Source organism: Dermacentor variabilis, chromosome 7, assembly GCF_050947875.1.
Source record: "Dermacentor variabilis isolate Ectoservices chromosome 7, ASM5094787v1, whole genome shotgun sequence".
In the NCBI taxonomy this organism is placed as follows: Eukaryota; Metazoa; Arthropoda; class Arachnida; order Ixodida; family Ixodidae; genus Dermacentor; species Dermacentor variabilis.
The window spans coordinates 104,402,222-104,463,169 of NC_134574.1; the positions used below are offsets into that span (position 1 = coordinate 104,402,222).

Below are 60,948 nucleotides of genomic sequence, written 5' to 3' on the forward strand. Positions count from 1 at the left end.
CGAATCATCATCATATCCTCATGCTTGCATGAAGTCATCATAGGCTAAGATATTCTTTCCTGCCACAATGCCCTTATTTATTGCGCACGCGCCTGAATAGAACTCTCGCCGCTGTCAGACTTGACGCAGGCTGACAGTCCTTTGACTTCGAACAAGCTACTCGTCAAAGACATCTCAGTCCCCCTGATCTGGTCAACGGTTGTGCCCGTCTATTAGAGCAGTCTCTTTGACACCGCTGCAGTGTTTTTCCATCCCACCAGTTTTGCATCATAAAAGTTCTGGTGCTATCTTTTGCGACCGTAGAAGTCACTGGGGATCCAGCGCTATCTTTGATAGCAACCCATCCCCATGCACTGTGATGCTGCGGCGACGGTAATGCCTTGGCAGCGTCGAAGTCGTCGAAGCCGCGCAAGATATGGGCGTGCCCAATGAAACGCACTGCGCCACTTATAGTACGCTCAATGCTATTTCTACGTCTGCTCCGTCACGCTGCGATCTTTTTGGTTTCTCCACTGCTGATAACTTTGAAATGAATGTGTTATCTATAACAGTTTAAGGGCCAGGTTCGGCCAATGAACGTCATGTTAGTGTTAATGAGTTCGCCGTGGATAGATAGATAGATAGATAGATAGATAGATAGATAGATAGATAGATAGATAGATAGATAGATAGATAGATAGATAGATAGATAGATAGATAGATAGATAGATAGATAGATAGATAGATAGATAGATAGGTGAAGCTGCTTTAGTTTCTCTGAAGATGGAGGGACCACTCATCTGACTCTACCTATAAGCTTTCGACAGGGCTTGCTCTATGAGCGCCAGTGGTCAGACGGGTACAGATGGTGGACGGAACCTAGCATCTTTAGTGCGCTCGGGGCAGCAGAGTGACATACCATGGCATCATAGTCCAATCGTCATCAATTTAGGCGTCTTTAAAGATTGAATGATAGCTGTCTGTCGCTACCCCATGTTGTGTGGTGTAGCATTTTGAGTAAATGCATTGTTTTAAGACATTTTGCTTTAAGACATTTTATGTGCGGAATGAAAGTAAGCATGGGATCAAGTGTACCACCTAGAAATTTGTGCTCTTTGTTCGCGGGTATATGTTACCCATAGATTTCGACAGTGGGATCTGCAACAAGCCCTTTCTTTCAGGTGAAAATATTACAAGAACTTGTGTTGGGGTTCACATTGAACCAATTTTCGTGTTGCCACTTAGAAACTTTGTTGAAGCACTGTTGTACTTGTCGCTCACAGATTGTTACGTTGCAGGATTTGAAACCTATTTGTATATCGTCTACGTAGACGGAATGAAAAGTAGGTGGTGTTAATGACGTATGAATCGTGTTCATCTTAACTACACAGAGCGTGCAACAGAGTACGCCTTCCTTGGGGTACCTCTGCGTCCTGCATTACAGTAGGTGACAGCGCATAACCTATGTTTACATGGAATGTACGATTGTGTAGGTAGGAGAAGAAGGAGGAGGAAAAACGTTTATTAAAGAAAGAAAGGGCAAACAGGTGTCTTTCTGCTTGTGCGGTAGGCATCCTTAGTCCAGGGCTCCTGCGGCTCTTACTTTCTCCCGGGCCAGTCGCACCAGCCGCAAACGGAATGTACGGTTGTGTGGGTAGCTTTCTATAAAGTTTAAGAAATTGCCGCGGATTACCAGCGCCGACAGGTCACGCAGCATTGTGTAATGACGTACGCCTTTTCCATATCAAGCAACACAGATAAGGATTGTTTATGTACGAATCATCGCGAATGTTTCATTCGATGGGCACGAGATGGTCAGTTGTGAATAGTCCTTCTCTAAAGTTACACTGATATGGATCAATAATTTCGTTTGACTCAAGGAAGTGTAAAATTAGACTGTTTATCATTTTTCAAATAGTTGTCAAATACAACTTGTGAGGGCGATTGTGTGTTAATGTGTTACTAAAGTGGAGTGTTTGTCTTTTTTCAGAACACGCTCTCATGCGAGCGCTGTATTTGATTGAAGGGCTCGTTTCGGTAGATGAAGCCTTAGATGGCACCGTCCCGGAGGTCGATTGTCCCTTCGGCTGGGCTGGCGGAGCATCCGTAGCTACATTCGCCAAGGGGACGGATGACGTCACCGCCGGCCCACTGTGCGGGGGCCGGCGGTGGCCACGGGTGCGGGGGCCGGACTGCCGGCGGAGACCATAGTAGCCTTCTGACGCGTCACTTAGGCGAAACTGACTTAAAGTAGGTAGGACACCCGCTTGCATGCTTACTTGAAAGGGATGTTTTCTTTTACGTTTATTGGCACAATTTATTTTTCTCTTTTTCATGACGGGCGCGGTCGCGCACTCGCGGCCTCCGTTCCAGCTTTGTCCGCAGACCGAAAGTGCTGGAGCGGTGGCGGCAGCAACGGACAGGTCAGGAAAGGCGCCCTCCATCCGCGTCTTCTGACGCCCTTCCATCGCCGGAACCCAGCCCCTAACAACCTCCGCGGAACAAGAAGCACCCCAGAAGCCACATATGTGCCCCGACTGTGGCATGGCCACATGGCTATCCGCAGCCCATATGCTTTGGGAGTGCCTGCACCATGCTCAGCAGCGGGACCACAAGCTGAGGGCGGTGCGAGTGTCGTCCTACGAGGAGTGGATTAGACCGGCAACTGGCTCAATGGGTTCTGCCAGGGTCATTCTGGACTTGCTCTTGGCTTTCGCCAAGGATGCGCAGATCCTAGGACGTCTCTGAATACGCCTCCCCCCTCGCCTACCATTTCTACATAATAGGCCTTCGAGCAGTCTCTCAATAAATACATTTCATTATCATCATCATGAAGACTCAGGTCAAGTCTCTATACACTGTAATTGTTGACAACTTAAGAGGAAGCTTTAGCTCGGAATCAACTCCGATGCAGCCGATTCAAATACATGTGAAACGCAAAAAAGTTTTTCTGAGATAACCCCTCAACCAAATATAATGAAATTTGCTGCATTTGAAAGAGAAAGCTAAATTCTAGTGACTGTTGGAAGCAGGATTACGATTAAGCGCCTAAATTTTGTTACATGAATTTTCATATATTCGAATGTTTGAAAAAAATAAAAACGAAGTTTACAAATTATAGCTCTGCATCAACAAGAAACATCGGGATTCTGTAAAGGGCATCCGTTAGATCATTGAAATCGGACAATCTCATTTTATATCTGAGGTTCATTAGTTACGTTGTATACAAGGGTTCTGTAAACCTGTATTTCCATATTACTAAATTTTTGTTGAGTCACGTGTAACTTATCAATTTTTCCCGCTTTAAATTTACGATTAGATTCAATTCATATAATTGTAATATCACGTGTGATAGTTGAGTTGCAGATTTGCAAACTTGATAGTCCCGTTTTCTGGATATTTGCGATATTTGGCAGTTCATAATAAAAAAAATCACGACATAAGTAAAACGATTTGATACCAACGGTCAATAAATGATAAGTTTTTCTTTTAAATGCAACAAACCTCACCAAATTTGGTGCAATGGTTGTCCAGAAAAACCAAATTCTTCTTTATTTAATTAGATAGAAGCACCTGAGCTAAAGGTTCTTATGAAACAAGAATATTTAAAAAGACAAGGGGAAGAACAGGAAAGTTGAGACCACCTGGCCATCAGCTATATACACAAAGGGCTGCTACGTACGGAAATTTCGCGACAAATAAATATATGTAATAATGGATTGATTCTTCCTGGAACTCGGTATTGTTAGGTCATGTTGGAAAAGCCAATAACAAAGGAACATCGAAGAACGGCACGTACTGGGGATGAACGCCAGCATTGTCCTGAATGTAGACGTCTACATTGAGATAAGTGGTAGTGCTGGAACCTTAGTTTCTAAGAGTGTAGTCATGTACCATTAGAAGAAAAAAAACACAAGCCAGCCCGGTAGCAGTAACAGGGAAAGATGAAAAATTAAAGCTAAAGCTCACGACGAAACACGAGTTTTCACAAAGGATGATCAGGATAGCATATTCTTACCGAAGAAAACTTTTTTTTGTGGAGGAAGGAGGGAAATGATATTTAGGATTTCAAGTCAGCGCTATATGAAGCAAGAGAAAACAAAGAGAACGTGAGTGAAACAACCGAACCTCACAAGAAAATGGAAAAGTGTGGCAGCCCTAAATCTCGCACTTAAGATCAAGTTGCCCAAACTGCCAAAACTGTTAAGCGCAAGAAAAATAGGCTGAATTAATGATTATGACATCGGAAACATTGAGTAAGGGGAAAAGATTTGGGTAGGCATGAAATCAGTAGTGATCAAAATGCAGAGTTAACATGGCGAAAAAAATCAATGTGTATGTAGTGAGTTATATCTAAAAAGGCAGTTGTGTTAAATAACAGCCACAAGAGATGTGTGGGGAACAGTCGAAGAGCTTGCAAGCATATATACGCACGGCCTCGTGACCTCAAGTGTGCCGGGCATTTTAAAGGATTCAAGCACGATATTAGTACGAAATGATATGGTAAATAATTGAAGTATATGCCGTGAGTGGGGTTTTGGAGGTTGTATGCAATATTCATTTAAGTAAGCTAAAAAAACAATCAGGCCGACATATGGTAAAATTAACCTTCAATGATTGTCGGGTATTGTTGTCTCAGCACAAAATCACATAATATGATAGCCTTGCGGGTGCTGGCCGTGTTGTTGAAGACATTATCTCTAGTCTTAGGTGGAGTGTACTTTGCCTTTGTGGTCTACAGCAAGAATGCCGCAACGTTTGGGCGGGAAAAACCAACCGAACGCGAGCACAAAAGAAAAAATAGGGGTGGACAAGAGACAAGCGCTACTCTCAGCTATTTATTTTGCAACGCCATGAAAAATGTACATGTACATGATATGTACTTTCGAAGACGCAATAATAAGGAAACAGAAAAAGAAAGGTTCTACTTTTATAAACGCCTCCAAGAGTGCGACGTCTTTGCCCACAAAAAAACGGAGCGCTCACTGACAGCCCTCCGCCCTAGTACTTATGTGAAATCCCTAGAGAAACGCAGACTTGCGGCTTGCAGCTTTTGCGAAGAGTTGTCGCTTCTCGAAACAATGCCAACCGCAAGAGTTCACGTGCTCCATCAGAGTTGTGCGGCCACATTTTATTATGTTCAAGGTATGCTCTCGGAACAACTCGTTTACGCACCTTGCGTTTTGACCTATTTAACTCTTACGGCAAGACAATCCACGTTCTATACAAACGTACGAGTGATTTTTCACAAAGAGCAACACATGCTTTTTTGCCAGCCTCATCTTTTATTGCGGCTAAACAAGTTCTAACAGGGGCGGCCTTGCTTGGGGGTAAAAGATGCAACGGCAACTTCATGCACACTTGCCAAGGGCTTGATCTTCTTTGAGCTTTTGTGCAGAAAAGGCATGACTTCCAGCCGACGCTTCATCATCGTGGATAGAGTGACCATTGTTGCTGCTCCCTTGTTTGAACTTATGCAGGAGGGTTTCAACAACCGCGGGTATCATTGTCGGCGGAAAGCCTGCCGCCAGCACTTTTAACACCTTCATGTCAAAGCTTTCTTCGCCCATGTGGTGACGCGAGTTCTACAGCGCGGACGCGATGCAAAGAGCGGCAAAGTTTTTTTTTTTTGGTGTCGTAGAACAAGACGAGTGAAATTGTAAAAATCTGTTTCCTACCTTATTTTATAACACCAGCATACACGTTCTCGAGAAAAGCTAAACCTAATGTCTAAAATCTGGATTGAGCCCCGCACGCAGAGTTGATGTGCTTGTTATATATATGATATAGATCGGCCAAGTCTCCGTACAAGCTTAATGGCTATGACTTTAACGATACTAAAAATTACCCACAAATCTAAAAACGTCCAACACCTTCCCCCCTCTTTAATGCACGTGCGGTTCACCTTAGGTCGTGAACTATTGCGGTTGTGATGTTTTGTTTTGGGAAGCAAAGATTTTTTTTTCAAAGCTGCGACGAGCAAGCCCACTTGTTACTGGCAGGATTTAACATTAAATGAGTGGGCAGAGGGCGGCGCCAGTGAGGTTTCTGTTTCACTAAAAACCTGACTCCTGGAAGCATATATCAATGGTCAAATGTCTCTTTTTCTGTTTTAGTACCTGTTTAGATTTCATGACGACGTTGCGGAATAAGCAGTTGAGAAATGTGGGAAATTGGGCCAGTTGTTAATTAATTATCGTACCTTGGTGGTGTTCTTTCGTGGCTCCGCCTTGTTCTAGTCAGTGCGCTGCTTCACCAATACGTACAATGAAAACAGTTGATGGTAGCTTTCCGTCATCTTTTTTGTGCAGTGTTTTCTTTTTTACTAATTAATTACATCCAGTATGTATCAACTACTCCAAGAGCAATTAATTTTACAGAAGAAGGTCTAACCCCGTATCTACAGAACTGTGCACATGAAACCGCCAGCAAATCTACGCGCCTGAGTTGCGAAGCATTTCGGTGGCAATGCTTCATGGATATAGCGCCTTAGATAATGTGCCTAGCCTACTACATTATTGTTGTTTCTGCGTAAATGGACAATGAAAAATATTTTATTGCAATAACAAATATATGGTCATTCCAATTGCATATCTGTCGTACGGCATCACCGTTGCCGTGAGGTTCCGTATAAAGCCTAAGAGTGATCGAAGGCGCCATCTTGTACGCGTTCCCAAATAGAACGGAGGCGGTCCGTTCTTTACGTCATGAACTAGGCGGTCCGTAATGTTCGCGAGAAAGAGAGGAAGCAAACAGTCAATGAGCGAAGTGGAAGCCTGCGTCACGCTTTTGACGTCTGCATGGGGACCGTATAATATATTGGGAAGCGTTTCTAACATCTTGAGATATATTTGACTATTACGACTGAGTAGCAAAATGCGTTGGTGTTGCTTTTCAAACATTCAATTTGGAATGCTAAACTACTTGAACAAATTATTGCGGGTAATGTCTTGAAATGGTGTTAGGTGGTGTCGCAGTTTAGCAGTGTCGCAGTGTCGCAGTGGTGGCGCTAGCAACTACCCCGTTTTAAGCAAACGGCGCGACTTTTGAAGCGGTTGGTTCATGAGCAGTTGCGTGCGGAGAGCCAAAGTTCTCCATTCTATGGGAGGGCCATGGCGGAAAGCGTGGCAACACCCGTCAAGGGACCGCGCGTTTCCGAGGGCCAGCGGGAGACGGTGCCCGCTTTTATGAAGAAGCATCCCCAGCTGGCTTTAATATCCAGCGAGCTGGGGCCGCGCTTCACCGTTGGCGACCGGCGACGGCTGTGGCAGCAGCTGCCGACGGGCTGAACGAGAAAGGGCCTGTTATAAAAACAGTGGACTAGTGGCAGGAGTGGCGGCGAAAGCAAGGTGCACGAGGCGCGCCGCGACGCTGCCGCAATCGCCCAAGAGCAAAGGTGAGTGACCGTCGAATGGTCTGGGCGATTTGTCCATCGACATTGGTGTGTATCTTCAGAAGCACTGGAGGGGGTCGCTTACCCGGCTTCCGCGGCCGAGTATGGCAGCTGGCGGGGACGGTCCGCATGTGTGGCGTCACCGACTTCCCCTACCATGAGGTAAGCACACTGCCGCCGTAGTATCAGGGGTTCCCGAGCGGTGCCGACTTAGAGTTGCCCATTATCTGTAAGTGGTACCTTTAGCGGAACGCGAGACTGTTGGCGAAGAAGAAAATGGCGTCGGAGAGCATGGAAAAGCAGGCAAAGCAATCAACTAGAATCTCAGTTGGCTGCGCTTTCGGGAGAAGCGGGATTAAGTGATCATCACAGAAATAAAATGCCTTCAGGGAAGTGCACGGGGATGGTAATACACGGGATCATTAAGCACTCAGTCATTGCAGAATATTTCCGCAAATGTGTAGTACGAAAACTTGTAATATAGACAGTGTAACGCACAGGCACGTAGTGAAGGGACACGCTTATGACACTTTCCAGTTATGACACTATGACACGCTGACGTTCCCACTGCCGCCATTGAAGTCGTGGTCGTAGCTACGGACCAGGCTGAGGGCGTGAGGAGCACAGCGACACGTATAAGCATCAGAGGAATGAGTGTTTTAATTATCGCCAAATGCGTGTGCAGTTCGTAAACATTTATTATGTTTGCAGTGTCAGAGGATCTACCGCGAGGCGCATGAGTCACGAAAAAATGGCCGCTGCACCTTTAAGTTATTGATCCTCAAACTGTTAGAGAAAATAAGCTCTCGTATTTTATTGAACTAGCCCAATGAGCCATAACATGGCCATAACCACTTTTACGCATGCCATAAAATGGAGTGCAACTGTAGAAAATGCTGCATGCTTTCAGTGTTGCAGCGTCTGCACGGCCACCACGTGTACAGCGACCGCGATTGGTGGACACCTTCACGACCATGCCGTTGCAGTGAGCCCGTAGCCTCGAACAGGGCGACGAGATGCTCCAGGTTTGTAGATTCCTCGGTGTCATTTTACATAAAGGACATAAATATTCTTTATGCTCTGTTATCATAGGGGAATCATGAATCTGAAAAACAAACCAACTTGGGATGTAAACAAGAAAAATGCGTGGTATTGAGGTCTCGGTGTCGTATCTTGCCAACGGTCAACCGCAGGGCAAAAGGTTGGCTAGCCCAGAATAGGGCTGTTTGGCAGTGAGAGGTGCATTAATTTTGAGTAGATGACGGAAGAGTAGTTCCAGCAGGTCCAAACGAAGAGGGCACAGCTTTTACACGACGCTTGACACTGCCAAAGGAAGCCATCAGGCCAGTGGCTCTTCAACAGAGAGGGAATTGTTGTGTACGTTGGAATGCTTGGCAAGAGCAGCTTCAAACCATGAGCTGGTTGCGAGTAATCAGCAACTCATGCGAACAGTTCCATCACGATTATTCATGCCAGGTGCTGCGGAGGATTGAAGAATCCACCACCACCTCGCTATCACGGCAGAGAGGACGGCAGTGGCTCAGGAGGACATCCTGAGAAATAGCTGCGGACCTGCAGAAAGAAAGAAGAAATAAATTTATTGTTTAGTTTCACGTTTCAATTTCATTTTATTCCTTTATTGTGTTTTATGAGTTCAGATTATCTGATTTATTTGTTGTTGTTTGAGTTTTAGAATTTAACATTCATTTGAGGCAGGAATTGTTGCTTCATTTTCAGTTTTAGTGTTTAATTTTCCTTGTTGCCTTGTATGAGTAATACAGGAGAATTTTTTGGACGAAAGGCGTAATGCGTGCACCCATTTTTGTCCTGTAGTATTTGCCTCTTTCTATTTATGCTTATCCAGCTGTAACGCCAGCGTGCTTTTTTTATTTACACACTTCGAAGGCACCTAGTCATTCACGCTAGAATCATTACAAACAGTTGTCGATTGCTGTGTATGGGTTTTGTACTGTGATATTTACGTTGGTTCACTACATTTTGTAGCTTACTGCACTCATTATGAAGTAGTAATGTAAGTAAGTAAAATATCACAGTGCAAATACATAGTATTTGCACTGTGATATTTTGATTTCAGCACAGTGAGGCTAAGGTGCAACAACTACAATATGGTCTTTTTTCAGAGCACCAAGCTAGACAATCTTTAAGTTACATAGTGTCACAAATGAAAATGGCCATTATCATTGCACCACGCCGGTGATTGGTTTCCTCTAGTCTTCGTTCCAAGTGAATCGTTGCAAGTATGAGTTTCACGTGTGACACGTTCTGGGTGATGTGAGATCGTAGAGTCAATTATCCATGTTCTCTGTAATTTACGTTTCATCACAGCTGGCGAGTCCATTCACATTTTAACAATTATTATTCACCTGTTGTTTATCATCAAACTACAACTGCTGTCGAGAAATGAACGCTTCTAGTCAGTGACTCATAACACTGAGTAGGGAACGGACATACCTGCCAAAGTCATACTTTCTTGCAAGGTCACGTAATTGTAACTGAAAGTTTTATGTGCTGTCTTCAAGACGAATTGTGTGATGCTGATGTTGCAATGTTCTCACATGCTTTGCTACGTGTAGCATATTGTACTACAAGGTTCGTGATGTATTTATCAACGAGTGTAATCGTGTCACAACACTCATCTTTAGATTTTTTTGTGTTTGAATTCGCCTTCATTACGCTTTAGTTGCTTGCCTCGTCTGCGTTATCACGCTTGTATGGAAGGTTTGACACACCTAGCACAAGAGATATGGCTAGCAAGCATGTTGCCTCGTTACTACCAATGTACAACTAACGTCCGAATGCACAGGATGCGATAGTTGCGATAATTCTGGTGTATTTTATGAAAGTTGTGCGAACCTTTTTCTGATGTTGACCATGAGCACAGACTGCTGATCATATTTACTGCTTCCATGAAGTCTGTCACGACGATGATGGGTCAAGGGAAGTTTTCATTTCATATTTCATGTGATATTTAAAGAAAAGGCTGCACTTTCACGTTGCTACCACGTTTCATGTTGCACTAGGAAAGAAGTACTTTGTGCCAATTTCCCATTACTGTAACCAAAAACTATGGCAAAACAAACACATCTTCGATCATGAGTAGAAAGTAACAACTGCTGCATCTACATGAACAAAAAGTAGCATATCATAGGATGCACACAACACGTACAAGCTGTTGTAGCATCGTATTCTAATGTTTCATGAGGAAAGAACCATTTTCTGATGTGCATAGTGCACAAAACAATGCTAGCTTGGAAGCAGCAGCAAATCCAGTTCTTCACAGATAAAGAGGCAAGAAGCATTGTCTTACGACTGCTTCACGAGTACTACTGTTAATAAGTGGCAGCCTTGGAGACTCTTGCACAGTAAAGAGGGTACAATTGTTTATGAGTCCGCGGCTGTGACATTCTTTTTAAAGGACTCTGATATAACTTTACTTCGTCTGTATTTCAATTATCATAATCTTTCGGATGTGTAGATTTCCAACATTGACCATCCATATGCAGGTACACTTGATGTGTATACAATTTTAATGTATTTTCCACTGTACAAGTACAGCACTGTGATAGCCTAGGGGCACTGAAATTTCTATAAAAAATATGTATTATGAATACTCACCATTCCTGTGTCCCTCAGAAATGGTTGACAACGGCGCTGCGCTGCGGCCGGCCTTCCTCTGACGAACACGTCTTGCGGTGCCAGCACCTGGCTGTCTCCTGGCTGTCTCCTGGCTCCTCTGGCTCCTTAGCTGGTGGCAATTCCCCGCCATAATCGTCCAATGTCCAATCGCCCGCGTCCAAGTCAATGTTATGGAGAGCAACGCATGCATAAATGATTCGTGCTGCTCTATCAGGGCTGTAAAGCAGCGTCTGAAAGTGCTGCAAACAGCGGAACTGGGTTTTCAACACCCCGATACATCTCTCCACAATATTGCGCATCGATGCGTGCTACCGGTTGTAGTGGCCTTTGGAGGTGGTGCCGGCATCACTGCTAGGTACTGAAACAAGCAGCCATGGCCCAAGAGGATATCCTGAGTCTCCTGTTACAGAAAAATTACAGTTGAGTGATCTGCCTTAGTTAGGTGTACGCATTACGAATACTTACCAAGCAGATACTCCCGAGGCTGCAGTTGTGCGGCTAGGCGTGCACGCAGTGGATTGTGCTGCCACACTCAAGAGCCGTGGCATGAACCAGGGAACCGCGGGCCCACAACAACAATGCGAAGTTCCGCGTTGCACACCTGCAATGGGGAGCAGTGCAAAAGAGCGCTGCAGATATGCTCGAAATCCTTTTTTTTTTGCCATTCATATGCAGAAAACAATACATATATGTACGCTGGCCCAAGTGGCTACACTATTTCAGCCATAGGCGTGCAAAGGTTATTGAAATTGGGGAGGCGGGCAGTGCCCCCCCCCCCTTTTTGTGCACACGTATGGTTTGCACTAATTTATAGCTAAATGAAAAATTGAGGCACGCTATTGCGCAAGAACACCGATACACGCCAAAGCCAGACCATGCAATGGATGTAAGTACTTCCGTGTTAAAAATGCAACATAGTGTATCGATTTATTCTACGACTGCTGCCCACTTTGCTTAATACTTCCAATATGCACAACTCCATTGTGTATGCACTCCAGAGCGAAAACACAATTTGGAACGGCTGACGGCTTATGCACACAAACACATTGCACTCATCATTACCGCTGATATGTCACACTTCAACGAGTTCCTACACAGTTCGCCGCATGTCCTCTTTTAATATTTACATTACTAGGTATGTCAACTTGGGCATTAAACTGAACAATTGCTACTATGGGCGAGTAAAAATGGCGACTACAGTTCGAAGTAAAACATTCCAACGATACTTACGACCATGACGTTTAGGGCGTAATAACCCTTTCTCGACATGAAGCTCGCCGTGTCGGCCGGGCTGAGTCCTTCTGGCTTCATAATGGCGATCAACGTGTCTTTGACGCACGCTAGCACGCCTGGAATAGCGCCGCGTCGCGCAAACGCTGCCTTTGCCTTATCCTTGGCAGCAGGTGTCAATGAAAAGTCCACCAACTTTCTCCGGGTAGACACGGAAATGATGGCCTCCGTCACCTCGTGAATGGTGTTGCACACAGCCGACTGTGTCATGCCGATGTGCTCCTCGCGACCAACGCTCCTCTGGAAGCATCCGTGCCGAAGAATCGCAGCGCGCGCAACACCTTACTTTCTCTGGGAAGGCCACTGGCTCACTTGGATCCAATGATAGGGTCAAGCTCGTCGCACAATCTACGCACTGTTCGTTTGGACCGACGAAAATGCTGCCGGAATTCTTCTTTCGTCATCTCTTCAAATGCATCATCTACCTCGGGTCGTCGTCTCTGCGCCACTGCAGCAGCCGCACAGGCGACACGAAAAGGCATGGCAGAGAAAGCAACCGCCATTTCCTCCAACTGTTGGGAGTGCCGACTTGGATTGAACCGGATGCGAACGATGCTAACTGTCCCTAGCGCTTAATCTTTAATTCTATCCTAGCCGTCTGGTAGCCATTTTAATCCGTTCTGTCGAATCGGATGGACTCGGCAGCTATTCCGTTGCATTCTTCCGATAGCAAACGACAAGGAAGGAATGATTGTCAGCAGCAAGATGTCACGGCTCACGTCACAATTGACGTCATGGAATTCGTCACGGTTCAAATTGACTAATCGTGTGCGGATCGGTGGAACGGACCGCCTCCATTCTATTTTGGAACGCGTACAAGATAGCACCACAAATCGTAGCCGGCCACCGTATGCTGTATATGCGAGGGAAAAAATGAGTTGATGAGCCAGCGATCACGGCTCAATCTCGCGCCCGCAAGAGAAGAAAGCGAAGAGGAAGCGCATGGTCTTCCGTCGCGAGCAAGGCTCCGAGAGGAGGGTATCGAGGGCCTTTTACTCCGGGCGGCCATGGCGGCCGTGCGCACGGTCAATGAGTCAGATATATTCATACCTGCTTGTGCATGCATCACACCATGCTTGTTAATTTAGTTATTATGCCTATGTTTACACGCTTATAAGCCCAATAAAGCTACTATAGCTGGTCACTAAATTGCTATCGCAATCAATCATTTGCCTTTCAGGGGAAACTGCCGCTGTTTTTATTTATAAACCTGTCAGTGACATAACGTAATCTTTGTTACTCGTGTCTGCAAAATATAAAGAGCAGCAACGTGGTGAGGTAGAGACAAACCCTCCTTTTTAATTACGTACTTGAAAGAAAGGGTGCTTTTGTGCACCTCACTACGTCCCTGTCCTGAATATTTTCTACACTCGCGTTTAGATTCTGTTTTGATTTCTTTGCTCGTTCCTTCTTGCTTTTTAGAGCTTGCTTTTAGGCGTCCGTTTCTACATAGAGCGTCGGCGCACCTCGGCGTCCCTCGTAACCGAGCGAACGAACACGGCGAAGTGTGAAAGGGCGAACTTGGATCGCAGCAGCTGTTGAAAGACAACGATGCCGAAGACGGCGCGAGGAGGAGTGTGGAGGAGGAAGGAATGGCGAAAGCATGAGAAGCGCAGTGCCGCGCAAGATGGGCTCTGCGACGACGATGGCTACGAGATTGCGCCAGAGTAGCGCACGTCAGACATATGAAAAAAAAGCGCTGCATGAGCGGAGGTCTCTCGGCGGCGGTGCTATGGATCGCGCCTACTCGTCACCTACGCACTGCCTCTCTCGATCTCCTGATCAGCGAGGCAGTAGTGCCACACTTAGCATTGTTTACAACGTGCCGCACAAGATAGATTGTCCGCGCCAGCCAAAATATCGGGAAATGAAAACACGCATAAAGCAGCGCTCAAATTTCGCATTAGGGATTATAATAAGCTGCGTTACGTTTTTGCCTATATTCTTAATGAGTGTGAAACGAATAGGTGTAATGAAGAGGGAAAGTGAGAATGAAATACATAGAAAATAAAACTAAACTGAACAATGAATTACGCATTTGTCGACCAAAGCTTTGTAGTAAAATAAGAGTAATTTCCTGTTCTTTGTCTTACTTTTGCACATAAACTCTCCGTCAGTATAAGAATACTGTTACGTACACAGCAAGAACTTCACAATTAAAGATTGTAACGCCGCGTTACAGGTCTGTAGGCCTCGCTGAATAACGCAAAAGCTTTCAATATGGGCATAATTGCACAAAAACCAAAAAGACATGGCTTTTTGCTTACGCATTGCTTGCCTCCTAGTCTCCTCGTGGGAGTGAAGCTTGAAACAGTCATCATAATGACTTTACGCATACCTACCTGCATATTGTCACGAGAGGAAAAGCCAGCCAGTCTGTTCTAAGCGAACAGCCGTTTACAGTTCGTGTTTGCAGCAGCTACCACGCACACTTCTTCTTCCTCGACCTCTAGCGTAACTAGTGCGTGCCATTACCCCTCCCTCCAAAATAAAGAAGAAATAAATAAATAAAGTTGGGGAGATGTTAAATGCCACAAGGAAAAATAAAAGAAATGAGAAAGACAACGGACGAGACGACAGGGGCCGCATCACAAAGTTTGTGGATGAGAGTCAGCGCGAAAGGTAAGGCTTCATCCTGGTAACATGAACAATGTCAGAGGAACGTGGTCTACGGGAGTGGTGCGAAGTGTCGGCTGGAATAACTTCGTAGTTGACAGGACTTAGACGACGCAAAACTAGGTAGGGTCCAAAGTATCGGCGCAATAATTTTTCTGACCGGCCTCGTTGACGTATAGGGGTCCAAACCCATACAAGATCTCCCGGGTTGTATGTGACGTCTCGATGGCATATGTTGTATCGACGAGCATCTTGACTTTGTCGGGATAGAATTCGTTGCCGCGCAAGGTGCCGCGCCGCTTCGGCACGCTGAACAAAGGCGTCTGTATAGGTTGTGGTAGGTTGAGACGAAGTTGGTAGGAGCATCACGTCGAGCATAGTGGTGACGTCGCGTCCGTACACCAGACGAAAAGGAGGAAACCCGGTGGTTTCTTGTAAGGCAGTGTTGTACGCGAATGTCACATACGGGAGCAGTTCGTCCCAATTTTTATGATCCGTGGCAACATACATGGAAAGCACATCCGCAATCGTTTTGTTGAGACGCTCTGTTAAACCGTTAGTCTGCGGGTGATACGCAGTTGCCGTACGGTGCGTTGTTCCGCTCAGCTGCAGAATGTCTCGGACCAACTGGGCAGTGAAGGCCGTACCACGGTCTGTGATGACGACAGCGGGAGCACCATGTCGAAGGACGATATTTTTGATAAAGAAGTTAGCAACATCTGAAGCAGTAGCTCGCTGAACGGCTTGTGTTTCGCAGTATCGAGTGAGGTAATCGGTGGCGACGACGATCCAGCGGTTATCAGCCGAAGACTTGGGAAATGGGCCAAGTAAATCCATCCCGACTTGTTCAAAAGGTGAGCAAGGAGGTCGGACAGGCTGAAGCAGACCGGCTGGTTTTAGTGGTGGAACTTTGCGGCGCTGGCAATCTCGACAACTTCTGACGTACTGCTTCACGGTTTTTGTGAGTTTTCGCCAATAGTACTTCTGCTTGATCCTCGCGAGAGTACGCGTGAAACCAAGATGCCCGGACGTTGGTTCGTCATGGCATGCACGTAGAACGTCGTCGCGGAGAGTAGCGGGAACAACGAGCAGGAAAACGGCTGCCGTAGGGTGAAAGTTCCGCTTGTATAGGATGTCGCCACGTAGGCAGAAAGAGGACAAGTGGCGCGCGAACAGCCGTGGGGGTTGTGGGCGGCGTCCTTCAAGGTATTCAATCAAGGGCTGGAGCTCGGAATCTTGGCGTTGCTGTTGAGCAAGGTTTAAAGACGGAAGAGTGCAAAGAAAACCAGAATCGTCGTCAGTATCTAGTGGTGCGGGTTCGACGGGGGCGCGGGAGAGACAGTCGGCGTCAGTGTGTTTCTTGCCAGACTTATAGACGATGGTCACATCAAATTCCTGTAACCGAAGGCTCCATCTTGCGAGACGGCCTGAAGGATCTTTGAGATTCGCCAGCCAGCAGAGAGAGTGGTGGTCGCTGACGACACGGAAGGGGCGTCCGTACAGGTATGGGCGGAAGTTCTGGATAGCCCATATGACTGCCAGACATTATTTTTCAGTTGCTGAGTAGTTTTTTTCAGCAGCGGACAAGGTTCGGCTGGCATACGCAATAACGCGCTCAACACCAGCTTGAAACTGAACGAGTGTCGCTCCGATACCAACGTTACTAGCATCAGAATGCACTTCTGTGTCAGCCTCGGTGTCAAAGTGACCAAGGATCGGTGGTGTCTGTAGACGTCGCTGAAGGTCGTGGAAGGCGTCGGATTGTGCTGGGCCCCAAACAAATGTGACGTCGTTCTTGATGAGTCGTTGCAAAGGTTCGGCAATTTCACAAAAATTGGGTACAAAACGGCGGTAATACGCGCAAAGCCCTAAAAATCGGCGGACATCGTGTTTTGTCTTCGGTATCGGGAAGAGAGCAACTGCCAGGGCTTTGTCAGGGTCAGGGCGCACACCGGTGCTGCTGACAATATGACCTAGAAATTTGAGCTCCTCGTAGCCAAAGTGACATTTTTCGGGCTTCAGGGAGAGGCCGGCGGTGCGGATAGCTTGAAGAACCGCCTCAAGCCGCTGGATGTGTTGTTCAAACGTGGTGGAAAAAACAACTACATCGTCTAAGTAGACTAAACACGAGTTCCACTTGAGGTCAGATAAAACTGTGTCCATCATGCGTTGAAATGTGGCCGGAGCGGAACACAATCCAAAAGGGAGGACCTTAAATTGATAGAGACCGTCGGGTGTTATAAACGCCGTTTTTTCCTGGTCCCGTTCGTCAACTTCAATTTGCCAGTACCCACTACGTAGATCCATTGAAGAAAAGTAACGGGCATGTCTCAGGCGATCCAAGGAGTCGTCAATTCGATGAAGTGGATAAACGTCTTTTTTCGTGACCTTGTTCAGTTTGCGATAATCGACACAGAATCTTAGTGAACCGTCTTTCTTTTTAACTAATACAACAGGTGAAGCCCAAGGACTTGTCGATGGTTGAATGACATCATCGTCGAGCATTTGTTTCACTTGATGACGAATAGCATCCTGTTCTCTTTGCGACACGCGATAAGCGTGTTGGCGAACAGGTTGGACGGTCGGTTCAGTGATGATTCTGTGTTTGATTAAAGAAGTCTGTTTGACCTTCGACGTGGTGGCGAAACAGTCGCTAAATGACGAAAGCAGAGTAAGGAGCCTCTCCTTCTCGTCTTGGTCGAGCTGTGGGTTGACGTTGATGTGACTGGTCAAGCCCACATCGCTGGGTTCCGGAATCGAGATTGTCGTTACCGAAGCACAGGCGTTGGACTCGGCCACCGTTTCAAAGTAGGCCATGGTGGTATGCCTCGCAAAGTGTTTGTATTCGCCACTGAAGTTCGTAACTAGAATCGTGGTTTGCCTATGTTGGAGCTCTACGAGACCTCGTGCGACGCCGACTTCGCGATCCAGCAATATGGTGAGGTTACCTTCGGCGATGCCTATTCCTAGTTGTTCTTGAGGGCATTCAACGAGGACGAAGATGCTACTTCGAGGCGGTAACGTCACGCAGTCATCGACCACGCGTAAAGCCGCGCGGTGATGTTCATCCGCCACATTCGAATCCGAAGAAACATAGTTAGAAAAAGTCACGAACATGTCACGAAGGTTAATGATCGCCCCATATTCCTGGAGAAAATCCATGCCCAGTATAACTAGCCGAGAACACTTGGGCAGCACAAGGAAAGACGCTACGAAAGTCGAAGTAGAAATTGCAAGTCTGGCGGTGCATCGTCCAATGGGTGGCACGAGGTGTCCTCCGGCCGTAATAAGATGTGGGCCGTCCCGCGCTGTCAGCACCTTGCGTAGCCGAGTCGCCAGTGAGGCACTCATAACCGAGTAGTCAGCTCCCGTATCTACAAGTGCAGTTACTGGATAACCGTCGATTGAAGCAGTAATAGCAGCAGAAGTTTTTTTTGCAGTTGCGAATGAAGGCGTCAGTGGTACGTCGCGAGGGGATGGCGTCGGCGGAGGATATTTGACGGTTCGCATGACAGCGGCCTCACCCCCGGAGGTCGCCGTTTTCAGTTTCCCCGGCGCGGGCTTCCACCGTTGACTCCAGCGGAATCAAAGGCGGGTCGAGCACGGTTCGGTGACGCGTACCGACGAGGTGAAGGCGACCGTGAGTGTCTTCGCTGTTGGGTAGGAGGAAGCCGGTTACTTTCTAAGTATTTCTCGATTTCGTGCGGGCGTTCGCCATAGCGCGGGCAACGGGCGTCCGGATGGTATCCCCGCAGACCAATCCGTCGGTACTGACAATCGCGATACATGTGACCAGCCTCCCCGCAGTGATAGCACAACGGACTGTTGTCGGGGGCGCGCCATACTGTAGATTTGCGCGGACCAGGATGAAAGGGTGCTGGCGGATTCGCGCGGTGGATTGGACTTTGGGAGCGTCGAGAAATCCCAGCAGGCGGCTGCGAAAAACGGCCCGTCGACGGCGCGCAAGCCCAAAGAGCATCCGCGTACGAGAACGTGGGAGGTTCGGGTCGTGTTGGTGGCGAGGGATGAACCACTTTGCCGATTTCTTCTCGAATGACATCCGTAAGAACCGCGGCACTAGGAGGTGTCGAAGCCGATGCATAGGACTTTTGCAGTTCTTCTCGAACAATTTGTCGTATTAGCTCGGTAAGTGACTCCCTGTCATCATTTGCAGGTACGAGAGAGCATGCAGCAGTCATGGTGGTCTGGCGTTCATACTGCGAGAGCCGCTGCCGAAGCATACGTTCCATGACTGTTGCCTCACGAACGAACTGAGAGACTGTTGCAGGAGGATTACGCACGAGGCCCGCGAAAAGCTGTTCCTTTACGCCTCGCATTAACAGACGCACCTTCTTGTCTTCTGGCATTAGTGGGTCCGCCCGACGGAACAATCGCGTCATGTCTTCGACGAACATGGCGACGGTTTCGTTTGGCATTTGGAACCTCGAAGACAGTGCCTGTTCGGCTCTTTCTTTCCTTTCGGGAGTGCAGAAGGCTTCGCATAGCAGTCGGTAAAACTCCTGCCAGGTGGTAAATGAGGCTTCGTGGTTCTCGTACCATACTCTCGCCGCGTCTAAAAGGGAAAAGTAGACGTTCTTCAACTTACGGCGATCGTCCCAGTCGTTAAAGGCGGCGACCCGGTCGAAATGGTCCAACCAGTCTTCAACGTCCTCAAAGGCGTCGCCATGGAACGGGTTAGGCGTGCGAGGCGCGTTGAGAATGCATGGTACGGGAGCATTTGGGATCACCTCGGTTTGGCTTGCGGTAGTTGACATCTTCCTCACGGAGCTTGCCAGGGGACTGTATTGCGGTGGAAGACCTTGGAGGCGACGGCTGCTTCGATAGATTTCTGCCGTCCCCGAGGTACTGGCGTCGGTAGCTTCTGGTTCAGGACCCGTAGGCATACGATGGATGCGTACCCAGCACTTCCACCAGTTTGTCACGAGATGAAAAGCCAGCCAGTCAGTTCTAAGCGAACAGCCGTTTACAGTTCGTGTTTGCAGCAGCTACCACGCACACTTCTTCTTCCTCGACCTCTAGCGTAACTAGTGCGTGCCAATATATTCAACAGGCGCGTATATGGATTCAAGCGATGAACCTGGACACCTGCATGTTGTTTACTACGTAGAAAATGCCGTGTTTGTAAATAAATTATTACGCAGGATTCATCTACCAATGACTCATTTTATCCCGTCCATTTGGAAACTGGATGCTAAAGAGATAATTTGTAATATGCTGGAAAAAATGGCCATCTTCTGGCTTCGTTTTTTTTTTTACTTTTTTTGACGGAGGTGAATGTACGTCTTTTCTCCACCTTTTCCTACCACATAATGAGTTTATGTATACATTGAGGATGCAAACGCGGTGTTTATCATTTATTCATGTTTAAGACTTGTTTATTTATACAATTAGGTATGATAATTTGCGCAACTCCAATGTGCTTTTATGTCATCGTTCTTATGATTGTAGTCGGTGTCTTACCTTTCAAATTATTGATACTACCTTGCATGTGTCCACACGGTATCCGGAATGTTTTCACGGATGCCCACGCCTACCTCGCGCACATCGCGTTCGCCTACATTTAAACACATGGCGTTCTTGGCACACTTCACACGGATTTGGCGTATCCTGTACCTGACTATCTTGCAGTCACTTTTAGAAAAAAAAGTGTCCACCACGTGCTGATGTTAAGAAAAACGGGATCGACGCAAGTGCGTGTGAAATACGATACTAATAAAATATGAAATGAGTGAATAATCAACATAAAAAAAGCGAAAAAGAGACAAAATAGCGATATATAATCACACTTTATTTCTTAAATCATTGGAACCACCATGTACGTCGACCTTGTGTTCTTTGTCTTGGCTACTAGGCGCGAATACACACAAATTGTGGGATTGGGAAAAGAGGGTATCATGCTCTACAGAAACATTCCTACGCCTTGAGCTTGTTGCTAGCCAATTATGCACTTTTAAATCACTCTTTTTGTTTGTACGAAACAGACTTGAAGCATTTCACACTGATCTAACTACATTACATGGGGCGCACAGAAGGAAAACGTCATAGCCACTGAGCCATCATGACAGGCGAAGCATTCCTTTAGCACACACTGGATTCCTCCGCGCCAATATAAGCCGCGGATCTTTTGCGTTTTGTATTTTTGTGTGCGCAAGCGCTGTTTAAAGATTTTCGGTTGCATAGGGAAGCGTGATAACATAGCGACCATCACGCCCACTGGTTATTCAAACTGGCCGGCTTCTATTGTATTTGTCCAGGAAGTGCAGGTTCTTGTTGCTAAGAATTGACGTGAGTATTGTTGGGGCCTGAACTCAAGACTGGCAAGTACTAGGAAGATTAGCCACAAAGAAATACGGTAAGGCCATCAGGTGCTCAAGCAAGGTAGCTTCCCGCACCGTGCTAATGTAAACGTGATCTTAAATAGCGGCTCTCTCAGGATGTGGTTGCGCAAGCGGTTTTGCGTAGTTGAAATTAACGTGTTGTTAACTTCACTGATTTCTCGCTGGTGTTACTTGATGGTGCTCCACTTTTAAAATGACGGCTCGAATGCTCCTACATTTGGGGGGACCACCGCTGCGATCACTTTTACCCTTTGAGTACCTTGAATATCTGGGTTTCCCTATGTTGTGTTTTACCTTGCCATCATTTAGGAGGAAGCGATTTGCATATAACGCAACATTAAGCAAAAGCTGTGGCTTTTCAGGAACTCATGCTAAGTCATGCTTGATGTGTTTTGAGAACACATGGTTCAAGGGACATGAGCTGTTTCATACACGCTTCACAATTAGAGACTACGGGGTGCTGTTATGTTCAACATTTCACACAAAGAATTCGGAAATCCCGCAACTGGGAAATCCACTGAATCTTCAATGATTGCTATCTCTGGTGAGAAATCTTGAAATGAAGCATTACTTTTTGTTCAATACTAGACAAAGAGAGGCAGAAAGAGGAGAACAAGGTCAGGACACGTCCATTCTGCTACAACACAGATGGGCGACGGCATATAGAGAGGAAAAGAGATGCAGGAAAGGGGGCACGATTTTCCGCACATTTTATTGTGCATCATCATCATAAGCAGCAGCAGCATCACCAGCACCATGGCTATGCCTACTACACGGCAAATGCCTCTCCCATACTTCAGCTACCCCGGTCATGTGCTAATTGCGGACACATTGTCCCTGCACACTTTTTAATCTCATCCATCCACCTAACTCTCTGCCGCCCCTGGCTACACTTCCTTTACCTGGGAATCCAGTTCTTGGCCCTTAACGACGACCGGTTATCTTCTCTTCTCATTAGATGTGCAGCCCATGCCCATTTCTGTTTCCTGATTTCAACTAAGATGTCATTAACTGGCGTGCGTTTCCTCACCCAACCTGCTCTGTTCTTGCCCCTTAAAGTTACACCCATCATTCTTCTTTCCATAGCTCATTGCGCCGACCTCAATTTAAGTAGAACCCTTTTCATAATCCTCCAGGTTTCTGCTACGTAGGTGAGTACCGTTAGGATACAGCTGTTATATCCCTTTCTCTTGAGGGATAATGGGAACCAGCTGTTCATGATCTGAGTATGCCTGCCAAACACACCCCAGCCCATTGTTATTATTCTGATTATTTCAGTCTCATGATCCGGATCCGCGGTCACTACCTGCCTAAGTAGATGTATTCCCTTACCACTTGCAGTGCCTTGCTACCTATCGTAAACTGCTGTTCTCTTCCGAAGCGATTAAACATTACTTTAGTTTTCTGCCGATTAATTTTTAGGCCCACTCTTCTGCTTTGCTTGTCCAGGTCAGTGAGCATGCATTGCAATTGGTCCCCTGAGTTACTAAGCAAGGCAATATCGTCAGCCAATCGCAAGTTACTAAGGTATTCTCCAATAACCCTTATCCTCAATTCTTTCAAATCTAGGTCCTTGAATAGCTCCTGTAAACACGCTGTGAATATCATAGGAGAGATCGTATCTCCCTGCGTGACGCCCTTCCTTATTGGGATTTTCTTGCTTTTTTATAGAAGACAACGGTGGCTGCGGAGCCGCTATAGATAGCTTTGAGCATTTTTACATAGGACTCGTCTACACCATGATTCCATATTGTCTGTATGACTGTTGAGCATTCGACTGAATCCAACGGTTTCTCGTAATCAATGAAAGCTATGTATAAGAGTTGGTTATATTCCGCAAATTTCTGTATCACCCAATTGATAGTGTGAATATGATCTATTGTTGAGTAGCCTTCACAAAATCCTGCTTGGTGCTTTGGTTGGCAGAAGTCTATTTGCGATTACCTTAGTAAATAGTTTGTAGACAACGGACAGTAAGCTGATCGGTCTATAGTTTTTCATGTCATTGGCGTCCCCTTTCTTATGGATTAAGATTATGTTGGCGTCCTTACAAGATTCCGGCACGCTCGAGGTCATGAGGCATTGTATATACACGGTGACCAGTTTTTGTAGAACAATCTGCCCACCATCATTCAACAAATCTGCTGTACCCTGATCGTCCCCAGCTGCCTTCCCCCTTTGCATAGTTCCCAAGGCTTTTTGTCTTCTTGCGCCGTTACCTGTGGGATGTCAATTTCCTCTATTCTATTACTTCTTCCATTATCTTCGGTGGTGCCACTGGTACTGTATAAATATCTATAGAACTCCTAAGCCACTTGTACTATCTTCTCTATTTAGTAATGATATTGCCGACTTTGCCTCTTAACGCATACATCTGATTCTTGCCTATTCCTTGTTTCTTCTTCACTTTTTAGGCTTCCTCCGTTCCTGAGGGCATGCTGAATTCTATCCATACTATACTTTCTTATATCAGCTATCTTACACTTGTTGATTAACTTGGAAAGTTCTGCCAGTTCTATTCTAGCTGTAAGGTTAGAGGCTTTCATACATTGGCCTCTCCTAATCAGATCTTTCGTCTCCTGTGATAGGTTACCGGTATCCTGTCTAACGAAATTATGGCCAAATTCTATTGCACACTCCTTAATGATGCTCACAAGATTGTTGTTCATTGCTTCAACACTAAGGTCCTCTTCCTGAGTTAAAGCTGAATACCTGTTCTGTAGCTTGATCCGGAATTCCTCTATTTACCCTCTTACCGCTCACTCATTGATAGGCTTCTTATCTATCAGTTTCTCCCGTTCCCTCCTCAAGTTTAGGCTAATTCGAGTTCTTACCATCCTATGGTCACCGCAGCGCACCTTGCCGAGCACATCCTCGTCTTGTATGATGCCAGGGTTACCGCAGAGTATGAAGTCTATTTCATTTCTAGCCTCGCCGTTCGGGCTCCTCCACGTCCCCTTTCGGCTATCCCGCTTGCGGAAGAAGTTGTTCATTATCCGCATCTTATTCCCTTCTGCATACTCGACTAATAACTCTCCTCTGCTATTCCTAGATCCTATGCCATATTCCCCCAGTGACTTGTCTCCAGCCTGCTTCTTGCCTACCCTGCCATTGAAGTCGCCCATCAGAATAGTGTATTTTGTTTTGACTTTACCCATCGCCGATTCCACGTCTTAATAGAAGCTTTAGATTTCCTGATCATCCTCACTGGATGTAGGGGTGTAGACCTGTGCGACCTTCAATATCCAACTGTTATTAAGTTTCACAACAAGACCTGCCACCCTCTCGTTAATGCTATAGAATTCCTGTATGTTACCAGCTATATCGTTAATAATCAAGAATGCGATTCCTAGTTCTCGTCTGTCCGCTAAGCCCCGTTAGCACAGGACGTGCCCCCTTTTTTATCACTGTATATGCTTCGTTTGTCCTCCCAACCTCACTGAGCCCTATGATATCCCATTTAATTCCCGCTAATTCCTCCAATACCACTGCTTGACCAGCTTCACTAGGTAACGTTCTATCGTTAAACGTTGCCAGGTTCAGATTCCAGTGGCGGCCTGTCCCGACCCAGAGATTCTTAGCACCCTCTGCTGTGTCACAGGTCTGTATGCCGCCGTAGTCAGTTGCTTCTCCGCTGCTGGGCAGTGAGGGCCGGTGTTTGATTCTTGTATTCATATAGGAGGTTGTGGCCAAGTACTGCACTAGGTTGGCCAATCCTGCTCTGGTGAGGGAGTGGTTACCAGTTCTGGTCACCGCGATCAGGCCGCACTCCAGGCCTATTTATGCAATGTTATCAATACGCAGATATCTTTTTTTTTAATCCGGTGGAAAATTGCGTGGGACCGATATTCGAACCACGATCCTCTTGCACGCGTGGCGGATGCTCTACCTCTACGTTATCGCTCCACTACATACCCAGACTATAAAGAGTCGCCATGACCTGTCGACTTGAGATGTTGCAATAACGCTTTTGTAGTTTCTCTCCCATCAGTGCATTCGGCTATGGTCCAAAAAACTTCATTTCTGAAAAGGGTTTAGAGTCTAGCCGCTTTATTGCTTTCTGGAGAAGTTCGCGTTCAGCATCCTACTAGAGATAGAGACACAAACTTGTTCAATAGATTGTTGTTCTACAAGAATGGCACATTGAGGTATTCCCCAACCCGATGCGGCACGAGTAGGTCCTTGCAAATGAGAGCTTGAGCCAAAGGCGGTACAACCAGGCTGCCTCAACCTCAACGAGAAACCTTTGTTGGCACTTGTAGGTTAAAGGATGGCTGAAGTGTATCAACGTAATATTTCGGGAGGTTGGGAGCGGAGGAATAACTGTGTCATAGCTTTAGCTACGAAATGAAGCTTTCTCCCAGCGTCGGTTCCGGATAAGGGAATCGAAACTGGTCGGGCTCTTACATTGAGGAATCGGGCGGCCTCGTCGGTGAGGTCGTCATCAGCAATGCCTGAATGTGAACTATAATTACGTGACCTATTTTGATAGCTTGAATGTAGTTTTTATACCGTATACCAGCTGCTCGTGGGTCCCGTGATATGGAGCAAAATGCAGACACTGAAGTGGTGCCTAAGGGTCGCAAAAGATGACCAATTTATGGAGGGTCTTGTGAAGGAGGCACTTTAGGGGAGCACACAGGGCAGTAAGCACGGCCGCCATATATGTGGTCATTTGTGGGAGCTTGAATTTGATTGTAGCTTGCCTAACCTGAACGAGAATGGCACCTGTAGAAGTCGTAGATGCAACCGAACCATCAGTACGTATTTGGCCCCTGTTAGTCGCATTCAGTTATAGAAACATCACCTGTTTCAGTGCTATTTCTGCGTGATTTGCCTTCTTATGTACACCCATAATACATGGGCTCATCGGAAGCTGTTGGAGGGAGAGTACGCCTTGCTGCGGGTGTGTATTCTGACGGAATAGAATCTTGACAGGTGATGTTAACGTCACAGAATGTGAACGAGGGCATGGATGCCATGTAGAGATCGCGGATGCTGGAAAGCTGACGAATGTGAGCCGTCAGTCAATGAAAAGCAACGCATGATTGGATTGGATGATCCTTCACGAGCACGACTGTTACAGGTGTTGAAGCGCCGCGAGGAAGCGCTAAATACGCGCAAAATGCTTGGATATGTGAGCTCTCGAATCAATGAGCATTTGGCTTGCACGTACTCGCAACACTGGAATGCTGTTAGGCAGAAATTGCAAAAACGCAGCTCTGTACAACCGAAGCACGGAATGCACAGCCGTGCCTCTTATTTTCCCGCCCATGATTCTTCGTAAATGGGCAATGGACGACAGTTTTTTCATCAAGTGCGCGCAATGAGGGCGTTCCGAAACAATTCTTTCGATTATTAGATTAGATAATCAAGGGGGTCACCCATAGTTGATAGTGTGTCCATCGATGGAGAGTAGGCCTGGCGTCATATGTTTACGCGGGGCGGCACAATCAGCGTTCATTTATCTGTCTATACAGTCAAGCCATGTGCTGGAAGGTAGGCTGCTGTCAAGGCTGCTGCCCGCTACAACTTCGCGCGCACCTGAAGCCGAGTAACCACGGAAGTCGAAAAAGCAAATGCCATCTGCGTAACTAGAGACGTAGACTGTTTCCCGTAAAATCTCAGCGGCCCCAATGACGCTCACAATCAAAAACGTCCGACTTGATAGTCCTCTCCAATGCTCGCAGCCATACCTTTAATATTGCTAGCAAGAGGAAGCCCGATGCGCATATGTGCGTACAACTATTCATATGGGGAAAAGATAGTGGTAATCGCGCAGGCTGGCACGGAGGTCACTGCTACTGCAGACAGGCTACCACGTCCTCTTCGTCTGTCTCTGGCGGGCACAGCCCTGTCGAAATGCACCGTATCAATAATCAGCTTTGGGGTCATCTGTTCGCGCAAAAAACAATTTGCGGGTTATGTGGTCGGATAATCAATGAAGCACGCCGTCGCCAATTCCAATAACTTTCAATAAGTTAATTATGACGTCCTGCGCAACCAAGCTTCATCGCAAAAACCAGCGAAGTAAATTCGAGCATTTTGGTTCATGAAATTGTTGCCATATTTTTGTGCAAGACATAACCTAGTCATTTCCTACGTGACCAAGTACAATGACAACAACGTACATCCTTGTTTGCAAAAAGAAGAATAGGCGATAAGAATTTTCTTGTGATATCTTTACTTCCCTCAATTCTACGGGTATTCGACGTAACAAATATTTTGAAGAGCCAATTCGACCTTGTGCGGAATATTCAGAGGCACTCTACTTCTCTCTGCAAAATAAAAAGAAGCCAGAGGTATGTAATAAGGTCAAGGAGGGACACATTAATATTTTTGTTCTAGGCCTGTGCCGCTTTCACTTGAAGAGATCCAGAACTACCTTTCTTCAAAAAGTTCACAAGCGCCTTAGAACTAGTATGGTGCCTTTCAAGATTATATTATCAAAATAAATTTGCAAGAAGACCCAGTACGAGCATAGATACTACGGCCGGAATACTAACATTTATCATGCACCCTGAACGTCCTTAGTTCTAAAGCAGCGGAAATGTGCCGGCGGCTGCGCACCGTCTACGGTGTTACGCCACCTGGGTTCAACGTTGTGCTGCTTATTTAAGCTGAAATCGGCGGGCGCCGTTGTCAACAGCTACTTCCGCCCGCTGTTACTATACTAACGTTGGTCTCATTCCGTTGCATTGCATTTAACTCCACGAAAATCCCACAATTTTCCAGGCCCGAATGAAACATCGTCTCTACGTAGGCTCGTTCGAGTTCGTCGTCAGGGCGTGTGCATGGGCTCAGTGATGAATACCGCCTTCAGGACTCGCGCTGAAATGATTCCTAACATAACGAGCCTCGAACATGATGTGATGCGCTTGGCAAGTGCGGAAGGCGGGAAGCAGACGACCCGCATCTGCTGGCGAAAAATACCTGGCGAAGTTCTCGCCAGGTATTAACATTTGATCGGTCTCGCACACCACCACCCAGACCATCACCAAGGGGCCTCGCTCCCCGTCATCTCGAGAGACCAATCAGAACCAGCAGACTTCCAAGGTTCTCAACGGTGAGTTAAAATCACTGGAACCTGGAAAGTATAGCAGCCCTTTTCTCTTTGCCGCCGCGCCGCTGATTGGTCAGTTGCCGTCACGTGATAGCTTTTCACCATAGGTGGTCCACGCCGCACCGGAGCTCACACGAAGACAAGGGCACCGTGCGCACACGCCACGCGTATGAGCCACCATCGAAGTCGCATTTTGCATTTTGTATAATTGAGAGCACGTGTAACTTTCGCGCACTTAGAACAAAACCAACTAAAATACCCGGGTGTGAAGCTCTCAGGTGTAGCAATCACTGGGAGTCCGGAAAGCGCTCTTCGCGAAAGTATGACAGCAAGTCTCGTGCTATCAGGCTGCGCAGGATAAAGCGCGACAAATATACGCCTACCAGATGAATTTGATATTTTAAAGCTGAGAAGCTTTGCGGTATATCATCGAACTGCCTAAACACTATAATGTGCTAGAGAAGCTTCTGCAGAGAAGTTTTTTTCCGTTGCAGACTGCGGTTTGCCTTGCGCAAGAAAACCGAGCTGCTTAGAAATGTGCAAACAGAGCAAAATGTGACCTAAAGAGCATAGGAATGCGGCCGGCGGTGTCAAAAATAGCCCAATGCAATGATAAAACCAGTGTAATAAAATTATATCGGCCTGTCAATGTCGAGAAGTAAAATAAACATTTTATCGTGTGTTGTTTATTACTGCATAAACCAACGCGAACATGGCCTGGATAGCACGCGGAAAGTTCAAGGGCCCTCGCTTCAGCATCCCTTTCCTTGTATTGCAGCCAGGGACAATTCGTCTTCGTCGATGTCGACGTGTGTAAATCACTTCGAATGGGGGTAAATCAGGAACTATATCAGAACGAATTTACACCCACGCTTATAAACGTTGCGTGGCAGCGCTTGATGCCTAGTCAGGCTAAAGAAATCCTCTGTGGCGCACGGGCATGAGGTTCGCTTTGAAATTGTAACGGGTGGCGTGCAGTTCAACGCTTCACTATCCGAGTACATGTATTTTATATAGTATCTAGCTAAGTGAAATACAGTTTTGTCTGTGGATTTCACAACTCCCACTGCGACAACCGTAGTTCTGTTCTTCACTGTAGCAAGCGTAGAAAATCCGACAAAGAGTTGCTCGCGTTTTTCGCAACGCGTCGAATAGCTACGAGCTAGGTACGAGGATAAAACAGTCAATGTAATCAAACCCGAGATCCGTAGCCCTGCGATGCATAAGATGTTTAAAAGACTAAAAGACGAGTAATGTTGGTTCATTACGCACGTTGTTATGCAATTTAGTATACTCATTTGATCGCTTCCCAATGAACCCAACATTTATCGGGAAAGACAACAAACGAAAGGACGGCCACTCCTACGCCCGTCCGGTCATTTGTCTCGCTTCATGCAATTTAGATGCTGTAAAAATCTTCCGCTCGTGCTTACCTGTACACTGCTTATCACGCATAGTAGGCGCACCGTCTTATCTTTTATCTAAAGCACGATGAAATGTGCCAATTTGCGATGATACAGACCACTCGAAGCGAAGCTAGGTAGCTGAGCTCCTGCCGCCCGAGAAACGCATTGGACCAAATCTGGCAACAACAGCACAGTGTTGCATGGTCGTACCCCGGTGGCTGCGGTACTTTCCAGGTACCAGTGACTTTATTGTGAGAGGGCTCGTTGCGGCATCCAGCGGCGGCCGCGGTATCTTTGCTATGCAATAGACTCATCGCAACTCTAGCGACCACGTTTGTTCTATGCGCAAACAGGGCGGCGCTTCACACTCATGTGCTCCTGTCTGGCCGCGCTACGTAGTGCGGACCTGCTTTGTCCTCCGGGGATAGTAGCCAAATTCAGATTGAGCATTGGGTAGCGTTTTCAATAGCTCCATACGAAACAATGTGTACTAAGGTTTTTAACCTGAAGCGGCCAGAGAGTTCGCGTGCGCTAGCGCGCGGTGCTTGTACGTGTTAACCACCTTTCCTCGCGAGGTGGGCAGGCGTAGTGTATGTGTGGTCTTCACTTAAGTTTCGCCCGGTTCGAGACTACTTGCGTGTTCGAAACTAATTGAAATTAGGGAGACTGGATTGTTAGGGCACCGTTAGCCTTTGCAGCGAAAGGGTGATTTCGATGAGGGAGAGTGCCACTGAGCGTACTCGGACAATAATGGGCTTCTTCCGAAAGTACGCACTTCTAATCGAAATTTGAAACGCAGATTTTCTATTGTTCACGCCTGGTTTAGTTAGTTGTGTCAATTACTATTCACAGTATCCAGTCGGAAAAAGCGTGCTGATCCAAACACTCGTCTTGATTGACAATTGCTGTTGGCCAATAGCAGCCATCAATGGAGATCTTGCGTACGACGAATAATGGAAGTCGCCGGCAGCTTCAAAACGGGTCAGGAGATGACCGCTGTTTCAAAAGCGGATATTTCAGAACAACGTAGTTTCCCGATCTGCTTGCGAGCTCCGCGCACCGCGCACGACTGCAAAATTTGGCTGAGGTGTTCACAGCAGAGCATGCTATCCGCGGACCGGTTTTTTTCACACAGCCTGAGGGATGGTTCAACGCCCCGTTAAGGTTAAATGTTATAGTTGCCGATACCCTTGTTAATAATTACTCACTTAATTAAGGAACACTACTACAATAACATTATATAGCGCAGGAAGCCATGAATATTTTCGTTCATGCTACACTCCTTTTATGCATTTCTTTCTCATCATATGTTGGCATTACTTATCGTGCTCATTTCGCTTCATGTAATTGCAAGGGAGCATCCCTTCAAGGCATCCTATGTGTTAAACTCTTACTGCCATGCTTACAAGGTACGAATGAACCGGCATACTTACGAAACTATATCTTCTACACGTCTCCTTTTCATATGGGGAGACGTATAAGTTTAGTAATTTTTTTAAATAATTGGTGGCATCTCCACGTAGTACGCAGGTTGGGCTGCAAGAAAAAGAAAAAAAAAGCTATAGCAACGTCATCGTGCAACAAGTTCCTTCTCAACAATTTCCGCCAACCGGAGCCTTTCTTTGCTAGGAAAGATGGAGTAACACTTGTGAAGCTGAACCTGCAGCGGTGAACACTTAATGGAAGAAAGCCTGACATACACTTTGATACACGGTCTCTTCCGTTGAGTGGAATGATGTATGTTACGTAATATATCGTGTGTTTAGAAGGCACGCAAATTTAAAATGGTAGGGAAGCGGCAGCCCATACGTGGATTTGCGAGGGGTGGTCGCTTGACGTCATGCTTTAACAGTTTCTTCGAAACCACACGTGCTCAATTAGTAAGCGAATGTGTACAACTTGCACGGCCTTACTTCCACGGCCAACTTCCAGCCTTACTCTGTTTAAGGCGTCCGATGAAGCATCCCCGTTTCCGTTCAGGATCTAGGGCCTGAACTTCGCCTCCACTAGCACAACAGATAAAAAGCCCGGCCACAATAAAGCTACATTAAGAAAATAAACTTGAAAATTTGATAGAGTCGCAACAAACCGTGACTTGGAAGAACATTGGGGCAAACATCCTACTGAGCAGCAACTAGCCTGCCGCTTGCTGCGTTGGTCCGCCAGACTTCCCGTGATCACTGACGGCGTAGGTTTCTAAAGTCATAGCCACATTTACGGCAACGGGCTCACAACGCTATTTCGCCAGTCAGCCTACGTTATCGTTGCAGCCTCATCATCTGGCGGTGGCTGCCGATTCGGCAACCTGATAGGCAGTCGACGGCGCATCGGTGATGCCATAGAGTTTCATAAAATTATTAGAGGGAATTATAGAACGATAATAAATCGTAATTCCAGTTGTGGAGATGCGAAGGTGACGACTGGAGACTTTGTTCTGACCCGTACATGCATTGTTCTGGTGAGTAGAAACAGCGTCACGTATAAGGAGAGTGAAAGGATGTGAAAGACTGGGATTCATTGAGGATGATCTCGCATAATCTGGGTTGGTGGGTTTGCCATACGGAGCCCAGGGGTTAATAAGGAAAACGCAGTTTGAAGACGTGCAGGAGCAAGCGAAAATGAAGCAAAATGGTGAAGTAAGAAGGAATATCTGCTACGTTAAATGCTGTGAAATCCTTGCGTACATAGGTGAGCAGAGTGAGTGCGAAAAAGTTTGTACCCAAGTAGGAGAAAACGTAGAGCAGGTTTTAGCAGAAAAGCGATGTTTTGTGGCTAGGTCGATCGCGAGTAACCTGCTGCTCCAATGCCACACTCGGACGTTATTGTGAGGACCGTGATTTTAGAAGTCATCGGGTGGTCCTCAGGATAAGTGCGGCAGTCACTACATGAGCAGCGAGTGCTACGGGAGTGACGTGAATGATCCGTATCAGATACGCAGTGTGCCGGACGATTGTTAGTGGTTCCCAGATTATATTGGAAAGAGTTGTGGATATGTGATGGGCAGTGACCAATGCAGCCGTGACCCTAAGGTGTGTGGTCTTAGAGTTTTGCCCTCAGACGGGTTTTGGTCTAACACTTCCGTGAAATCTGCAGATTGCTCAAATGGTATAACGCGGGCTTCCAAAGCGGCGTAGTCCAGTTGGTTTGGGTGTGAGGAGTGAATCGCAGAGGAAGAGGTGGACGACGAGGTCTGTCGAGAAGGGGGAGTGGACTATGGCTCGGGAATAAGGGTTGCGGAGTGACTGGTTGGGAAAAGCTTTACAGTTCATACTTGTAGGAACGTACAAGACAGAGAACGGTTACGATGGGGGTAAGTGGAGATGAGAGTTGATTTCTGCATCGCGAGGGCCACAGGTTAGGAGGAAAACCACACGGTAGTAAACTTTTGCTTTACGAAGGTTTAGGGGCTTTGACTGGGTGCTGGGGTGAGGAAAGAGAGGGTAGCGGAATCACAAGGATCGCGAGGTGAACTTGTTTGTACATCTTGAGTAAAGGTAATTGGGTGTGGCATAACACTAACACTAAGGGAGGCACACTGGATGCACAGGAAGGTACAATGAGCGCGTGCGTCAAATGTGGCTTCTTTTGTCCGCATGTTTCCCTGTGTTCGGCCACCCTAAGCGACGAGGAATGACTGCCCGGGTCACTTGCTTTAGAGGAGAGTTACGTTCCAGCCTAAGAGGAAGAGGCAACCTGGCTCGGTCGTTCACTTGGTGAGCAATGAATGTCTTGGAACGGCTCTGGAGTATATTGCGGTGGCCGGTGAGGCTGATTGTTCGAGTTCACCGAGGTGTCACAGTCGAGGAAGACGAGCCAGAAAGATGCTACGATGCTGAAACTGCGGCGCTTCCACCATTGTCCGGGTCATTGGCCGAGGACGGTGCTGTAAATGACGTACGTACGCTGCGTAAGAAGGGTTCAGTCTGCATTAACTTGGACATCGCAGCGAGGATCTCCCATGCGGTAGTCCCACCACAGCGGGGGCATCCCGTGCGGCATGTATGATGTTGGCCTGGTAAGTTGAGTATTACTCGACATCTTAGGGAGTTTAAAACGCCGATATCACGTCAGCTATTACCTTGGCTGCCAATGCGGGAGCAGAAGGAGCACAACTGTGGTAGAGGCTTGTATGGAGCAGCGTTCTATCACACTAAAGTCGCTTGGAATGACCAGTGTTCACACGTCCCAGTTCAAGCCATCCTATATTCATGCTCCGATAGTTCACTCAGCGTGGATTGGAGGGTATAGCAAACACATTAAGGCGCTGGGCGTGGCACCTTTCATGCGAGGGGTGAGAACGCCTGAGTCGAGATGCTGGATATTTGTCATGAGTTCAGCCGTTCAAGTTTTCTGTGTAATTTGTATGACACGTCGGGAATAATTGGCGGGACGGGGCTTGGTGGGAATTTAAGATGGCGAAAGGATCCACTGCAAGGGGCTTCGCGTTTAGAAAGGGAGTGTGACAGGTGAGAAGAACGGTGTTTCCATCGGGTTCGTGTGTGGTTGTACCGGGATTGTACACAGGATTGCACACAGGATTGCACCAGAATTGCACCAGGATTGCAGGGGGGGTGCGCAGACGACCCACGCGCATTTGCTGGGCGCCCTTGCGTTTTGGGTTCCGCATTGTTTTCCCCCTCCTGCTGCTGCAGCCCTCCGAGTCCAGGCTTGGAACACGAGCTCCCCCTCTTAGCCGTGCGAGCATCCGAAGCCCCCCGGGCGTTGCCCGTGACACACCTCTAGGAGGTGGAGAGAGCTCTTGTCCAGAGTTCGCGACTCCACCCAAGCTGGATAACACGGATACGCAACCATCCGCATCGTTCAAGCACCTCTGGACCATAAATGGTCGTCGGACTCTTCCCAGGACCGACTTACGAGACATTCCGACTTCCGTGCTGTTGCCTCCAGTAAGCTGGACGACAGCGGCGCGCAACCTGCCCCCGTCCCAAACTACACGGTTTTTGTACTCTCTCACAAGGACGCAGTTCCATACCAAGGCCTCCATGTAGCTCGATTACAAAGGCGTACCAAAATCCCCGGCCATTTCGACATTGTCCAAGTTCACCTGGGATTTACCTAGTGATCAAGGTGGTAAGCCTTTCTTGGATGTAAGCCGGTTGTAGTCGAATTCATCCGAGTTCATTCGTGTATGCGTTGATCAACACCTTGTCCTCAGGCAATGGGTAACAGAAGCTCGCCACAATCTTCCGGCACGACCAGCCATGGCATAGTACAAGGCCACACCATACACGACTGAGCGTAGTTCTGCGTCGTTTATCTCCGAAGTTAGCTCTAGCGAGGCGTGATGTTCGCCCGACAGAATGTCGAAGAGGTGGAATTCTTGTGTGTGTGTGCGAAGAGGGTTGTGGAGTTCTCTCTCACACGCCGAAAATAGGAGACGTCAGCTTCTTGCCGCACCAGATAACGTCAATCACGTACACAAAAGAACGCAAACAGGAGATAGGGCTTTGGTTAATCGAAGATTAACACTTCGTATTACTGCTTAACAGCCGAGGCTCTTCGTCTTCGTACCGGCGGCATGTACAATCGTAATCGTACGAGCATAAATAGCAGCGAGCCTTTTTAGGAGGAGCCTGTCCTGTATTCTGCTATTGTCATTGCGCATATTTGTCTAAGTTATCACGCAGTACTTGAGCAACGTGCGGATCACAGTTTGTATTATACCATTTTGTTACGCTCGGGATTTGATAAAATAAATAATTTCATACTTGTTCGTACAGAGCTTAAAATTAGATTTCTCGATTACTATAAAAATATCTGATGAAATATTGAATGTACCGGCAAAGCCACAGGTGTCCATTATTGATGATCAGCCACTGAAGCTGTGCATGGGCGTATTTACCTAGATCAAGTAGTCATGGGAGGACAGTAACGTGTGAATTATCCGGCCGTTAATCTATCATTATCATCCTGTATTAGTATAAAAGGGTGGAGTGCATGCGGTAGGCATTGCTGTCGTGATCTGCAAGATATCAAGACCCCTTAAAATAAAAGTACAAAATCAACGCATCCCATCAATACTAGTGTAGGGGTTTGAAACTTGTGGAATAACTAAAGGTGGTTTGGAACGTGATAAAAAACCGGGCAGCGAGTCATGGAACAAAAAACTGCAGGCGTAACTTTAGTTTACTCGAGGGCAGATGTGAGGGTTAGACTGAAGCTTATAAAGGAGCTTACTAAGCAACTCACAAAGTTAATCAGACAACGGGCTACTCGAATTTTCTAGTTGTGGCTAGGAGAAAAAAGAACAGATACAAGTGAAAGGATTACTTACTGCGTAGAAAAGAGAATCAGTGGCGTGGCCGTAGCGTAACAGAATCGGATTTTCGTGGAAGAAAGACGCAGTACATGTAGGTAAAGGTTTAGATCAAGCGATGCGTTTGCAAAGTATTCCAGATTACCATCCAGCACGCTGACATGAGTCAGATAGATGACAAGAAGGTGGTGCGATTACAGCTACAGGACGACAGCTTAACAACGGGGGCTTACATAGGAAACCGAGTTTCGGGCTCTTAATTGCTGTCGCAGTGATGGCTTTGAAACACCCGGTGTGTATGATTTGGACCAAATGACATCATACAGGCGTATTATGATGTTGTCTAGGTTGGTGCCACGTCGATAAGCTTAGAGATTTCAAACGAAAAGAAAAAGTGTGGTGATAGAGATAAATGAGGAAAAATACCTACGAATCGGCGATATGCTACCTTAGTGTACGGTGGCTTGCAGAATAAGACTATGCAAGTAGCTTCGCAATCTTCCCCGTAAGTAGCCTTTGTTACTTCCTTTTTTTTGCAGTTTTTCACTCTTTTTTTCAGTTCCCTTATGCGAGTAGAGTTCGTATAAAATGTGCGTCTTACATTCAATTCAATAACTACCACATAAGAAGCTGAACCCGAACAGCACTTTCCCCTTTTGATTGTAGCTGTATCCAACATGTTTCTTATATACAACAGTTAGGGGGCCGCCACAGACAAGCGTGTCTTCACAATATTCACTTTCATTTATATAGCATGCGTAATAAAATGTAATAAGTAAAATAAACATAACAAATTAAGCATTGCCTAGACTTCCTAAGTGACACGGAAATAGTATTTGCTCAAGCGGAAAAGAATTCTGTATCCGTTGTTTGTTAAGAATGCGGGTTCCACTTGTTTTAAAAACGACCACAAAACCCACTTTAGCGCAACGTACAGCATACCGATGGCTTTTCAAAATTTGCAAGCTATTTTCTATGGCTTTAGATGTGACCTGCATGAATCGCGAAACAGTGGGACGTAAGAATTTATCGTTGCTACTTCACTCATTTCAATAGCGCTTTTGAATAGGAGTTCATCAACCAACCTATACCGGGTGATAATTTTTACGTTTCACGGAATTTGGAAAAATCACCTGTGGGAGACAGCATATTTCTATTACTTGAGCGAGAATATTCCGAGACTGACACCACAATTCGTAACTTGCGATATGTTCAGAAAAGTATATAACTAGGAAGTCAATCAGTATATTTTCGTGAATTGGTGGATTATTTCTTTTGGTTTCGCGTGCAAATAATGTTCATCTCGTTGAATATTCCAGCTCAGACTGAAAGTAAGCAACCTGCCATGAGTAATCTTTGAAATTCTGTAAAACCTAAAAATGATCACCCCGTATGTCGAAGTAAATATGTCCGGGCAGTGTCACAGACTAAATGAGTTCGGGAAGCCCGTTAGCTAGCGACATGCGTACGCCTTTTCAAAACCGTACTCAGTGGATCGCTTGCCCTGATTTCGATGAATACGTGTATTGCACTTACAGCAACGGACCATGCACACGAATGTGCCTCCAAAAGGCTGCCATCCCGCGAAACTAGGGTATTGACCGTTGTCGCAAAGCGTCCTTCCCAATGGCGGGCACGTTGTATCCAAGGGAACTGAAAAAAAAAATATGTGGTGAACCACAACGACTATAGTAATTGTCTACACATTCGACAAATGCAGAAACTAAATGCTAGAAGCACAAGTCCTGCCCGCGTAAACAAGATCCGGCACGCACAGCTTGCGTAGTCTACTTGATGAGTGTTCTGTGCGACACAGCGAATACCTATACGAGTGTCATTGCCAACACTGCTGAGGTTCAAACGAGAGAAATTAAAAGCTCTGCCTAACTGCTTGGTAAGAATGTTCTCGCTACTGTGTATTCCGTTCGTTTCTTACGTTCTTTTTTCATGCGGCTTCGAAACGACCATATTGTCACTCCTATGAGGTATTTATAACTTACCGCACGTGCAGTTGCACACATTGTAGTCAGGTGATCGTAGGCATAATGGCCTAGGCTTATCTTCAGCTTGGCAGTCTATAGTGCATGAAGATATCGCTGCAATGAATAGCCCAAGAAAACACATGTGGCTTTATTTATACCGCGTGACCGAAGCAATTTGGGCACGGGGGAAAACAGGTTGAACACAGCGCCATTATAACAATACAGTATTCTTTTTTATTCAACGGATATAATTAGGGTTAGAAATCAGGGCCCTACAAGATCAACCTATGAAACAGAATACCTTTTCCAGTGTATTGAGTTAGGGCGCTCTGTAACCAGTAAGCAGTAACTTAAGTAGGTTTGTCGGACCGCCATTCAAGAGTTGCTGGCTTTACACCACTGAAATTCGGCGTGGTAATACAATACCACCCGTCGCCAAATTTTCATAGCGTGAATATTGTAAGTTAAGGCAAATGTTTATAAGCAATGTTCTCATATTGCACTTGAGGTTTCAACGTGATGTTTATGTTGATTTTTGTGGCAATTAAATATTTTACATTTGAAAAGCACTGAAATATGTCATTATTAAGCCTAACCCTGCACAATGCTTCTTTTTTCCCTATTGCGTCAAACGACGCGCGAACTGCGATAGGGAATTACTCTGGCCTAACACTGTCGCTGATGCGCATATGCTGATGCGCAGACATCACAAATAAGAGTATGTATTACATTCGCATGATGGTCATTTATATAGACCGCGATGGCCAGGCCGATATAAGCTCAAGAACCAAGTGTCACGACTATCAACTCATATACAAACGCGACGCAACTACATCTCGTTGAGAAAAACACCAGTTATACATGCCTCATTATTATGTTTGTAAAGGAGCATAGGAGGGGCGTGCCGAAAGTGTCTTCTTTTTTTTTGAACGAGAACGTGGTAAATTAGCTGAAACGAACTATTGCAATAGGAATCCACACCGGTTGCTGGTTCTACGACGGAAGAAGCGTGAGCGGAGGAGGAAGGACGCATGCGTAGAGCGCCGAAGAAGAGAGAGCAGCAGAGGCCGGCGGACCCGAGGTCATCCGAATACAAATCACCATGGCAGACAGACGTGTGCTGACAACGTGGTTGACAATTGAAGTGCGCGCTATTATCTGGTATAAATGGGAATGTGGCACTACTGTATCCGCCATCCATGAACGCCTACAGATCGTATACGCGGAAGAAGTCATGTCTCAGGCCTTGCATCGCAGGGCACAGAGTTTTACCGGAGTGCTTTCTTTAAACAGAAAGAACGCTACGACAAATGTCTTAATATCGGTGGCTACTATGTGGAAAAATAGTACCAGGTGTATAGTTCATGATGCCATAGTGCCAGTGATGCCATAGCTTTTTCAGTAATGCTTCCACGTAAAAATAAATGAAGAAACATACTTTGGGAACGTCCCTCATATCATGACAGCCGTATGAGAATTTTGTCAGGCATAAATTACGTTTTATAATGAAAGTTTGTGAACGCGAAATTATACCAAGCTTCTACAATGCTGACGACGCATGCCGTTATGATATTACCTACATTGTAGCGCGGTTCGTAGTTCGTTGTAGGAAAACTTTCTTTTAATAGCCGTACGTTTTTAGCATTAATGTGGAGACTGACGTTTTCAGGAAGTACTTTTTATTACAAACTTTCTCCTCTAAGGTAATAGACATTTTTTCAGTCATGATGACGGGCAGGGCACTAGGAAAAACAAGAGACCAAAAACGAAGGATGCACCGAGGGCACGGCCTTCCATCTGCGTTGCATTTTTGGTTCTTCTCCCCCTTGTTTTGCGTAGTGCGCTAATTGCCATCATGACTGAACTATTCCAGGTAACTCAAATCACCACTCTGTCAGGCTGAGTTCAGTGCAAAGAAAAAAAAAAGCCTACAAGTGACCCACGTGCTAAGCTACAGCCTCAATTAGCGTCGGCCTTTTGGCAGTTCTCTTCATGATGTGTCGTTAGCTTCTTAGCACAAATTATGAGCCGTACGTCACTCTGCAAAAACCTAGTTATCTACAAAAGTCTACATAAACCTACAGTGGCCTAGGTTATACATGTATCAAAGCAAGCTTCGAGGTGTATGTGAAAACCTCTCAGGCTCTCCCTTAATACTACTAAAAGGAATGCTATGAATATAGAAAAGTATGACATTTAGCTTTTCCGTTGCTGCGGCAGCATTTTATCGTAAGTATTTTGACTCAATGCGTTTTGTGGAGTTCGCTTGTATTGATTTAAATTGTCAAGAACCATCAATAAAATGATTACAGACAGCTCCTTATCTTCAGTTGCATTCATTCGGTTTGTATTCCTTGTTGATATGCTCATCGCTGGTTCTATGTTCTATCCTTACCCTAATGCAGCATTGTGTACTGTGCGTATTAAGCATTCCAGGCATCATGTTCCCTTGTTAGCGCGGCTATGTTGTATCCAATAAAGTTGTCAGTAACATTTTGTTCCTTTACTGATAATGTTGCGTCCTTCAGAAACTGAATTTCTTAAGAGTCTTTACTTATTCATGCTGAATACCCTGACTGCAGGGGAATCGTTTTGCAACCAAGCAACGCATATAACATACTCACGCGCTTACCTTAAGGCGATTAGAACGACAGAAAGCTGAGCTAGTTGGTAAGTATTCATTATGCAAAAAAGAGGTGAGGTGTGCAGACAGGACTCAACAGTAGAGAAGTGGACAATACGAACACCGACTATCAACTGGCGGGAGCACTGAGACGAAAAAAGAAAGAAGACACAAAACTCATCGGCGCAAGCTCAGGAATGGTATCACCCCGTGTCAGTCGGGTACATGTGCCGGTCTACGGGAGAGATAACTGTTAAGGCACTTAATCTCTTCCTTATGTAAAGTAATCGAAGGCTTACTCACGCACGCACTTCCACCATTATAGATATGTCATGCCTCTACCATAAGTCGCGTATCTTCATTCTTATGCCTGTACAATATCGCGAATTCATCAAACTCTGGCGTGCAGCTACAACTTTGGCAATGTAGGGAAACATTAGAAGGCGATCCCCCGGTTAACAACCTTTTATGTTCAATTAGCCTCTGATTGATACACCGTCCCGTTTGCCCTACGTAGAACTGGCCACAGCCAAGGAGAATTTTATAAACCACACCCATACCACAGTCAGTAAAACTATTTATCTCATTGTGCTTCACTGGACAAATATCTGTTTTTTTGCCTTTTACCTGCTCCTTTTTTTTCTGTACGGCAGCGCACATCTTACATAGCTTATTGGGAGCAGTGAAAGCAACATTAACATCATATCTACTTGCAACTTTTTAAGCCGGTGCGACACTGAATGAATGTACGGAATAGCCACTACTCTTTCTTTTTTTTTTGCTATTACTGCTTTCTATAATCACGCCCATCCCCCTCGAAACCGACTTCTTTAGGCGCTCAGCCACATTGGCCTCTGCTACACTAAGATAACCTGCTTGTAATAGGCGCCGGACCTGGACATTAAAACTGGCGCTCATTTTGTGCATGCAGGATCTGGTGAGAGAAGACTTATGGCACGACATGGCAATTCCGTTTTTTCTACGTTGGAATGCTTGGATTGAAAGTTTAGCAACGGCTTCGAAGATCTTGGGAAGTACTGCCAACAAACGTCATTTTGTTCCAAGGCCAAGGAAATGTCAAGAAACTGAATTACGCGTCGCTGAAGAAATTCCTTGATAAACTTTAATCCTCCCCCAAAAAGTTTAAAGTGCTCACTCACTGAGGTAGCAGCGGAATCGAATTCTTTCCTCTTGCGGAAAATCAGGTAATCATCAACGTAACGAAATATCTTGATAACGCTGTCACCTAAGGCTTTCTCTAAGCAACTGTCAACCTTACTCAGGTAAATATTGCTAAGAGTAGGTGCAACCTTTGAGTCAATACAAATGCTGAATACTGCAGAAATACGCCATCTCTCCACCCAGTCAGCGTCGACTTCAAATATATTGAAATAATTTCTAGAAAAGCTCCCGAGGAAACATCGCATCTGTCAATAAAAGCCGACTGTTGCACTTGTTCTTTAATGCATTCATTTACGAAATTTAGCAACCCGTCATGCGGCAAGGAATAATACAGGTCTTCGATATCCGTACTAAAATCTGTACAATCACCAGGACTTTCCTCTCTCAAATACTGAACTAGTGCATGAGAATTACGCAAGCAAAAGGGGTCTGAAAAAACTAGTCAAGCTAAGCAGCTCTGTAGGTAACTAGCGACACAGAGTTGCCACGTCCCTTTCTCTGACACTAAAGCACGAAAAGGAATTTCTTGCTTATGGGTCTTCGCCAAGAAAAATAGCTCTAAGTTGAGGGATGTTGCTTTATTGACATTAGAAACAACCCTATCAAGATTATGTTTTGACAGGAGGTCAACCGCACGTTGCTTAACTGCCGAACGCTTGAGTTTTACTGGCTGTAAATTCTTTTCTATGGCTGAAATCGCTTTTTCTGAAAACATGCCATCTGTCATAATTACGAAATAATCTTCCCTGTCGGATATTACTGGTCTATGTTCATGCTCCACAAGGTAATTAGCGAACGGCCGGACACGGTATGGCGTCCTAAAATAAGAATTTGATTGTTTAATGCTAGCAATGCAACGAGGCCAAGAAAGTGACCAAATTGCCTTCGGGATTTATACCAGTAAATTTTACTGGCGATTTACGCTAAAACAAAGTAGGCAATGCCATTAAGAGTCTAGAAAGGATAACAAAGCACAAGGTATTGTTGCTGTGGGTAAACGTTTGCTAAATTTAACTGCTCGCTCGCTGAAGTTTTAACACTGATGAGAAATGGCTGCGGTTTGCATAACGTCTAGCTAGACAGGTCTACTTAGCTTAACGCAAAAACAAGCGTTTAATTTCCCTCCAAGGTGTCCTGTAAAGGACATCACAGTTTTCAGGAAGTAGTGTCATATAGCTTGACCAGTTGGCTCAGTAACGTGCAGATGGCGATGGCACGTCCATAAGCTAGTGCTCCTGTACAGTAGACACCCGCTAAGTTGAACTCTGATATTTCGACATATCGGCTTTGTCAAAATTTTCAGCTGGCTCGGTGTCAATTCTATGTCTTTTTAACCTCTTATCTCGAAATGATTTTGCGCCATACGCCGCACATCTCGTATTTCGAACAGCGAACATTTTGGGAAAAAGTAACTATGTGAAGGTTTCCATACTTTGAGCTCTTCTGTGACATCGCCAAAAAAGACACAGCACCACGAGTTTGTAGCAAATGCCGCTTCATTCTACGATTCCCTTATTATTCACCGTTCACGGCGGGCTACGATCTCATTGATATGAGATCGCATTGATATGAGATCTCATTGATGTGAGATCGCATTGATATTGCTCTCACTCACGACAAAGCGTGAGAAGCAGGAAAAGGTACAAGTGATCTTCAGAAACGATGCCGATGACCACCGCAGCGATGCCCTTTTTGCTGCCGTTTCTTTTCACGCATCGTCCGCGGTAACAGCGATGCCCTCCCCCCCTCCCCCGTGTTAGCAACGGGATAAGCCAGCCGAGAACAGTGGACGAAAGAGCGGCGTATAGTAAAGAGCGAGGCATGGCTACAAAACCGCGACCCAGTAGCGGTATTCCCGGTCGATTACTTCCTTGGGATACGCGCACTTTCGTGATACAGTGAACTCTCACTTGAGTGAACTTCAAGGGACCGAAGGAAATAGTTCACTGAACTGAAAGTTCACTCAACTGAATAGTCACTAGACCAACATAAGGCATGGCATACAGAGTTAAAAGTTTGAAGTACAATTCATGGACGAAAAGACATGACATCCATAGTGTTAGAAATGTGTGAAATGGAATTTGTACATATCAACAAGTACAAGGTTCATAACAGTTATAATGCTACCTTTGTCACTTAAAAAAAAATCTGTAACCTTCTTCTGCACTTGTACTTTTAAAGCACAGGAAGTAGCAAAACTTTCCAAAGAGTCAATGTTTTTGTGCACTTCTTCTGGCACAGCTTGCTGTTGAGACACAAAGTCTCTCAACTTTCCTATGTACTCTACAGCCTCAGCTAGAGTTATAGGGCTTGAAACTGGCTCGGCAGCTGCCTCTTCTTCGTCTTCTTTGCCTCTTCTTCAAAAGAAGACGACGACCATACACATAGAAACATACACCACGTGGTTTATGGTGTGACAGATCGCCGCTTTGCTCTGGAGGCGTTGTAAGCGCCAGCGATGTTACTTTGTTCATGGCCTCCAAGATTACAAGTTTGCTCGTCTTTTGCGAATGATCTCGGAGGCCATGCCTCGCTGCCGTTGGTTTTCCACGCCGCCGCTTTGCCCCAGGGGCGCTGTAGTACCAGTGACGTTACATTGCCGCTGGGGCGGCGGTTTAATGAGGGCGGGCATCGGTTCTGATCGCAAAAATAAGCCTTGGTCCTCTGAGCGAGTTCGTTAAACTGAAATATTGACTGTCCCGAAATTCGTTTAAGTGAAACATTTTTGCATAGAATCTATAAGAAAACTACCGGGGATTTTCCAAAGTTCGTTGTTCTGAAATATTCGATAAACCGACGTTCGTACAACAGAGAGTTTACTGTATTTGGCGTGATTAAGCTTTGGACACGATGTTCCAAAGACAACGGAAATGATGGGTAACGAGTCGCACAATATTTCGCAAAAGCGATCGGCTGAAAATACCGCTCCTGGTAATTGAACTTTTGCAAGAAATTTAGCCGGTACTAGCGCCTATCTGGAAAGGGTCTATGTGGTCTAAGCGGAGCTACTGGCTTATATTTTCGTGATTCCGCTTCTCTCAAAAATCTCGTTATCTCGAAATTCTTCCCGGTTCTCAGAACTTCGTGTTAGCGCGGTTTTACTGTATGTGCTCCCCCATCCACAGGCCAACATTAGAGGACGTGTGGGTTTCCATACATCATTCTATACGATGCTACAGTTGTTTTTGAAAGCATATGGGTCTGAACTTCAAGTTGCGTTAGAACTTCTTCTATGTCATAGTCACCAATATTCTTCGATATAAAATATCCACGAAACTTCAAATACTTAATATTGAAGCAGAGACGCGAATACATCGAAATTAGGAGAGTAAGCTAATTGGTGCATCCGGTTCGACTGAAACAAAATGAAGACTAGGAAAACCTAAATGTCGAAAAGGTAAAGATAGGAAACAAGACTACAGAAAGGATAGCTTGATGTCATGGCTCTTTCATCAAATCTGTTGTCATTAGGTCCAATTCATATTGGCTTACCCTTGTGCTATAACTGCAGTTTACTTTTCCCAAAAGTGGCACGCGCCCTGTGAAACCGTTATGCCATAATCTGGCATACTTAATTTTAGCGTTAAACATTGGCGACACCACGTTGTTGTTACAAGGCTGCGCAAGTATGCGTGACCGGACCATGTCTTTACGATCACCACTACACTGCGTCCGTTACTAGGTTAAGCCAACTCACTCCTGTCTTGTCTCTTTTAAACCAGGCATTTTAAATGAAATATCGATCAGTTATTGCAGTTACTATCCCTGCTATAGCTAGCTACTCAGAACGGCAGCGCATTTTGATAATACCATAGTTTAATTTACTAGTTGAATAAACCGTCACAGTCTGTCGATCAACGCCTCAAGGATGTGTATGGGAGATGTAAGAAATACTTCGGACGATGCTCCTATTTATCGTGAAAATACGCGAAGCTGGACCAGAGATATTAGTAATGGTAAATATTTCGTCACTCTGTCTCGCAATTACCGTTGCAAACTTTGTTTATGGGACATGTGCACAAGAACTTCCCAAAACCCATCTCACGATAATTGTCGACGGTAATGCGTTTGAATTGAATCATTATAGCCACACGACGTATTGCCACGACAGAAAAGAGCTATGTGTGAGGCGTTTACTGTATCGGGGACTCTTCTTTCGCGCTTCCCTAAGCGCACTCTGCGCCATCTAGCGCCGCCACCGCTAAGCCTGTTTGTGGTCTCCGAAATGCATGATGGCTCCTTGCATTCCGACGCTTAGAAACGCGTCATGTAGCCACCGGGCTCCCTCTGTCGCGTATCTATTCTGGACACGCTGCGCCGTGCAGCGGCGCTGCCTAGAAGTCTGCGCTTGGCCTCTAAGACGACAGGCGTGGATACCTGCGAAAGCTGACAATTGTTCCCTCGCTTGCCGCACACCCAGTGTCACATACACAGTGACCCAAGTTAGCGAGAGGCTAGAGCGTCACATACCAAGTTCATTCGTGGCGCAGCTCGCCAAAACGTGGGCACGAAAGGCCTTCACTGAAAAGTGACACGCACCAATTGCACTTGCGGCTCAGCCTGCTGAAGAATTGGGGTTCTGTCCTTGACAAACCAGGGTGACGTGGGTTCGACTCCACCCAGCATCGGGGAAATTCGAACTATCTTTTTTGTTTGCCAGTGCAGAGCGGTGCACGCCTGCTGGCACGTGCACGCTGACTCAAGTTGACTTCGAAGAAGCTCACTGAAGCCCGGCACAGACCGGGCTGCAAGTACCCAGTTCTCCAAATCGGCGTCAAATATTTACATTGAACAGCGGTACCTACGCAGTACCGTATCTACAATGACCCGCGCCAGCGTAAAAGCGGTTCGTTAAAAAGGTAAATAATGAGATGGTACTTGCCAAAACAACGATCTCATTATGAGGCATGGCTTTGTGGGGGACTCCAGAAATTCAGACCAGCAGGGGTTTTTTTACGCGCAACTAAATCTAAATACATCGGCGTTTTAGCATTTCGCCCACATCGAAATGTGGCCGCCATGGCCGGGATTTGGTCCCACGACCTCGCCCTTATCAGCCAAACACCATAGCCACTAAACAACCACGGCGGGTTAAGTGGTTCGTTTAAGAGTGGTACATATGCACAACTTGCCATAAGCTTATTCGCCACGTCGGTCCCATGTTCGCTTTCAAACTCTCCTCACCACATGAGCCCGATGCCCTACCCACTGGACCATGGGCTACACAGTAAGCCAGGTAGGCGGGAAGACGGTTAGCTACAAGCATACATAGATAGCTAGCTCCCGAAAAGTGTCTGAAGTACCCTAAGAATGCGAACTCATTAATATATATGACAATGTATGCTTACCTAAAATTGTGCCGGACAGGATTGTCACCACCAGGAGTTCTAACAGACGGTAACTTTGAGACCCTCTTAGCTGTAATGAAAGAAGAGGGTATATATAGTTGGTCACCCTGATACCCAGTTTTTAGTGGAGGTTGAGTAGTTGACTCTAGCTGCTGTGAGATGTGTTGTGCAAACCGACTGTATATGTCTGGATTCGCACAGGCCCCCACAGGAAACGAACCTGGCCACATTCAAGCGCGATACCTGTCGAATAAAACTAGCTTAGTCGTTGCTTTACATTAGTATTTGTGGCCGGTCATCTTGCTGTTTCTTTCTTCTTCACTTTTCTTCTCCTCATCTTTAACTTACTTGCCCTATTCGCCCCTTCCTAAACAGTACGGATGCCTTGCGCCCCTCACTGTGGAAGTTGGCAGCTTGTTCTTACCCCTTTTTCCTAATTTGACCATTGTATGTGTGTTTTCACATCAAGTAGTAATAATAAATAGCAAGTCTCTTGGGGAAATTATAAGACGTTATGCGGAGTGTTCAAGAGCGTAGAACGATTAGCAGAGCTGGTGGGGCATACAAGGGGTCTAAATTCGAATCCCACCTTTAAATAAAACAATGAGGTCTACACGGTTGTAACTGGTTCAATGTTTTTGCATGACGCCAGCGACGCCGCATTTTTTCGTAGTTTGAGAGCTTCCATTCAGAAGTGGAAGAAGGTGTGCTAAGATAACTTGCCGCAAACAAGGAAGCTTCTTGATTTCAAATGTACTCATACTGACTGTAAAACATGTCTATTAGCAAATTTGGCTTTAAGTCGATATAAATTCTGGTGTTTTACGTTCTACGATACGATTATCAGCAGGAAATGTGACCGCCTGGGGTTCTTTAACCTGCACCCAATGCGGGGTGCATGGGCATTCTTACATTTCACCCCCAATCAACTGGAGCCACCGTGACTGGGATTCAATCCCACGCCATCGGATTTAACAGTGAAACGCCAAAGCCACTACGTCACCACGGCGAGTGGTGTTTGGTTCATCAGTAGGAGCTACTTGTTATTCATGAATAGCAAATACCGGAAAGCAGAACACATATAGGACTTTCTCATGTTGGCTAGAAGAACAAAAAGTTTCACATAAAATGAACTTGGGGCATGTTATTTGGGCAACCTGTAGGCCAGCCTGTAGTGATGGTTAGTGCTCGCGAATCACATGTGTTCTACGCGAGCACCTTTGGAGTAAGATAGACACGGATTCGTGTTGCATAACAATGTGGCAATAACGTACGATGGTAGCTTACAGCAGTGACGAAATGGTAGCCGTTAATGCTAATGCCAAATATAATCTACAATGAATTGAAATATCGGGTAATGTATGGTTGAAAGGCTATATGAAGACTTTCAAGTCAAGTCTCAGTATGTTCTATTCATGGACGACTTCAATGCGAAATTATAGAAAAGAGAGTCGGGGGAACAGGAACTCGGCGAACACCGGTCCATCCGCTATATAGCGTTTGCGAGAAACAAATAAGAATATTATTGAATTGACTCTGCCTGGAACTGAGTATCAGGAGGGGACCTTGGGGGGGGGGGGAATCCGCTAACAGAGGAACAAATATCGAAAATATTTCGCGTGCTCTGGGCGGACGCTAGCATTGTCCTGGATGTAGACGTGTACGGTGACATAATCGGTAGTGATCGAAGCTTTGTGAAGTAAGGTGTGGTCCCAGATTGGCAAAACTGAGGGGTGCAGTAGTAGCAAAAGAAACACCAGCAAGTGTGGCAGCAGTCACGTTAAAGGCAGAAATATTAAAGGTAGTCCTCGCGACAAAACACGACGCTTTAAAATGGACGATCACGATAGCATGGAGATACCAAAGTGCGAATAAAACACGAAAAAAAAAGGTATCATGATTGCAGCCAACCGAATCTCACAAAAATGGTAGTATGGCAGGCTCAAGTTTCACAGATAACTTCCAATTGCACGATCAGTCGGAACTGTTCAGCACCCAAAAATTAGACGGAATCAGAAATCTTAACAACAAGGACATTGAGGTAGCAAAAAAGATTTCGGGAGGCATGAAATGAATAAGGAGATTTGGCATTGCGAGAAGATGCATGCTCTCAAAGACAAAACGACCAATGTTTTCATCATCCTGGATTATAGAACAAAAGCAGCAGAAGAATATTGTACTGCACTGTACCGTATCGACGAAATCCACGTACACGATTAGACATAGTTGCAAAAAAGACATTGGTTACTCACGAATTAATGTGAATGAAATCCTAGGGGCTGCGCAAGGTACATCTGGCAAGATATATCTAGTGGAAAGGGCAGGCGTTGTGTGAAATAACAGCCACTCAGTGTTTACAAGGTGCTGTCGAAGAGCTTGCGAGCATTTTCACAGCATGGCCTCTAGACATCCAAGTGTACCAAATATTTGATGGAAACGCAGGCACAATAAGCATACGAAAGAATACGACAAATAACTGATAACGTATTCGCCCGTCAACATAGTTTCAGTACTGCTTAAAGCATTCGCTCAAACAAGTTGAAAGGCGATGAACACGAAACCTGCCTGAATTTAGTTTCAACGAATATTGAGTACCGTAATTTCACCAGTAATTCAATTAATGTATTCTCACGGGTTTTGGAAGTGCACTTGAAGACATTATCTGTAGCCTTCTACGGGTTGTACTTTCCCTTTTGTGCCTACAGCAACAATGACATCATATTTGGCCGCCAGAAACCAACCGAGCAGGAACAGGAACAGCCCGGGCAGGAAAGAAAAAAAAACGGTACAGACACGGCACTAGCGCGACTCTCAACTGTTTATTGCACAACGTCATCATGAAATACATCTGCATGATATGCGTGCGCACAGATACAATAATAAAATAAAATAAAAATTTGCATTTCACTATTTATACGCGCCTCGATGAATGCGACTTTTTTTTGCTAACAAAGAAACAGAACGCTCACTGACAAGCCAACCGCACTCTTTTTTATGAGAAATCCTACGAGTAACAAGCGGGCTTGCTGGTTGCAGCTTTTGGCAAACATTTTGACTTCTCCAAATATAGCTTCCCAGTCGCAAGGTGTACACGTGTTCTCCCAGATGCATGCGGCCATTCTTTATTTTGTTCAAGGCATGCTCTCAGAATAGGTTGCTTGTACACCTTGCAGTTTGACCGATATAATTCTTGCGGCAAGACAATGGTATGCCGTGTACCAATGCACAAGTGGTTTTAACAAAGCAGAAACATGTTTTTTTGGTAGCCTCGCTTTTTATCGCCTGCAGCGGGCGACAACGGGCGAACTTGTTCGAGGGAAGAAAGTACAACGTCAACGTCACGCACACTTGCCGGCGTCTTAAGATTATTTCAGCCTTTGAGCGAAAGAGGCACAACTTCCAGTCGATGCTTCATCCTACTAGATTGGCGTCACCATCGTTCCTGCGCCCTTGTTTGAACTTCTGCAAGAGGTTTGCAAGAACCGCTGATATCAGTGTGGGCGGAATGAATGAATGTTTGATGCTTAATGGCGCAAGGGTCAGGTATGGCCAAAGAGTGCCAATCTAGTCTTAATGAGTTTGTAGTGGTCTAATGGGATCTGTGAAGCTAGTGTGACGTGGCTGTAAAGGGGCCTAAAAGACATTGCTGCACATGGCAGAAAATCTACGCATAATAAAATTATGGCAGTGATTAATGACGTGTACTATGAACACTAAAATACATTGGGAAAAATGATGCAATATACAAAATATGTCAGATGCTAAAATTGTCTAAGAGCACTACTGCCTCGCCAGAGCCCATGAACCCAAGGGCCGAGAGGCATGTGCTATACGAAACAACTATCACAGCGCTATCCTCTGGAGAGAGGAGGCGCTATGAACGTATGGGGCTAATTACATGTAACGCAACATCTTTCAGGAAACCTAGGACTGCGTTGGTATCAAAGAGCGGTTCTGCACCGAGTAACATAACAGGATGAAGGGGGATGTGCTGCCGGTAAGCTAAGGGAAAATATTTTTTTCTTTCATATTCGGCTTCCCGACACTCCAGGAGGACGTGGAGGACGGTCAGCCTCTCCCCGCATCTACCACAGGTTGGAGGCTGATTTCCAGTGAGTAAAAAGTTGTGCGCGCCAAATGTGTGTCCTATTCTTAGACGATAGAATAGTACATCTGTCCGGCGTGATTTTGTTACAGGAGGCCATAAACCTAATTGTGGCTTTATTACATGCAGCTTATTATTTGTTTCCAGGTCCCACAAGCGTTGCCAGTAGCCTCGCAGTTTGCTTCTTAAGAAAGGCTTCAGGTCTGTGACAGGGACTGCAGCGGTAGAATTAACAGTGTGTGATGCAATTGATGTGGCCATCTGGTCCGCTAAAACGTTACCCTGGATGCCGCTATGGCCAGGCACCCAGCAAATAATCACATGCTGGTTAGATACATACGCTTTACATAAGACGGAATAGAGTTGAATTATTACAGGATTTTTGTGCTTATAAAACGGCATCAAGGACTTCACAACATTTAGGGAGTCCGTATATATAACTGATTTTTTGATTTTTGATTTCCTTATATGCTTCACGGTCGACAATATTGCGTAGGCCTCAGTCGTGAAGATACTGGTTTCCGGATGCAGTAAATCGGATTCTGAGAAGGATGGACCGACGGCTGCATAGGACACCCCGTCGTGCGACTTTGATGCGTCTGTGTAGAATTCCGTGCAGGAATGCTTATGCTGGAGTTCCAGGAAATACATTTGGATTTCCATCTCTGGAGCGTGCTTTGTAACTTGGATGAAGGATATATCGCATTGTATCATCTGCCACTCCCAAGGAGGTAGCAGCTTAGCTGGAGGCATTAGGCAATGTCTGAGGAGTGGGACATCCATTTCAGCGCTAAGCTCCCTCACACGCAGTGAAAAGGGCTGTCTTACAGTGGGACGATTGCGAAAGAGTGTAGCATCTGTTATATCGTTAACGGTATTAAAACACGGATGTTGAGGATTAGAGCGAACTTTTAGAAAATATGTTTGGCTGATGTATGTTCTCTGCAGATGGAGTGGCCACTCATTTGATTCTAAATATAGACTTTCAATGGGACTTGTTCGGAAAGCGCCCGTGGCCAGTCGGATTCCTAGATGTTGAACTGGATCTAGCATCTTTAGCGCGCTCGGGGCGGCAGAATGATAGATCACGGCACCATAATCCAATCGTGATCAAATTAGGCTCTTGTGGAGATTCATCAAACATTTCCTGTCGCTGCCGCATGTTGTATGGGATAAAATTTTCAGTAAGTTCATTGTTTTTAAGCATTTCACTTTGAGATACTTTATGTGTGGAATAAATATTAGTTTACAATCAAGTATGATGCCAAAGAACTTGGGATCTTTGTTCACAGGAATTTGCTGTCCATACATTTCTATATTGGGATCTGGAATGAGCCCTCGCTTTCTTGTGAAAAGCACACAAGAACTTTTGTTCGGGTTTACTTTAAATCCGTTTTCGTCTGCCCATTTAGATACTTTGTTCAAGCCCTGTTTTACTTGCCTCTCTAACGCTGCAAGGTTGCAGGATTTGAAACCTATTTGTATGTCATCTACGTAAACAGAGTAATAAAATGGCTGGCGGTAATGAAGCTCGAAGCATGCTCATCTTCACGATAAAGAGCGTGCAGCTAAGCACACCTCCTTGGGGTAGACCAGTTTCTTGTATAAAAGATCGTGACAATACATTGCAAATTTTCACGCGGAAGGTACGTTTGGACAGATAGCTTTTTAGTATGTTTAGCATATTTCCACGAATGCCCATCCCCGACAAGGCTCGCAGAATCCCGTATCGCCACGTAGTGTCGTACGCCTTCTCCATATCGAGGAATATCGATAAGAACTGTTTATGTACAAATGCATCGCGGATATTTGCTTCAATGCGTACAGGATGATCAGTTGTGGACCGCCCTTCTCTGAAGCCACACTGATAGGGATCAAGCATATTGTTCAGTTCAAGGAAATGTATTAGTCTGCGAGTAATCATTTTTTCGAAAAGCTTACAAAGACAACTTGTAAGAGCTATCGGGCGATAACTTGCCTCCAAGGAGGGGTCTTTACCCAGCTTCATGACAGGAATAATAGCTTCCTTCCATGAGGATGGAAGGTACCCGGCAGCCCAGATGGAGTTGAAAAGTGCCAGAAGTGTCATTTTTGTGTATTCGTGTAAGTTCTTAATAATGTCATCGATGATTCTATCAGCTCCCGGTGCAGAGCTTCTACATGTGCTCAATGCAGCTTTAAGCTCGGCAGTATTAAAAGGACGGTTATATGGTTCATCCGGACAGCATTTACGATCAAGTGTCTTAAGTTCAGCTATTTGTTTATACTTCAGGAATGATATTGTGTAGTGTGTGGAACTTGATACATGCTCGAAGTGTTCGCCCAAAGCGTTGGCCTGGTCTTCCAAGGTAGTTCCTTGGGAGTGAACTAAGGGCAATGGGTGGATGTGCTGCCCCTTCAGCTTTTGTACACCATTCCAAACTTTAGACTCTTGAGTGTAGGATGTGATGCCCGTGAGAAACCTCTCCCCGCTAGCCCTCCTTGCCTGTCTCCGCATGCGCCTTCCTTGCGATTTGGCCAGTTTAAATTCAATGAGGTTTTCTGCAGTCGGGGAGCGACGCAGCAAACCCCACGCTTTGTTTTGTTTCTTTCGCGCCAGTTTGCACTGCTGATTCCACCAGGGTACCCGTCTTTTACAAGAGAGACATTGTGTTTGGGGAATAAACTTTTGAACTGCGTCGAGTATAAAACAAGTAAAATATGCTACTGCTTCGTCTGTGTTAAAATCAGTGATAAAATCTCGTGATAAATAAGCTGATTCTTTAAAATTATTCCATTCGGCAGAGGCTAGTTTCCACAGGGGGTTTGTGGGGGGTATTCGTGTTGACCTATTGAGTTTAACAATACAGAGAAGTGGTCACTTCAATAGGGATTTTTGATTACATGCCATTGCAAGTCCAGGAAAATTGCTGCAGAGCTAATCGACAGGTCTATTGAGGAATATGAATTATGATGGATATTATAATAAGTTGGCTCCTTCTTGTTCAAGAGGCACGCACCGGAGTTCATAAGAAAATTTTCAATGAAACGGCCTCTCGCGTCACATCGCGTGTCTCCCAACATGGTGCTGTGAACATTAAAATCACCTACACTTTATGTAGGGGTCCGGCAGCTGATCAATTAGGTTATAAAAATCGCTTTTTCTGAGGTGATAATTACGGGGTATGTATAAGCAACATACCGTGATCAATTTATTAATAAGAATTGCTCGAATTGACACTGCCTCAAGGGGCGTCTGAAGGGCGACATAGTGACAAGCTACGGACTTGTCCACAACTATTGCTACACCGCCAGACGAGGTATTCGCCTCTTTGCGTATGCCGTACTGACAAAGAGAGTTTGTTTGTGTACATTTAAGATGTGTCTCCTGAAGACACAGCACTTTTGGGTTATGTTTGTGTAAGAGTTCTTTAGTGTCATCGAGGTTGCGGATAAGGCCCCAAACGTTCCAGTGTATTATTTGTGTAGCCATATTATTCGTGTTTTTATGATGTGTGTCAAGAGGAGTCAAGTTAGAGAAACGACTTACGGAGCCTTTTCAGCCCCCGTGATTATGGTACGGGTTTTGCTTTTTTTGGAGCGGTCGCGAGACTCGCGCCGCTCCCGAAGCGCTAGATGCGCCTTCTGGCCCGGGGTTGTGTACATAGACTCTTGGGAGCCGCTGGACTTCCGCTCACACGAGCGGGATGTTTTCATCGTAGGCCTTGCCTCAAAAAGCAGGGCCTTGGAGGCCACCAACCCAGAAGTCGATGGGCCCTCCTTCAGGGACGGCGCAGTAGCGCTGGCTGCTGACGGCAGGGGGGCTGGTGGCAAGGCCGCAACCACACTCGTTGTGGGCTGGACTGGAGCCGGAGTCTGCTGCGACGTTGCCCCTTTGCGCACCGCACCAGCATACCCTGAGGTATGTAAAAATGAAACACGTTTCCGCGCTTTTTGAAATGAGATGTTTTCTTTGATTTTCATTGTGGTTATGTCTTTTTCTTTTTTCCATGTGGGGCAGGCTCGAGAGTATGCTGCGTGTCCACAGTCACAGTTGGGACAGTGGAGTGTGCCATCATAGTTGTTGGATTCGTGTTCGTGTTCGCCGCACTTTGCACACGTAAGTCGGCCACGGCAGCTTTGCGAACCATGGCCATATCTCTGACACTTGAAGCACCTTCGGGGGTTTGGAATGCAAGGCCTGGCTCTAATTTTGGTATATCCCGTTTCAGGGTTTCTGGTAGCACGCTCGATGCAAAGGTGAGGATTAGATGCTTAGTTGGAATATCTTGGTTGTCTCGCTTGATCTTTATTCTTTGCACCTGAATCACATTGTGTTCTTTCCAGACCTCCAGCGCTGTATGAGCGGAAGCCTGTCGGCGGCGGATTCTATGAATCGCGCCCACGTGTCACCCACGCGGTGCCTCACTCGATCGCGCAATTAGCGAGGCAGTCACGCCACACTTCGCTGGGTTTGCCACATGCTGCAGGAGATTGCCCGCGCCAGCCAATAAGTCGCGAAATGAAAACACGTATAGAACTTCACTGAAGGAAAGAAAAGAAGTGAAAGGCAGAGAAGTTACCCAGATCAAGTGTCCGGTTGGCTACTCTGCACAGGGGGTGGGGTAAGGGCAAAAAAGATAAGAAAACAAGAGAAGAAAAAAATAAGAAAAAAATTAACGCGTCAGTTCACACATTCTATAGTTTTTCAATGCGTCACGTTTCATTTCAAAAGCACACTAGCGCTTTAAAAGCAATTCGTACCAAGATTGACTGCGATCAGGGTCCAAGAATTCTGCCTTCCGTAATGGAATGGTTGTCAATCCAGTCGAGCGTGGTGCTGATGACTTCAAAACGACGACAATCACACAGAAGCTGCGTTATCGTCTATCTGCACCCGCAAACTTCACAATCTGGACTTGTAGCCATTCCTATTACGTAAGAGTACGCATTGGTAAAAGCTACTCCGAGCCATAGGCCACAGGTGAGAGTTACCTTCCGTCGTGTTGAGCCATGTAGAAGGCGGAGCTTCATATAGGGATTGAGGGAAGAAAGGCACCGGATCTTAAAGGCTGCCGAATTCCATTGGGCCAACGTAAGCTCGCCAGCAAGCCCACAGATCTTTCCCGTTGTGTCTGTTCTTTACAGATGGATAGCGGCGCACTGGGCACTGGTATGTGAGGATCGAGCGGCTGCTACTGTTCGCTCGTTTCCAGGGTTACCACAATGACTTGGCCACCATAGGAATACGATATCATGTCCTTTCTCCACTGCACGTTGGTAAATTTCACGTGTGTCCGCGACAAGTCGTCTGTGGGGTCTCCGCCGTAATGCATAGAGCAAACTCTGGAGGGCTGCCTTGGGATCACAGAAGATGGACCATTTTCCTGGGGCCTTTCCTGATCGATCAATTGGACTGCTGCGCGCAGAGCTGCAAGTTCGACAGCCATCGTTGATGTAAAGTGCGATGTCATGAATTTTATCACTGTAGATTTTGCTGGGACAAATACTGCAGCTGCAGAACTGGAGTGCGTGGCCCATCGGTGTAGACATGTAAGCGGTCACTGTGGACCTCATATAATAGCAATAATGCTGTCTGCTTCAATGCCGGTGACGGAATTTGTGCCTTGTTCTTGATGCCTGGAGTGGTAAAGCAATATCGAGGTGAATGCAGAGACCACACTGGCAACGAAGGCCATGCTGCTGGAACGCAATTTGATGGCAGCGATGATCCGTGAGTTGTCGCGAGACGGCTGAAAGTCGTATGGGGCCTAGTTGCTGGTACGGAAGCAAGATGGTGCGAGGGTGTCCTTGCGACATCTCGAATGTGCACTCTTAGAGCATTGAATGCAACGTACGCTGCTATAGGGGGGTCACGCGCTGTGGCGATTGGGGCTGGCACGTCCGAGGCACGTCCGGAGAATTGGGGCTTGTATATTCTCGAGTGTGCGAAGGTTCGTTTTACTGGGACTTTCCAGCAGGGACAGGCTGGATTTTAGGAAGCTCGTAAGTAATGCATGCTGCAGCTGTAGCATCGACTGCGCCGATGCATCCCAAGACTTTATGCCGACAAATTTTATTTACTTGGATTATTGCAGTCAACATGCTTTTATATATAAATATGCGGCATCCAAGACAAATCACGGTCGATGATGACTCCAAGGAACTGGTACTTTGTTTGATATGAATTACTGTGTGTTCTGTAGTGGCGTAAGGGCCAGGTATTCCCAGAGAGCGTCATGCTAGTGTTAGTGACATGACAGTGGAGTAATGAGCTCTATTAAGTGTATGACGTGGCTGTAGGGAGGCCTAAATACAGTCGCTCTAATGTGCGTAAAATCTATGTGTGATACAATTATGGCGATGAGTAATGGCGTACACTATAACAATTAAAATGCATTACGCAAAAAAAACGATACTACATACAAAGTATGTCAGATGCAAATATTGGCCAGAGCACTACTGCCTCACCAGAGCCCTTGAAGCAGAAAAAACAGGAGGCATGTGCTATACAAAAATACTATCACAGTGGCATCCTCTGAAGAGAGCATGCGCTACGAATTTATGACCTAATAACCTGTAAGACAACATACTTCATGAAACCTAGGAATCTATTCGTATCACAAAAGGGTCCTGGGCGGAAAAACATTATAGGATGCAGAGGGATGTGCTGCCGGTATGCTAGGAAGAAATGTCTCATATTCGGCTTCCCGGCACTCCGGGAGGATGCCCAGGATGGTCAGCTGGCGGTTCATTTCCATTAAGTAGAAAATTATGGGTGCGAAATATGTGTCCTACCCGGAGACGACAGAAAAGGAGACCTGTTTGGTGTTATTTTGTTGTGGAGGGCCAGAAACCGAATGATGGCTCTATTAGGTGCAGCTGAATATTTGTTTCCTCAATCCGGAAGCGTGGCCAGTGGCTTCACATTTTCCTTCGTAAGAAAGGCATCTGATCTGTTCCAGGAACCACAACGCTGGAATTAATAGCTTGCGATGCAATTGACGTATCCATCTGGCGTCAGCCAGTCCTGTGCCTTTTAAAGTCAGAACAGACTGACAAGTGACAACGGATCCCGCTCGTGATTTTCTCTGTATTTGAGCAAAATTCGCAGATGAGACAAGCTCCAACTTGTACGAAGAGTCAAGCTGTGCCTTTTTCTTTCGCATAGTTTCCATCCGTGTCATGTGGTAAATTGGGGCGCCTACTTTAACAGCCATTCAGTTTTGTAGGCTCCGAACTTATGGGCACGTGCATTGAAGAATGAAGCGTTTATGGAAGAAGAAGCGTTTCAAGACCCGCTGATCACAAACATTGTCATCGTTAAGTGGTATTTTCAAATGTTGTATTGAATACAGCATTGATTGGTAGCAAAAACAAGTCTAAATATCATGAGTATTTCCTGCGATCTGTGTACTCAGTGTGCGAGCCTGAGGTGCATGCTTGTATTAATGTTCTATGACAGCGTGGGTATGCTCAACCGGCATTACTGTAGTGTTTTTCATGCTATTTGAAAGGTTTTCATGAGCCTTTGCAAATATTTCCACTGATAACAGCTCCTAATGCAGCAGCATTGTCCACCTGCTTGGACGTAATAAGGCGTCTGGCAACAGTGTACAACGCGTTTAAATTTAGTTGATCAAAACATCGCGTCCAAGTTTCGGATGCAAAATTCATTGCAAAAAAACAAAACAAAACTCATCATTTGCATACGCGTGCACCTAGAGACCAATTGAATGGCACTCGGCACACCAGGAATGTTATTAGCGTTCTTCCCATCATAGAAAAGATAACAGTACTCATTTTTTCGCACAAGTGTTATGCACGTGCCTTTTGTTGCTCTGAATTCGCGTGTAGCTCAAGGTAAATTTTGGTGATGCTCTTGTCTATGATGCCCAAAATACACTTGGAATTTATAGTCGCGTTTAATGTAGACACTCTGACAACGTAAATAAAGGCACAGCGACCTTCACCTTCCTTCATGTTCCCAAACCGAAGAAGTTATTCTGCGCCGGTAAACTTCTTCAAATCAGTACTTCAAACCAGGCTACTTCTAGCGCAGCCTTGTGGGCCCGTTCTCGTTAGCATGCGGCCAAAGCGATGGGGACGGAATGCAATCGGCACAGAGTGCGCCGACCACTGATTGCTTTGTGTGTGTTGTATGCTTGTCGCTCACTGCGCGCTGAAGCGAGAAGCAGCACGAAGGTCAATTCGATCGCTGCTGCGGCCGCGCTTCTTCACTCCAACGCTTTGACCGAGAGTGTGAGCTGTCACCGAATGAGACGTGTTGATGTTTGCTCGTGCGCACGGGACATCGTGCTTGTGAATTCAGTTACCATGCCTATGTTTACAAGTTTACACGAGCGATAAAACTGCTATCCTTATTTCGAATAGCTGCCTAGTAATTTGCTACCGCAGTCGATGCTTCCCCTTTCGGGCAAAACTGCAACTTTCTTTCCTTTCCGTGTTTATCATCTAAATTAAGACATTTAGTCACATTGCAATATGGTGGTCGTGAGGGTGACAATGTTGCAACAGGCGCGATTAGCCTGGCTGACCTGGCCGGCAATAGCTCCACATGAACGCCTCTTTCTGCGTTGCTGCCCTGCTTGTAGCGGAGAAAAATAGAAAATGGTTCATATTTGGGCAGTATTGCAGTAGAAGAGAGAGATATCCATGCCGCGTTGGATCCTTCCGGTGCGAGGTCGGGTGGAAGTTAAAAAAACCGCACACCATCACAATAAGCATTCCTACAGAATATGCAGGTAGATATGCCAATTCGAAGATTGAAAAAAATGCGCAATTGTTCGTCTCCTGGAATTTGCGACTCTTTTTTTATGATAATCGCCGGTGTCTCAAGAAATACTCAAGAAATTTTTAGAAATGGTCGAAGGTAGAAAAACACGTTTTTTTAGCGAAGATCAACCTGCCGGCGGAAATATGGAATACATAAACAGAAGCAAGATAGTGACGCTTGGTTCTTCGCGCTATTGTGAATTTCATAAGAAGCCCAACGAACAACAAGGCTCAGCATATCTAAGCCTCCCAGTTGATCACAAGCGAAACATACCTCGGGTCTCATACAAATGATCTTCTAAACACTGTATTAGAGACACAGAAACATTATTTCTGACAATTTTTCCCGCCAGCTTACAGAAATCGCCCGCTGCTGATTCCCTCGGTGTAATTCAACTTAAATATTACTCCAAGATAAATGAGAAACATGATAGATTTATTTATTGCATTAACAAACAGGGCTGTCATGGAATATATGTTGAACAGAAAGGCATTCGCTGTCATAGGTAAGTGCACGAATACTTTGAAATTGGTAGATGTGTGCTGATTACTATAAATTTGAAAGCACTCAACGACCCACCAGCTATTAAAGGCAATCATCTCGCGCAACTGCGCGTGTCGTCGTTAACTTTAGTCTACATGGAAGAGGAAAAGGTCATACTTTTGATACTTCCAGCTAGTTGTTTTTCTCTAAAAATGCACATTGAACAATGGGAGATACTAAATTTTACGACCGGATGTTTACAGGGTAGTGCAGCTTCTGGTGAAGCGGAACGACTTTCCGCTTTGCCGTGGCGTAAAAATCAGTCCGACACCGATCGGGCTCGCCCGACCTCGGAAATTCCGCCACTACAGTGGCAAAAAAATCAGGAGGACGTGAAAGCAAATCCCCT

At 45.8% G+C, this 60,948-nt stretch overlaps 3 protein-coding genes across 6 annotated transcripts; 2 read left to right on the plus strand and 1 right to left on the minus strand.

The window, feature by feature from the left end:
- Window positions 1–2,110: 2,110 nt before the first annotated feature.
- On the plus strand, window positions 2,111–8,935 carry LOC142588764 (uncharacterized). The gene is made up of 4 exons (XM_075700583.1): window positions 2,111–2,189; window positions 7,202–7,375; window positions 7,435–7,534; window positions 8,283–8,935. Exons 1-4 carry the CDS (start codon window positions 2,111–2,113, stop codon window positions 8,359–8,361), a joined length of 432 nt encoding a protein of 143 aa, XP_075556698.1. The 3' UTR covers window positions 8,362–8,935.
- A 15,399-nt stretch (window positions 8,936–24,334) lies between these two features.
- LOC142586997 (uncharacterized) lies at window positions 24,335–49,974 on the minus strand. Of its 4 annotated transcripts, none has more exons than XM_075697865.1 (6): window positions 49,808–49,974; window positions 47,176–47,245; window positions 38,041–38,136; window positions 37,577–37,693; window positions 31,197–31,299; window positions 24,335–27,148 (listed from the first exon to the last, which is right to left on the minus strand). In XM_075697865.1, exons 1-5 carry the CDS (start codon window positions 49,832–49,834, stop codon window positions 31,259–31,261), a joined length of 351 nt encoding a protein of 116 aa, XP_075553980.1. In that variant the 5' UTR covers window positions 49,835–49,974; the 3' UTR covers window positions 24,335–27,148; window positions 31,197–31,258. The 4 variants fall into 4 exon arrangements, 3 of the variants coding, with proteins under 3 accessions (XP_075553980.1, XP_075553979.1, XP_075553978.1); XM_075697864.1 differs by having other exon boundaries at window positions 24,335–27,189; XR_012829327.1 differs by lacking the exons at window positions 24,335–27,148; window positions 49,808–49,974 and adding exons at window positions 27,460–27,572; window positions 49,428–49,448.
- A 3,611-nt stretch (window positions 49,975–53,585) lies between these two features.
- On the plus strand, window positions 53,586–55,946 carry LOC142588765 (uncharacterized). The gene is made up of 4 exons (XM_075700584.1): window positions 53,586–53,628; window positions 55,281–55,379; window positions 55,492–55,519; window positions 55,607–55,946. The coding sequence occupies exons 1-4, from the start codon at window positions 53,586–53,588 to the stop codon at window positions 55,806–55,808; spliced, it is 372 nt and encodes a 123-aa protein (XP_075556699.1). The 3' UTR covers window positions 55,809–55,946.
- The last annotated feature ends 5,002 nt before the right edge of the window (window positions 55,947–60,948 follow it).

What these genes read in the sequence shown, in the direction of transcription:
- LOC142588765 (XM_075700584.1), top strand. Translation starts at nt 53,586, where the DNA reads ATGCTCGAAGTGTTCGCCCAAAGCGTTGGCCTGGTCTTCCAAG. An exon ending in CGTTGGCCTGGTCTTCCAAG is followed by an intron (nt 53,629 to 55,280) that starts GTAGTTCCTTGG and finishes CATGTGGGGCAG; the next exon opens with GCTCGAGAGTATGCTGCGTG. An exon ending in GTTCGCCGCACTTTGCACAC is followed by an intron (nt 55,380 to 55,491) that starts GTAAGTCGGCCA and finishes ATCCCGTTTCAG; the next exon opens with GGTTTCTGGTAGCACGCTCG.
- LOC142588764 (XM_075700583.1), top strand. Translation starts at nt 2,111, where the DNA reads ATGACGTCACCGCCGGCCCACTGTGCGGGGGCCGGCGGTGGCCACGGG. An exon ending in GCAATCGCCCAAGAGCAAAG is followed by an intron (nt 7,376 to 7,434) that starts GTGAGTGACCGT and finishes GTGTATCTTCAG; the next exon opens with AAGCACTGGAGGGGGTCGCT. An exon ending in CCGACTTCCCCTACCATGAG is followed by an intron (nt 7,535 to 8,282) that starts GTAAGCACACTG and finishes GCATGCTTTCAG; the next exon opens with TGTTGCAGCGTCTGCACGGC.
- LOC142586997 (XM_075697865.1), bottom strand. Translation starts at nt 49,834, where the DNA reads ATGTCTTCAAGTGCACTTCCAAAACCC. An exon ending in CCTGTCCGGCACAATTTTAG is followed by an intron (nt 38,137 to 47,175) that starts GTAAGCATACAT and finishes TATTCATTGCAG; the next exon opens with CGATATCTTCATGCACTATA. An exon ending in CGTGTGCATGGTCCGTTGCT is followed by an intron (nt 31,300 to 37,576) that starts GTAAGTGCAATA and finishes TTTTTCTTGCAG; the next exon opens with CCCAACCTGCGTACTACGTG.